General features: G+C 45.5%; 5 protein-coding genes across 7 annotated transcripts in view; 2 read left to right on the top strand and 3 right to left on the bottom strand.

The window, feature by feature from the left end:
- The first annotated feature begins 27,503 nt into the window (after nucleotides 1-27,503).
- Nucleotides 27,504-31,539, top strand: LOC147983038 (UMP-CMP kinase 2-like). Of its 2 annotated transcripts, XM_087542808.1 has the most exons (9): nucleotides 27,505-27,835; nucleotides 28,006-28,050; nucleotides 28,146-28,185; nucleotides 28,422-28,539; nucleotides 28,641-28,797; nucleotides 29,352-29,432; nucleotides 29,847-29,954; nucleotides 30,556-30,620; nucleotides 31,263-31,539. In XM_087542808.1, exons 1-9 carry the CDS (start codon nucleotides 27,719-27,721, stop codon nucleotides 31,267-31,269), a joined length of 738 nt encoding a protein of 245 aa, XP_087398934.1. In that variant the 5' UTR covers nucleotides 27,505-27,718; the 3' UTR covers nucleotides 31,270-31,539. The 2 variants fall into 2 exon arrangements, with proteins under 2 accessions (XP_087398935.1, XP_087398934.1); XM_087542809.1 differs by lacking the exon at nucleotides 29,847-29,954 and having other exon boundaries at nucleotides 27,504-27,835.
- Nucleotides 31,540-35,631: 4,092 nt separating this feature from the next.
- Nucleotides 35,632-39,062, top strand: LOC125527964 (UNC93-like protein 1). The gene is made up of 2 exons (XM_048692478.2): nucleotides 35,632-36,953; nucleotides 38,489-39,062. Exons 1-2 carry the CDS (start codon nucleotides 35,779-35,781, stop codon nucleotides 38,730-38,732), a joined length of 1,419 nt encoding a protein of 472 aa, XP_048548435.1. The 5' UTR covers nucleotides 35,632-35,778; the 3' UTR covers nucleotides 38,733-39,062.
- Nucleotides 39,063-41,272: 2,210 nt separating this feature from the next.
- LOC125527965 (acetyl-CoA acetyltransferase 2) lies at nucleotides 41,273-46,745 on the bottom strand. Of its 2 annotated transcripts, XM_087542807.1 has the most exons (14): nucleotides 46,570-46,740; nucleotides 46,299-46,346; nucleotides 45,835-45,933; nucleotides 45,562-45,735; nucleotides 45,355-45,460; nucleotides 44,878-45,016; nucleotides 44,071-44,148; nucleotides 43,927-43,992; nucleotides 43,475-43,560; nucleotides 42,838-42,937; nucleotides 42,561-42,671; nucleotides 42,439-42,480; nucleotides 42,085-42,171; nucleotides 41,273-41,627 (listed from the first exon to the last, which is right to left on the bottom strand). In XM_087542807.1, the coding sequence occupies exons 2-14, from the start codon at nucleotides 46,324-46,326 to the stop codon at nucleotides 41,538-41,540; spliced, it is 1,206 nt and encodes a 401-aa protein (XP_087398933.1). In that variant the 5' UTR covers nucleotides 46,327-46,346; nucleotides 46,570-46,740; the 3' UTR covers nucleotides 41,273-41,537. The 2 variants fall into 2 exon arrangements, with proteins under 2 accessions (XP_087398933.1, XP_087398932.1); XM_087542806.1 differs by having other exon boundaries at nucleotides 43,927-44,148; nucleotides 46,570-46,745.
- A 2,676-nt stretch (nucleotides 46,746-49,421) lies between these two features.
- On the bottom strand, nucleotides 49,422-51,268 carry LOC147983037 (putative acetyltransferase At3g50280). The gene has a single exon (XM_087542804.1). The coding sequence runs from the start codon at nucleotides 51,209-51,211 to the stop codon at nucleotides 49,655-49,657; it is 1,557 nt and encodes a 518-aa protein (XP_087398930.1). The 5' UTR covers nucleotides 51,212-51,268; the 3' UTR covers nucleotides 49,422-49,654.
- A 19,734-nt stretch (nucleotides 51,269-71,002) lies between these two features.
- LOC147983036 (uncharacterized) overlaps nucleotides 71,003-71,138 on the bottom strand; it is a 783-nt gene continuing 647 nt past the window's right edge. Inside the window, exon 2 of the mRNA XM_087540624.1 lies at nucleotides 71,003-71,048. Within this exon, the coding sequence (XP_087396750.1) occupies nucleotides 71,003-71,048 (46 nt within the window). The remainder of the gene's footprint in view (nucleotides 71,049-71,138) is intronic.

The following is a 71,138-nucleotide window of genomic DNA, read 5'->3' as shown; positions in this document are numbered from 1 at the left end:
CGTGGAAGGAAACCTTGGCGATACGGATATGTAGATCTCCTCCCATTGTAACCGACTCTGTGTAACCCTAGCCCTCTCCGGTGTCTATATAAACCGGAGGGTTTTAGTACGTAGAAGGAGAACAACAATCATACCATAGGCTAGCTTCTAGGATTTAGCCTCTCTGATCTCGTGGTAGATCCACTCTTGTACTACCCATATCATCAATATTAATCAAGCAGGAGTAGGGTATTACCTCCATCGAGAGGGCCCGAACCTGGGTAAAAACATCGTGTCCCTTGTCTCCTGTTACCATCCGCCTAGACGCACAGTTCGGGACCCCCTACCCGAGATCCGCCGGTTTTGACACCGACATTGGTGCTTTCATTGGGAGTTCCTCTGTGTCATCATCTTTAGGCCCGATGGCTCCTCCGATCGCCAACGGCGATGCGGTCCAGGGTGAGACTTTTCTCCTTGGACAGATCTTCGTATTCGGCGGCTTTGCACTGCGGGCCAATTCGCTTGGCCATCTGGAGCAGATTGAAAGCTACGCCCCTGGCCATCAGGTCAGATTTGGAAGTTTGAACTACACGGCCGATATCCGCGGAGACTTGATCTTCGACGGATTCGAGCCACAGCCGAGCGCGCCGCACTGTCACGATATGCATGATTTAGCTCTGCCACCGGACAGTGCCCTGGAGGCCGCACCCGCATTCGCTCCGACCCTTAGCTCGGAGCCAACCGCGCCGATCGAGGACGGGTGGCTAGACCCCGCCCCGGGGGCTGCAGTCTCAACAGCGATCGAGCCGAACACCAGTCTAACCCTCTGCGAAGCTCGTGACTCCAAAGTTCCGGACTCTTCTCCGGACTCCGAACCCTCAGCGCCCTGCCAATCAAATCCGATTGGGCGCCGATCATGGAATTCACCGCCGCGGATATCTTTCAGCACTCGCCCTTTTGCGACATTCTGAATTCACTAAGGTCTCTCTCCTTGTCAGGAGAGTCCTGGCCGAATTATGACCGGCAGGATTCGGATGCGGATGACGAAGAAATTCGATGCCCACCCACCACCCACTTTGTAGCCACTATCGACGATTTAACCGACATGCTAGACTTCGACTCTGAAGACATCGACGGTATGGACGACGATGTAGGAGACGAACAGGAACCAGCACCTATAGGGCACTGGACAGCCACCCCATCCTACGATGTGTACATGGTGGACACACCCAAAGGAAACAACGACGAGGACGCAACGAGGGATCGTTCCCTCGAAAAGTGGTCAAAGCGGCGACGTAAGTGCCGCTCCAAGCCCCGCCTCGACAAAGACAGCGGCCATACAGACCCAGCCACAGAGCAGGGCGAGCCGGCGGACGATGAACATGGCATTGAGCAACCGTCCGAACAGGGCAACTTGGATAAACAAGCTGAACAACCCGTCCCCGGCAAGGATAACAGTCCGGACGACCTCACGCCGGACAAGTTGCTGGAGCAGACGAACCTCCACAAAAGGCTCGCCGCCACTGCGCGTAGCCTGAAGAAGCAGAAGCGGAGCTCAAAACTGCGGAAGATGCACTCAGAATCAGATGGAGCAAAGTACACAACACCGCAGACAAATACGGCGGCAGTCGTCACACAAAGAGCTCCCGGGAAGATATGTCAAATCCACAGTACTCCCGGGAAGCCTGCAAACCATACCCATAGAGATTGTTGGGTCTTTAAGCAATCCAGCACACTCAATGCCGAACACAAGGGGCTCGACACACCAAGTGAGGACGATGATGAACCCCACAAGAAGAGCACCGGGAAACAAAAGAATTTCCCACAGGAAGTCAAAACAGTAAACCTACTTCACGTTACAAAACGGAAAAAAAGAGCGGCGCCTATAGAGATACGCGCCATACGGCATATCCCAAAGGAGCCTCGCCACTGGTTGTTAAAACCGATCACCTTCGACCATCAGGATTACTCTAGAAGTATCCGGAACGCAGGTTGGACTGCCTTGGTATTAGATCCGATAATCGACGGACTCCACTTTACACAAGTCCTGATGGACGGCGGCAGTGGTCTAAACCTGCTATATCAGGACACAATCCGCAAAATGGGGATGGACCCAACAAAAATTAACCATAGCAATACTTCCTTTAAAGGAGTAATGCCAGGCCCAGAAATCCATTGCACGGGCTCCCTCCTACTTGAAGTTATGTTCAGTTCCCCCGATAACTTCCGCAGTGAAAAGCTAACATTCCAAATTGCCCCGTTTCAAAGTGGCTATCAAGCACTACTGGGGCGCGAAGCTTTCGCCCGCTTTAATGCAATACTGCATTATGCGTCTCTCACGCCACGAGGCATCATCTCACTAAAGGGAAATATCGAGTGTTCCTCGAGCGCGGAAGAATACGCGGCTGCCTTGACAGTCTTACATTAAAGCAGCTTCACCAACAAAAGAATCTAACAGGTCATTAAGACCACGGACATGGCTAGGCGAGTCCGGAGCACACATATAATTGATAAAGGTTTAGTAGCCATACACCCCTACACAAGGGGCTCCGCGTATGTAAAATAAGCGACAATAAGGCTCAATTTTACCCATCTTAAATTATACTTTGTTTACCTAGCACAGCGTACATTCCGCATGGCTATTCTTTTTTCAGCTAAGTTCCTCTCTTTTACAGATAAACACCATGCTACACCCGTCCAGGATACGGCACAACGGAGACACAGGCGCAGACATGCAGCAGGGACTCGTTCCAAGGATTCTTTTTAGATTAAGACCCTGCATAAACCTTTTTTACTGTCTCTTGTTGATACACATCCCCTGGATTCTCAGTATAACCGAGGAGGAGGCTGGCGTCTTGGCATGTGGCCACGTCAGAATCTTGCGCGTACCTGGACACCAGGGGCTTATTATCAAGGGCACTGTTCAGCCCGTTTTCATAAAGACCGAATACCTTAGGCAGTGTTCGGTGTCGCGAGTTTGGCCCTCTATGCATCAGCTCCGAATCATGTCTTTGGTCAAATGTGTTGGGTTTCATAGTAATTTAAAAAATTTCCTACGCACACTCAAGATCATGGTGATGCATAGCAACGAGAGGGGAGAGTGTTGTCTACGTACCCATGCAGACCGACTGCGGAAGCGTTGACGCAACATGGAGGAAGTAGTCATACGTCTTCCCGATCCGACCAATCCAAGTACCGTTACTCCGGCACCTCCGAGTTCTTAGCACACGTACAGCTCGATGACGATCCCCGGGCTCCGATCTAGCAAAGCTTCGGGGATGAGTTCCGTCAGCACGACGGCGTGGTGACGATCTTGATGTTCTACTGTCGCAGGGCTTCGCCTAAGCACCGCTACAATATGACCGAGGTGGAATATGGTGGCAGGGGGCACCGCACACGGCTAAGGAACGATCACGTGGATCAACTTGTGTGTCTAGGGGTGCCCCCTGCCCCCGTATATAAAGGATCCAAGGGGGGTGCGGCCGGCCAAGGTGTGGCGCGCCAGGAGGAGTCCTACTCCCTCTGGGACTAGGATTCCCCGCCCAATCCTAGTTGGCATAGGATTCGCGGAGGGGGGAAAAGAGAGAGGGGGGCCGGCCACCTCTCCTTGTCCTAATAGGACTAGGGGAGGGGGGAGGCGTGCGGCCCATCTTGGTCTGCCCCTTCTCTTTTCCACTAAAGCCCACTAAGGCCCATATAGCTCCCGGGGGGTTCCGGTAACCTCCCGGTACTCCGGTAAAATCCCGATTTCACCCGGAACACTTCCGATATCCAAACATAGGCTTCCAATATATCAATCTTTATGTCTTGACCATTTCGAGACTCCTCGTCATGTTCGTGATCACATCCGGGACTCCGAACTAACTTCGATACATCAAAATGCATAAACTCATAATAACTGTCATTGTAACGTTAAGCGTGCGGACCCTACGGTTCGAGAACAATGTAGACATGACCGAGACACGTCTCCGGTCAATAACCAATAGCAGGACCTGGATGCCCATATTGGCTCCTACATATTCTACGAAGATCTTTATCGGTCAGACCGCATAACAACATACGTTGTTCCCTTTGTCATCGGTATGTTACTTGCCCGAGATTCGATCATCGGTATCCAATACCTAGTTCAATCTCATTACCGGCAAGTCTCTTTACTCGTTCCGTAATACATCATCTCGCAACTAAATCATTAGTTGTAATGCTTGGAAGGCTTATGTGATGTGCATTACCGAGAGGGCCTAGAGATACCTCTCCGACAATCGGAGTGACAAATCCTAATCTCGAAATACGCCAATCCAACATCTACCTTTGGAGACACCTGTAGAGCTCCTTTATAATCACCCATTTACGTTGTGAGGTTTGGTAGCACACAAAGTGTTCCTCCGGCAAACAGGAGTTGCATAATCTCATAGTCATAGGAACATGTATAAGTCATGAAGAAAGCAATAGCAACATACTAAACGATCGGGTGCTAAGCTAATGGAATGGGTCATGTCAATTAGATCATTCACCTAATGATGTGATCCCGTTAATCAAATAACAACTCTTTGTCCATGGTTAGGAAACATAACCATCTTTGATTAATGAGCTAGTCAAGTAGAGGCATACTAGTGACACTAAGTTTGTCTATGTATTCACACATGTATTATGTTTCCGGTTAATACAATTCTAGCATGAATAATAAACATTTATCATGATATAAGGAAATAAATAATAACTTTATTATTGCCTCTAGGGCATATTTCCTTCAGTCTCCCACTTGCACTAGAGTCAATAATCTAGATTACACAGTAATGATTCTAACACCCATGGAGCCTTGGTGCTGATCATGTTTTGCTCGTGGAAGAGGCTTAGTCAATGGGTCTGCAACATTCAGATCCGTATGTATCTTGCAAATCTCTATGTCTCCCACCTGGACTAGGTCCCGGATGGAATTGAAGCGTCTCTTGATGTGCTTGGTTCTCTTGTGAAATCTGGATTCCTTTGCCAAGGCAATTGCACCAGTATTGTCACAAAAGATTTTCATTGGACCTGATGCACTAGGTATGACACCTAGATCGGATATGAACTCCTTCATCCAGACTCCTTCATTTGCTGCTTCCGAAGCAGCTATGTACTCCGCATCACATGTAGATCCCGCTACGACGCTTTGTTTAGAACTGCACCAACTGACAGCTCCACCGTTTAATGTAAATACGTATCCGGTTTGCGATTTAGAATCGTCCGGATCAGTGTCAAAGCTCGCATCAACGTAACCGTTTACAATGAGCTCTTTGTCACCTCCATATACGAGAAACATATCCTTAGTCCTTTTCAGGTATTTCTGGATGTTCTTGACCGCTGTCCAGTGATCCACTCCTGGATTAGTTTGGTACCTCCCTGCTAAACTTATAGCAAGGCACACATCAGGTCTGGTACACAGCATCGCATACATGATAGAGCCTATGGCTGAAGCATAGGGAACATCTTTCATTTTCTCTCTATGTTCTGCAGTGGTCGGGCATTGAGTCTGACTCAACTTCACACCTTGTAACACAGGCAAGAACCCTTTCTTTGCTTGATCCATTTTGAACTTTTTCAAAATCTTGTCAAGGTATGTGCTTTGTGAAAGTCCAATTAAGCGTCTTGATCTCTCTCTATAGATCTTTATGCCTAATATGTAAGCAGCTTCACCGAGGTCTTTCATTGAAAAACTCTTATTCAAGTATCCCTTTATGCTATCCAGAAATTCTATATCATTTCCAATCAGCAATATGTCATCCACATATAATATCAGAAATGCTACAGAGCTCCCACTGACTTTCTTGTAAATGCAGGCTTCTCCAAAAGTCTGTATAAAACCAAATGCTTTGATCACACTATCAAAGCGTTTATTCCAACTCCGAGAGGCTTGCACCAGTCCATAAATGGATCGCTGGAGCTTGCACACTTTGTTAGCTCCCTTTGGATCGACAAAACCTTCCGGTTGCATCATATACAACTCTTCTTTCAGAAATCCATTCAGGAATGCAGTCTTGACATCCATCTGCCAAATTTCATAATCATAAAATGCGGCAATTGCTAACATGATTCGGACAGACTTAAGCATCGCTACGGGTGAGAAGGTCTCATCATAGTCAACCCCTTGAACTTGTCGAAAACCTTTTGCGACAAGTCGAGCTTTGTAGACAGTAATATTACCGTCAGCGTCAGTCTTCTTCTTGAAGATCCATTTATTTTCAATTGCTTGCCGATGATCGGGCAAGTCAACCAAAGTCCATACTTTGTTCTCATACATGGATCCCATCTCAGATTTCATGGCTTCAAGCCATTTTGCGGAATCTGGGCTCACCATCGCTTCTTCATAGTTCATAGGTTCATCATGATCTAGTAGCATGACTTCCAGAATAGGATTACCGTACCACTCTGGCGCGGATCTTACTCTGGTTGATCTACGAGGTTTAGTAGTATCTTGATCTGAAGTTTCATGATCATCATCATTAGCTTCCTCACTAACTGGTGTAGGTGTCACTGAAACAGTTTTCTGTCATGCACTACTTTCCAATAAGGGAGCAGGTACAGTTACCTCGTCAAGTTCTACTTTCCTCCCACTCACTTCTTTCGAGAGAAACTCCTTCTCTAGAAAGTTTCCGAATTTAGCAACAAAGGTCTTGCCTTCGGATCTGTGATAGAAGGTGTATCAAATAGTTTCCTTTGGATATCCTATGAAGACACATTTCTCCGATTTGGGTTCGAGCTTATCAGGTTGAAGTTTTTTCACATAAGCATCGCAGCCCCAAACTTTCAGAAACGAAAACTTTGGTTTCTTGCCAAACCATAGTTCATAAGGCGTCGTCTCAACGGATTTTGATGGTGCCCTATTTAACGTGAATGCGGCCGTCTCTAGAGCGTATCCCCAAAACCATAGCAGCAAATCAGTAAGAGACATCATAGATCGCACCATATCTAGTAAAGTACGATTACGACGTTCAGACACACCATTACACTGTGGTGTTCCAGGTGGCGTGAGTTGCGAAACTATTCCACAATTTTTCAAATGTACACCAAACTCGTAACTCAAATATTCTCCTCCACGATCAGATCGTAGAAACTTTATTTTCTTGTTACGATGATTTTCAACTTCACTCTGAAATTCTTTGAACTTTTCCAATGTTTCAGACTTATGTTTCATTAAGTAGATATACCCATATCTGCTTAAATCATCTGTGAAGGTGAGAAAATAATGATATCCGCCACGAGCCTCAATATTCATCGGACCACAGACATCTGTATGTATGATCTCCAACAAATCTGTTGCTCTCTCCATAGTACCGGAGAACGGTGTTTTAGTCATCTTGCCCATGAGGCACGGTTCGCAAGTACCAAGTGATTCATAATCAAGTGGTTCCAAAAGTCCATCAGTATGGTGTTTCTTCATGCGCTTTACACCGATATGACCTAAACGGCTGTGCCACAAATAAGTTGCACTATCATTATCAACTCTGCATCTTTTGGCTTCTACATTATGAATATGTGTATCACTACTATCGAGATTCAACAAGAATAGACCACTCTTCAAGGGTGCATGACCATAAAAGATATTACTCATATAAATAGAACAACCATTATTCTCTGATTTAAATGAATAACCGTCTCGCATTAAACAAGATCCAGATATAATGTTCATGCTCAACGCTGGCACCAAATAACAATTATTTAGGTCTAATACTAATCCCGAAGGTAGATGTAGAGGTAGCGTGCCGACCGCGATCACATCGACTTTGGAACCGTTTCCCACGAGCATCGTCACATCGTCCTTCGCCAGTGTTCGCTTAATCCGTAGTCCCTGTTTCGAGTTGCAAATATTAGCAACAGAACCAGTATCAAATACCCAGGTGCTACTGCGAGCTCTAGTAAGGTACACATCAATAACATGTATATCACATATACCTTTGTTCACCTTGCCATCCTTCTTATCCGCCAAATACTTGGGGCAGTTCCGTTTCTAGTGACCAGTCTTCTTGCAGTAGAAGCACTCAGTTTCAGGCTTAGGTCTAGACTTGGGTTTCTTCTCCTGAGCAGCAACTTGCTTGCTGTTCTTCTTGAAGTTCCCCTTCTTCTTCCCTTTGCCCTTTTTCTTGAAACTAGTGGTCTTGTTAACCATCAACACTTGATGCTCCTTCTTGATTTCTACCTCCGCAGCTTTCAGCATTGCGAAGAGCTCGGGAATAGTCTTGTTCATCCCTTGCATATTATAGTTCATCACGAAGCTCTTGTAGCTTGGTGGCAGTGATTTAAGAATTCTGTCAATAACGCTATCATCTGGAAGATTAACTCCCAATTGAATCAAGTGATTATTATACCCAGACATTTTGAGTATATGCTCACTGACAGAGCTGTTCTCTTCCATCTTGCAGCTATAGAACTTATTGGAGACTTCATATCTCTCAACCCGGGCATTTGCTTGAAATATTAACTTCAACTCCTGGAACATCTCATATGCTCCATGACGTTCAAAACGTCGTTGAAGTCCCGATTCTAAGCCGTAAAGCATGGCACACTGAACTATCGAGTAGTCATCAGCTTTGCTCTGCCAGACGTTCATAACATCTGGTGTTGCTCCAGCAGCAGGCCTGGCACCCAGCGGTGCTTCCAGGACGTAATTTTTCTGTGCAGCAATGAGGATAATCCTCAAGTTACGGACCCAGTCCGTGTAATTGCTACCATCATCTTTCAACTTTGCTTTCTCAAGGAACGCATTAAAATTCAACGGAACAACAGCACGAGCCATCTATCTACAATCATACATAAACAAGCAAGATACTATCAGGTACTAAGTTCATGATAAATTTAAGTTTAATTAATCAAATTACTTAAGAACTCCCACTTAGATAGACATCCCTCTAATCCTCTAAGTGATCACGTGATCCAAATCAACTAAACCATGTCCGATCATCACGTGAGATGGAGTAGTTTCATTGGTGAACATCACTATGTTGATCATATCTACTATATGATTCATGCTCGACCTTTCGGTCTCCGTGTTCCGAGGCCATATATGTATATGCTAGGCTCGTCAAGTATAACCTGAGTATTCCGCGTGTGCAACTGTTTTGCACCCGTTGTATTTGAACATAGAGCCTATCACACCCGATCATCACGTGGTGTCTCAGCACGAAGAACTTTCGCAACGGTGCATACTCAGGGAGAACACTTCTTGATAATTTAGTGAGAGATCATCTTATAATGCTACCGTCAATCAAAGCAAGATAAGATGCATAAAGGATAAACATCACATGCAATCAATATAAGTGATATGATATGGCCATCATCATCTTGTGCCTGTGATCTCCATCTCCGAAGCACTGTCATGATCACCATCGTCACCGGCGCGACACCTTGATCTCCATCGTAGCATCGTTGTCGTCTCGCCAATCTTATGCTTCCACGACTATCGCTACCGCTTAGTGGTAAAGTAAAGCATTACATCGCGATTGCATTGCATACAATAAAGAGACAACCATATGGCTCCTGCCAGTTGCCGATAACTCAGTTACAAAACATGATCATCTCATACAATAAAATTTCACATCATGTCTTGGCCATATCACATCACAACATGCCCTGCAAAAACAAGTTAGACGTCCTCTACTTTGTTGTTGCAAGTTTTTACGTGGCTGCTACGGGCTTAAGCAAGAACCAATCTCACCTACGCATCAAAACCACAACGATAGTTTGTCAATTTGACTCCGTTTTAACCTTCGCAAGGACCGGGCGTAGCCACACTCGGTTCAACTAAAGTTGGAGAGACTGTCGCCCGCAAGCCACCTATGTGCAAAGCACGTCGGGAGAACCGGTCTCACGTAAGCGTACGCGTAATGTCGGTCCAGGTTGCCTCATCCAACAATACCGCCGAACCAAAGTATGGCATGCTGGTAGGCAGTATGACTTATATCGCCCACAACTCACTTGTGTTCTACTCGTGCATATAACATCAAACCATAAAACCAGGCTCGGATGCCACTGTTGGGTTTCGTAGTAATTTAAAAAATTTCCTACGCACACTCAAGATCATGGTGATGCATAGCAACGAGAGGGGAGAGTGTTGTCTACGTACCCACGCAGACCAACTGCGGAAGCGTTGACGCAACATAGAGGAAGTAGTCGTACGTCTTCCCGATCCGACCAATCCAAGTACCGTTACTCCGGCACCTTCGAGTTCTTAGCACACGTACAGCTCGATGATGATCCCCGGGCTCCGATCCAGCAAAGCTTCGGGGATGAGTTCCGTCAGCACGATGGCGTGGTGACGATCTTGATGTTCTACTGTCGCAGGGCTTCGCCTAAGCACCGCTACAATATGACCGAGGTGGAATATGGTGGCAGGGGGCACCGCACACGGCTAAGGAACGATCACGTGGATCAACTTGTGTGTCTAGGGGTGCCCCCTGCCCCCGTATATAAAGGATCCAAGGGGGGGTGCGGCCGGCCAAGGTGTGGCGCGCCAGGAGGAGTCCTACTCCCTCTGGGAGTAGGATTCCCCCCCCCCCAAATCCTAGTTGGAATAGGATTCGCGGAGGGGGGAAAAGAGAGAGGGGGGCGGCCACCTCTCCTTGTCCTAATAGGACTAGGGGAGGGGGAGGCGCGCGGCCCATCTTGGGCTGCCCCTTCTCTTTTCCACTAAAGCCCACTAAGGCCCATATAGCTCCCGGGGGGTTCCGGTAACCTCCCGGTACTCCGGTAAAATCCCGATTTCACCCGGAACACTTCTGATATCCAAACATAGGCTTCCAATATATCAATCTTTATGTCTCAACCATTTCGAGACTCCTCGTCATGTCCGTCATCACATCCGGGACTCCGAACTAACTTCGGTACATCAAAATGCATAAACTCATAATAACTGTCATCGTAACGTTAAGCGTGCGGACCCTACGGTTCGAGAACAATGTAGACATGACCGAGACACGTCTCCGATCAATAACCAATAGCGGGACCTGGATGCCCATATTGGCTCCTACATATTCTACGAAGATCTTTATCGGTCAGACCGCATAACAACATACGTTGTTCCCTTTGTCATCGGTATGTTACTTGCCCGAGATTCGATCGTCGGTATCCAATACCTAGTTCAATCTCGTTACCGGCAAGTATCTTTACTCGTTCCGTAATACATCATCTCGCAACTAACTCATTAGTTGTAATGCTTGCAAGGCTTATGTGATGTGCATTACCGAGAGGGCCCAGAGATACCTCTCCGACAATCGGAGTGACAAATCCTAATCTCGAAATATGCCAACCCAACATCTACCTTTGGAGACACCTGTACAGCTCCTTTATAATCACCCATTTACGTTGTGACGTTTGGTAGCACACAAAGTGTTCCTCCGGCAAACGGGAGTTGCATAATCTCATAGTCATAGGAACATGTATAAGTCATGAAGATAGCAACATACTAAACGATCGGGTGCTAAGCTAATGGAATGGGTCATGTCAATCAGATCATTCACCTAATGATGTGATCCCGTTAATCAAATAACAACTCTTTGTCCATGGTTAGGAAACATAACCATCTTTGATTAACGAGCTAGTCAAGTAGAGGCATACTAGTGACACTCTGTTTGTCTATGTATTCACACATGTATTATGTTTCCGGTTAATACAATTCTAGCATGAATAATAAACATTTATCATGATATAAGGAAATAAATAATAACTTTATTATTGCCTCTAGGGCATATTTCCTTCAAAATGTTGGGTTTGCCCGGCTCCTGTGTTTTGCTGCCTTACGTTCCGCTCTATCGGCTAAGGCGGCACCAGGAGAACCACTGCGATTGTGCCCCGGTTCAGCGAGGCGAGCACCTCAGTGGAGAAAGACGAAAACTGACTGTCATGATATAGCGTGAGACTGGTCAACCACTCGATGACCTACCGGAATCTTTAGGATTCCTCCGCATTAACGAAGGGCCGTTTCCCGGCCAGGCACACACGCGCCCCGAGTTCGGGCGAGCGCGGCGCCACCAGGGGATATATAGTAGCCTCACTGTCAAACGCCTATGGCTAAGTGAAAGTGATAAAGCATTATAGTCCGATTGCCTAGTTCGCTGCGCTATCACCTCCTTCACGGACCAAGACGTTGGATCAAGTGTGAAAATGCGCCTTCTGCGAACACCCTTGCATTATATGCGTGGGGGCTGAAGCCGACGACTGCCATCTTTCAGATTATATACACATATACCTTAACGGCCGCACAGGAGGTATTTTCATTCTTGAAGGCACAAGTATAAAAAGCCTTTACATTCCATCAAAATATTGTTTTACAATAATGCATGTTATTCGAACATAATATCCTTCGAGCACTGCGTCTCTATTATACGAACGCCTTGCAGAACTTCCTGAAAATAGTGCTCGGCAAGTACTCGGCTTCCGTCCGAGTCTTGGGATGCAACAGTGGTGGCCTCCATCTCCGCCCAGTATGTCTTGACACGGGCAAGGGACATCCGCGCACCCTCTATGCATGCTGACCTCTTCATCGCGTTGATATACGACACCGCACCAAGGAACTGCTGCACCAAGCTAAAATAGCTGTTCGGCTTTGGCCTTTCCGGCCATAGATGACTCACGACATACTTCATCGCGAGTCCGGATAACCTGTTCAGCTCGGCCCATTCGGCCAAACGATCAGATAATGAAAGCGGATGCTCTGGATTGTGGAACTGCGACCAGAAGAGCTTTTCCACTTCGCGATCCTTCGGATCTCGGAAGTGTTCGGCCGCATCAGCGGCACTCGCCGCCAAATCCAGATATGCGTCCGCCAAACTCCACATCTGATCCAACGGAACATGTTTAGGATCCCCGAACTTCCTCTGCAGCATAAAAGGCTTTCCAGCCGCGATATCTCCGGCCTGACATGGCTCCTCCTTCATCGCTCTCATCGCAGAACGAGCATCCTTGGCCGCTGTAGTGGCCTTCTCCAGGTCTGTCCGTTTTGCCCGATCTTCTTCTTCAAGAAGCTTGCAGCGGTCCGCAGCGCTCTTCAACTTTACAGCCATCTCGGCTATTTCCTTCTTGCTTCGGCAGTGAGCAGCCTGTTCGGCTTTCAGCTCTTCAACCACCTTTAAGGCAGCCGCATCGCTTCTCCTGGCCTGCTCCTTGGCTCGGGCAAGTTCCGCCCGAAGGTCCTCCACGGCGGCAGCCCCATCTGCATCAACTACACACATTGTAAGGTACTGGCATCAAGCTCCTCTTACCAGGCGCCTCCGGAGAAATTACATACCTTGTGCCTCGTCAAGCCGCTTGTTGACAAGCGCGATGTCGGCATCTGCCACGTCAAGTTGCCGCTCTAGTTCGGCAAATTCGTCAGTCCAGCTGGCCACCGGACACTTCGCCACCTACGTAGTAAGGCGGCACATTATACCTGGGATTATGATCCTCTGCGCGCCGTCACTTTTGACAACGCACAGAGCCTCAGGGGCTACTATCGAAACAGGGCGCATCTTATTTTTATGCGAAACTATCAAAAGGTACACTACTTCGCGTACCTCAAAACCTGTCAGTAAACTCCTGACGGCCTCGTGCAACCCGCTCTCTGTTGGGTTTCGTAGTAATTTCAAAAAATTCCTACGCTCACGCAAGATCATGTGATGCATAGCAACGAGATGGGAGAGTGTTGTCTACGTACCCACGCAGACCGACTGCGGAAGCGTTGACGCAACGTAGAGGAAGTAGTCGTACGTCTTCCCGATCCGACCGATCAAGCACCGAAACTACGGCACCTCCGAGTTCGAGCACACGTTCAGCTCGATGACGATCCCCGGACTCCGATCCAGCAAAGTGTCGGGGAAGAGTTCCGTCAGCATGACGGCGTGGTGATGATCTTGATGCACTACAGCAGCAGGGCTTCGCCTAAACTTCGCTACAGTATTATCAAGGACTATGGTGGCTGGGGGCACCGCACACGTCTAAGGAATAGATCACGTGGATCAACTTGTGTGTCTCTGGGGTGCCTCTGCCTCAGTATATAAAGGATTAGAGGGGGAGGCTGGCCGGCCATAGGAGGCGCGCCAGGAGAGTCCTACTCCCTCTGGGAGTAGGATTCCCCCCCCCCCCCAATCCTAGTTGGAGTAGGATTCGCGGAGGGGGAAAAGAGAGAGGGGGGGCCGGCCACCTCTCCTAGTCCTAATAGGACTAGGGGAAGGGGGAGGCGCGCAGCCCATGTGGGGCTGCCTCTTCTCTTTTCCACTAAGGCCCATCATGGCCCATTTAGCTCCCGGGGGGTTCCGGTAACCTTCCCGGTACTCCTGTAAAATCCCGATTTCACCCGGAACACTTCCGATATCCAAACATAGGCTTCCAATATATCAATCTTCACGTATCAACCATTTCGAGACTCCTCGTCATGTCTGTGATCACATCCAGGACTCCGAAAAACCTTCGGTACATCAAAATGCATAAACTCATAATATAACTGTCATCGTGACCTTAAGCGTGCGGACCCTACGGGTTCGAGAACAATGTAGACATGACCGAGACACGTCTCCGGTCAATAACCAATAGCGGGACCTGGATGCCCATATTGGCTCCTACATATTCTACGAAGATCTTTATCGGTCAGACCGCATAACAACATACGTTGTTCCCTTTGTCATCGGTATGTTACTTGCCCGAGATTCGATCGTCGGTATCCAATACCTAGTTCAATCTCGTTACCGGCAAGTCTCTTTACTCGTTCCGTAATACATCATCTCACAACTAACATATTAGTTGTAATGCTTGCAAGGCTTATGTGATGTGCATTACTGAGAGGGCCCAGAGATACCTCTCCGACAATCGGAGTGACAAATCCCAATCCCGAAATACGCCAACCCAACATGTACCTTTGGAGACACCTGTAGTACTCCTTTATAATCACCCAGTTACGTTGTGACGTTTGGTAGTACCCAAAGTGTTCCTCCGGTAAACGGGAGTTGCATAATCTCATAGTTATAGGAACATGTATAAGTCATGAAGAAAGCAATAGCAACATACTAAACGATCGGGTGCTAAGCTAATGGAATGGGTCATGTCAATCAGATCATTCAACTAATGATGTGACATCGTTAATCAAATAACAACACTTTGTTCATGGTCAGGAAACATAACCATCTTTGATTAACGAGCTAGTCAAGTAGAGGCATACTAGTGACACTAAGTTTGTCTATGTATTCACACATGTATTATGTTTCCGGTAATACAATTCTAGCATGAATAGTAAACATTTATCATGATATAAGGAAATAAATAATAACTTTATTATTGCCTCTAGGGCATATTTCCTTCAGTCTCCCACTTGCACTAGAGTCAATAATCTAGATTACACTCTAATGATTCTAACACCCATGGAGCCTTGGTGCTGATCATGTTTTGCTCGTGGAAGAGGCTTAGTCAACGGGACTAGATCCGTATGTATCTTGCAAATCTCTATGTCTCCCACCTGGACTAGATCCCGGATGGAGTTGAAGCGTCTCTTGATGTGCTTGGTCCTTTTGTGAAATCTGGATTCCTTTGCCAAGGCAATTGCACCATATTGTCACAAAAGATTTTCATTGGACCCGATGCACTAGGTATGACACCTAGATCGGATATGAACTCCTTCATCCAGACTCCTTCGTTCGCTGCTTCCGAAGCAGCTATGTACTCCGCTTCACATGTAGATCCCGCTACGACGCTTTGTTTAGAACTGCACCAACTGACAGCTCCACCGTTTAATGTAAACACGTATCCGGTTTGCGATTTAGAATCGTCCGGATCAGTGTCAAAGCTTGCATCAACGTAACCTTTTACGGTGAGCTCTTTGTCACCTCCATATACGAGAAACATATCCTTAGTCCTTTTCAGGTATTTCAGGATGTTCTTGACCGCTGTCCAGTGATCCACTCCTGGATTAGTTTGGTACCTCCCTGCTAAACTTATAGCAAGGCACACATCAGGTCTGGTACACAGCATCGCATACATGATAGAGCCTATGGCTGAAGCATAGGGAACATCTTTCATTTTCTCTCTATGTTCTGCAGTGGTCGGGCATTGAGTCTGACTCAACTTCACACCTTGTAACACAGGCAAGAACCCTTTCTTTGCTTGATCCATTTTGAACTTTTTCAAAATCTTGTCAAGGTATGTGCTTTGTGAAAGTCCAATTAAGCGTCTTGATCTCTCTCTATAGATCTTTATGCCTAATATGTAAGCAGCTTCACCGAGGTCTTTCATTGAAAAACTCTTATTCAAGTATCCCTTTATGCTATCCAGAAATTCTATATCATTTCCAATCAGCAATATGTCATCCACATATAATATCAGAAATGCTACAGAGCTCCCACTCACTTTCTTGTAAATACAGGCTTCTCCGAAAGTCTGTATAAAACCAAATGCTTTGATCACACTATCAAAGCATTTATTCCAACTCCGAGAGGCTTGCACCAGTCCATAAATGGATCGCTGGAGCTTGCACACTTTGTTAGCTCCCTTTGGATCGACAAAACCTTCCGGTTGCATCATATACAACTCTTCTTTCAGAAATCCATTCAGGAATGCAGTCTTGACATCCATCTGCCAAATTTCATAATCATAAAATGCGGCAATTGCTAACATGATTCGGACAGACTTAAGCATCGCTACGGGTGAGAAGGTCTCATCATAGTCAACCCCTTGAACTTGTCGAAAACCTTTTGCGACAAGTCGAGCTTTGTAGACAGTAATATTACCGTCAGCGTCAGTCTTCTTCTTGAAGATCCATTTATTTTCAATTGCTTGCCGATGATCGGGCAAGTCAACCAAAGTCCATACTTTGTTCTCATACATGGATCCCATCTCAGATTTCATGGCTTCAAGCCATTTTGCGGAATCTGGGCTCACCATCGCTTCTTCATAGTTCATAGGTTCATCATGATCTAGTAGCATGACTTCCAGAATAGGATTACCGTACCACTCTGGCGCGGATCTTACTCTGGTTGATCTACGAGGTTTAGTAGTATCTTGATCTGAAGTTTCATGATCATCATCATTAGCTTCCTCACTAACTGGTGTAGGTGTCACTGAAACAGTTTTCTGTCATGCACTACTTTCCAATAAGGGAGCAGGTACAGTTACCTCGTCAAGTTCTACTTTCCTCCCACTCACTTCTTTAGAGAGAAACTCCTTCTCTAGAAAGGATCCATTCTTAGCAACGAATGTCTTGCCTTCGGATCTGTGATAGAAGGTGTACCCAACAGTCTCCTTTGGGTATCCTATGAAGACACATTTCTCCGATTTGGGTTCGAGCTTATCAGGTTGAAGCTTTTTCACATAAGCATCGCAGCCCCAAACTTTAAGAAACGACAACTTTGGTTTCTTGCCAAACCATAGTTCATAAGGTGTCGTCTCAACGGATTTTGATGGTGCCCTATTTAACGTGAATGCGGCCGTCTCTAAAGCATAACCCCAAAACGATAGCGGTAAATCTGTAAGAGACATCATAGATCGCACCATATCTAGTAAAGTACGATTACGATGTTCGGACACACCATTTCGCTGTGGTGTTCTGGGTGGCGTGAGTTGCGAAACTATTCCACAATTTTTCAAATGTACACCAAACTCGAAACTCAAATATTCTCCTCCACGATCAGATCGTAGAAACTTTATTTTCTTGTTACGATGATTTTCAACTTCACTCTGAAAATCTTTGAACTTTTCAAATGTTTCAGACTTATGTTTCATTAAGTAGATATACCCATATCTGCTTAAATCATCTGTGAAGGTGAGAAAATAACAATATCCGCCACGAGCCTCAATATTCATCGGACCACATACATCGGTATGTATGATTTCCAACAAATCTGTTGCTCTCTCCATAGTACCGGAGAACGGTGTTTTAGTCATCTTGCCCATGAGGCACGGTTCGCAAGTACCAAGTGATTCATAATCAAGTGGTTCCAAAAGTCCATCAGTATGGAGTTTCTTCATGCGCTTTACACCGATATGACCTAAACGACAGTGCCACAAATAAGTTGCACTTTCATTATCAACTCTGCATCTTTTGGCTTCAACATTATGAATATGTGTATTACTACTATCGAGATTCAATAAGAATAGACCACTCTTCAAGGGTGCATGACCATAAAAGATATTACTCATATAAATAGAACAACCATTATTCTCTGATTTAAATGAATAACCGTCTCGCATTAAACAAGATCCAGATATAATGTTCATGCTCAACGCTGGCACCAAATAACAATTATTTAGGTCTAATACTAATCCCGAAGGTAGATGTAGAGGTAGCGTGCCGACCGCGATCACATCGACTTTGGAACCGTTTCCCACGAGCATCGTCACATCGTCCTTCGCCAGTGTTCGCTTAATCCGTAGTCCCTGTTTCGAGTTGCAAATATTAGCAACAGAACCAGTATCAAATACCCAGGTGCTACTGCGAGCTCTAGTAAGGTACACATCAATAACATGTATATCACATATACCTTTGTTCACCTTGCCATCCTTCTTATCCGCCAAATACTTGGGGCAGTTCCGTTTCTAGTGACCAGTCTTCTTGCAGTAGAAGCACTCAGTTTCAGGCTTAGGTCCAGACTTGGGTTTCTTCTCCTGAGCAGCAACTTGCTTGCTGTTCTTCTTGAAGTTCCCCTTCTTCTTCCCTTTGCCCTTTTTCTTGAAACTAGTGGTCTTGTTAACCATCAACACTTGATGCTCCTTCTTGATTTCTACCTCCGCAGCTTTCAGCATTGCGAAGAGCTCGGGAATAGTATTGTTCATCCCTTGCATATTATAGTTCATCACGAAGCTCTTGTAGCTTGGTGGCAGTGATTGGAGAATTCTGTCAATGACGCAATCATCCGGAAGATTAACTCCCAATTGAATCAAGTGATTATTATACCCAGACATTTTGAGTATATGCTCACTGACAGAACTGTTCTCCTCCATCTTGCAGCTATAGAACTTATTAGAGACTTCATATCTCTCAATCCGGGCATTTGCTTGAAATATTAACTTCAACTCCTGGAACATCTCATATGCTCCATGACGTTCAAAACGTCGTTGAAGTCCCGATTCTAAGCTGTAAAGCATGGCACACTGAACTATCGAGTAGTCATCAGCTTTGCTCTGCCAGACGTTCATAACATCTGGTGTTGCTCCAGCAGCAGGCCTGGCACCTAGCGGTGCTTCCAGGATGTAATTCTTCTGAGCATTAAAATTGCTACCATCATCTTTCAACTTTGCTTTCTCAAGGAACGCATTAAAATTCAACGGAACAACAGCACGAGCCATCTATCTACAATCAACATAAACAAGCAAGATACTATCAGGTACTAAGTTCATGATAAGTTTAAGTTCAATTAATCAAATTACTTAAGAACTCCCACTTAGATAGACATCCCTCTAATCTTCTAAGTGATTACGTGATCCAAATCAACTAAACCATAACCGATCATCACGTGAGATGGAGTAGTTTTCAATGGTGAACATCGTTATGTTGATCATATCTACTATATGATTCATGCTCGACCTTTCGGTCTCCGTGTTCCGAGGCCATATCTGCATATGCTAGGCTCATCAAGTTTAACCTAAGTATTCTGCGTGTGCAAAACTGGCTTGCACCCGTTGTAGATGGACGTAGAGCTTATCACACCCGATCATCACGTGGTGTCTGGGCACGACGAACTTTGGCAACGGTGCATACTCAGGGAGAACACTTCTTGATAATTTAGTGAGAGATCATCTTATAATGCTACCGTCAATCAAAGCAAGATAAGATGCATAAAAAGGTAAACATCACATGCAATCAATACAAGTGATATGATATGGCCATCATCATCTTGTGCTTGTGATCTCCATCTCCGAAGCACCGTCGTGATCACCATCGTCACCGGCGCGACACCTTGATCTCCATCATAGCATCGTTGTCGTCTCGCCAATCTTATGCTTCCACAACTATCACTACCGTTTAGTAATAAAGTAAAGCATTACATCGTGATTGCATTGCATACAATAAAGCGACAACCATATGGCTCCTGCCAGTTGCCGATAACTCGGTTACAAAACATGATCATCTCATACAATAAAATTCAGCATCATGCCTTGACCATATCACATCACAACATGCCCTGCAAAAACAAGTTAGACGTCCTCTACTTTGTTGTTGCAATTTTTACGTGGCTGCTACGGGCTTAAGCAAGAACCAATCTCACCTACGCATCAAAACCACAACGATAGTTTGTCAAATAGACTCCGTTTTAACCTTCGCAAGGACCGGGCATAGCCACACTTGGTTCAAATAAAATTGGAGAGACAGTCGCCCGCAAGCCACCTATGTGCAAAGCACGTCAGGGGAACCGGTCTCGCGTAAGCGTACGCGTAATGTTGGTCCGGGTCATCTCGTCCAACAATGCCGCCGAACCAAAGTATGACATGCTGGTAGGCAGTATGACTTATATCGCCCACAACTCACTTGTGTTGTACTCGTGCATATAACATCAACATAAATAACCTAGGCTCGGATGCCACTGTTGGGTTTCGTAGTAATTTCAAAAAATTCCTACACTCACGCAAGATCATGTGATGCATAGCAACGAGATGGGAGAGTGTTGTCTACGTACCCACGCAGACCGACTACGGAAGCATTGACGCAACGTAGAGGAAGTAGTCGTACGTCTTCCTGATCCGACCGATCAAGCACCGAAACTACGGCACCTCCGAGTTCGAGCACACATTCAACTCGATGACGATCCCCGGACTCCGATCCAGCAAAGTGTCAGGGAAGAGTTCCGTCAGCACGACGGCGTGGTGACGATCTTGATGCACTACAGCAGCAGGGCTTCGCCTAAACTCCGCTATAGTATTATCGAGGACTATGGTGGCTGGGGGCACCGCACACGGCTAAGGAATAGATCACGTGGATCAACTTGTGTGTCTCTGGGGTGCCTCTGCCTCAGTATATAAAGGATTAGAGGGGGGAGGCTGGCCGGCCACAGGAGGCGCGCCAGGAGAGTCCTACTCCCTCTGGGAGTAGGATTCCCCCCCCCCAATCCTAGTTGGAGTAGGATTCGCGGAGGGGGAAAAGAGAGAGAGGGGGCCGGCCACCTCTCCTAGTCCTAATAGGACTAGGGGAAGGGGGAGGCGCGCAGCCCATGTGGGGCTGCCTCTTCTCTTTTCCACTAAGGCCCATCATGGCCCATTTAGCTCCCGGGGGGTTCCGGTAACCTTCCCGGTACTCCGGTAAAATCCCGATTTCACCCGGAACACTTCCGATATCCAAACATAGGCTTCCAATATATCAAACTTTACGTATCGACCATTTCGAGACTCCTCGTCATGTCCGTGATCACATCTGGGACTCCGAACAACCTTCGGTACATCAAAATGCATAAACTCATAATATAACTGTCATCGTGACCTTAAGCGTGCGGACCCTACGGGTTCGAGAACAATGTAGACATGACCGAGACACGTCTCCGGTCAATAACCAATAGCGGGACCTGGATGCCCATATTGGCTCCTACATATTCTACGAAGATCTTTATCGGTCAGACCGCATAACAACATACGTTGTTCCCTTTGTCATCGGTATGTTACTTGCCCGAGATTCGATCGTCGGTATCCAATACCTAGTTCAATCTCGTTACCGGCAAGTCTCTTTACTCGTTCCGTAATACATCATCTCACAACTAACATATTAGTTGTAATGCTTGCAAGGCTTATGTGATGTGCATTACCGAGAGGGCCCAGAGATACCTCTCCGACAATCGGAGTGACAAATCCTAATCTCGAAATACGCCAACCCAACATGTACCTTTGGAGACACCTGTAGTACTCCTTTATAATCACCCAGTTACGTTGTGACGTTTGGTAGTACCCAAAGTGTTCCTCCGGTAAACGGGAGTTGCATAATCTCATAGTTATAGGAACATGTATAAGTCATGAAGAAAGCAATAGCAACATACTAAACGATCGGGTGCTAAGCTAATGGAATGGGTCATGTCAATCAGATCATTCAACTAATGATGTGACCTCGTTAATCAAATAACAACACTTTGTTCATGGTCAAGAAACATAACCATCTTTGATTAACGAGCTAGTCAAGTAGAGGCATACTAGTGACACTAAGTTTGTCTAGGTATTCACACATGTATTATGTTTCCGGTTAATACAATTCTAGCATGAATAGTAAACATTTATCATGATATAAGGAAATAAATAATAACTTTATTATTGCCTCTAGGGCATATTTCCTTCACTCTCTGCGGATGAAATCCTTTCAATTACCGTACCCATCAAAGTACGGTGCTCCTCTGAGATGGACGCTCGCCCTAGCAGATCCTTCAGTTCCTCCGACCGTGCACCGGACGGTGCCGGACTTGTCTGATGGCCTTTTTCGAAGGCCAGACGTGGAGTACTTTGGGGGCCATATGACTGCCTTCTGGCCCTGCCGGATCCGGAGAAACCCTCCGTGACGATACCTCAGGGTCGCCCGCCTCGCAAGGCGGTGCGGCGGGGGGAGGCGTTCCGCTCTCCATCATCTCCGGAAGAAGATCCCCCGAAGACGAGCTCTGCTGAGAAGGGCTGAGATCCGAACTACAAGGTAAAATTTCGGTTATTTTCCTCAGAAATAAAACAGGGATTTCTCTCATTTTAAACCTCCCTCTCTACTTACGGCTCGGTGGAGGGCTGATCCCCTTGAGGGCATAATTCGGCCGAAGTATCCTCCGGCATAGGACCCTCTGGCAAAGATTTCTTCCCCCGCTTTGAGACCATGGTCTCCGAGTCTTCAGAGGCGGTCCTCTTCTTCCCCTGAGGAGAGGAATTTTCGATTCCTCCTTTCCGGACAGCCTCCTTCAAGGAGGCAGGAGCTTCCTTGTCCCCCCCCCCTCATTTTCTTCCAAAGGCGCAACCTCCAGCATCCTGGTTAACACGGGATCCGGCATGGTCTCAGGGAGGGGGCGGACACCTGATCAGCTTTGCCTTCGCTATCCACTCCTGTTTTAAAGACAACTCTTTTAAGGGCAATGTTATGATGAATATACGGATAAGCGTGTCCGGGCACAGGGCTACTTACTTGAGTATCCGGACGATTGCAGCTCAGACTTGCGTCCTCGGTCAAGTTCGGACACATTGCTTGTGGTCCGAAGAACAATTTGTACATCTCCACGAGCGTCGCGCCCATAAAATGTTGGAGAGCTCGTGGTCCCTCCAGATTGAACTCCCATAGGCGGAGGGGGCGACGTTTGCAGGGCAGGGTTCGGCGAATCAACATGACCTACGTCACCACGACCAGATTGATGTCTCTTTCCAGGAGATCACGAATGCGGCCCTGCAACAGGGGCACGTCCTTTGCCGGCCCCCAGTCCAGCCCCTTATTGACCCATGATGCTAGTCGGGGCGGGGGACCCGAGCGGAAAGCAGGCGGTGCCACCCACTTGGTACCCCTGGGAGCTGTGATATAAAACCACTCTCGTTGCCATAAGTTGGGCTCCTCTTGAAAAGAGCCCTCGGGCCATGGAGCGTCGGCATTCTTGCTTATAACAGCGCCTCCGCACTCCGCGTGCTGTCCCTCAATCTTCTTCGGCTCGACTTTGAAGGTCTTGAGCCATAGTTCGAAGTGAGGAGTAATACGGAGGAAGGCTTCACACACAACGATGAATGATGAAATGTGGAGGATGGACTCTGGAGCTAAGTCATGAAATTCCAGCCCATAATAGAACATGAGCCCCCTCACGAAGGGATCCGTCGCAAAGCCTAACCCTCGGAGGAAGTGAGATGTGAACACCACGCTCTCATCGGGCCTGGGAGTGGGAATAACCTGCCCTTGAGCAGGCAGCCTATGCGGGATTTCGCCAGTCAGGTACCTGGCATCCCTTAGCCGTAGCACATCTTCCTCCATAACGGAGGAAGGCATCCATCGGCCTTGAAGGTCGGAGCCGGACATCATCGAAGGTCCGAAGCGCCTAAATCTGGAGCCTTGGGTGTTGGAACTCGAGGCGAGAGGCGGATTCGATTGAGATCAAAAGAAAGGAGTAGAGCCTTGGTCTCTTTATAAGAGGTTGAATACCAAGAGTCCTCCCTGTGACCGTTTGGGACTCACCGTTGATCGAGAGGATATACCAACGGTCATGACTGGGTTACCCACGCCCGTATTGATGAGGATCCCGTAAATTAAGGGGACACGATCTCTGCTTCAACAAGACGTGCCAAGGAAACTGCCTCGCAAAACGCGCTAAGGTGGGACAGTAAAAACAATTTACATAAAGGCTTGGTTGTGGTGTGATGTCACGCTGCGGAATACGTCAGCAGATTAGATTTGCGCAAATATTATTCTCTCTACGGCAGTATGTGGAACTTATTTTGCAGAGTCGAACACTATCCTTGTGTTCAAAATCTTCTATGAAGTATTCGGAGGAGGAACCCGCCTTGCAATGCCGAAGACAATCTGCGCGCCGGACTCGTCGTCATTGAAGCCTGGTTCAGGGGCTACTGAGGGAGTCCTGGATTAGGGGGTGTCCGGATAGCCGTACTATAACCTTTGGCCGGACTCTCGGACTATGAAGATACAAGATTGAAGACTTCGTCCCGTGTCCGGATGGGACTTTCCTTGGCGTGGAAGGCAACCTTGGCGATGCGGATATGTAGATCTCCTCCCATTGTAACCGACTCTGTGTAACCCTAGCCCTCTCCGGTGTCTATATAAACCGGAGGGTTTTAGTCCGTAGAAGGAGAACAACAATCATACCATAGGCTAGCTTCTAGGGTTTAGCCTCTCTGATCTCGTGGTAGATCCACTCTTGTACTACCCATATCATCAATATTAATCAAGCAGGAGTAGGGTATTACCTCCATCAGGAGGGCCCGAACCTGGGTAAAAACATCGTGTCCCTTGTCTCCTGTTACCATCCGCCTAGACACACAGTTCGGGACCCCCTACCCGAGATCCGCCGGTTTTGACACCGACAGGAACCCTTTCCCCTCCCACCCAGGTTTGAGGGTGAAGAACCACTGGTGAATAGGGCAGCGAATATCTCAATGAAGATAGTATACTCAGCGCTGCATACTAACTGTAGCTCAAAACCTGCAACAACCGCATGATACGTCTCCGACGTATCTATAATTTTTTATTGTTCCATGCTATTATATTATCTATTTTGGATGTTAATGGGCTTATTTATACACTTTTATATTATTTTTGGGACTAACCTACTAACCCAAGGCCCAGTGCAAATTGCTGTTTTTTGCCTATTTTAGTGCTTCGCAGAAAAGGAATATCAAACGGAATCCAAATGGAATGAAACCTTCGGGAGAGTTATTTTTGGAACAAACGTGATCCAGGGGACTTGGAGTAGACGTCAAGAAATCAACGAGGAGGCCACGAGGCAGGGAGGCGCGCCGTGCCCCCCCTGGGCGCGCCCCCCACCCTCGTGGGCCCCTCGTAACTCCACCGACGTACTTCTTCCTCCTATATATATCCATATACCCCGAAAACATCCAGGAGCACCACGAAACCCTATTTCCACCGCAGCAACCTTCTGTACCCGTGAGATCCCATCTGGGGACCTTTTCCGGAGCTCCGCCGGAGGGGGAATCGGTCACGGAGGGCCTCTACATCAACTCCATGGCCTCTCCGATGATGTGTGAGTAGTTTACCACACACCTTCGGGTCCATAGTTATTATCTAGATGACTTATTCTCTCTCTTTGAATCTCAATACAAAGTTCTCCTCGATCTTCTTGGAGATCTATTCGATGTAACTCTTTTTGCGGTGTGTTTGTTGAGATCCGATGAATTGTGGGTTTATGATCAAGTCTATCTATGAACAATATTTGATTCTCCTCTGAATTCTTTTATGTATGATTGGTTATCTTTGCAAGTCTCTTTGAATTATCAGTTTGGTTTGGCCTACTAGATTGATCTTGCTTGCAATGGGAGAAATGCTTAGCTTTGGGTTCAATCTTGCGGTGTCCTTTCCCAGTGACAGCAGGGGCAGCAAGGCACGTATTGTATTGTTGCCATCGAGGATAAAAAGATGGGGTTTATATCATATTGCTTGAGTTTATCCTTCTACATCATGTCATCTTGCCTAATGTGTTACTCTGTTCTTATGAACTTAATACTCTAGATGCATACTGGATAGCGGTCATTGTGTGAAGTAATAGTAGTAGATGCAGAATTGTTTCGGTCTATTTGTCGTGGACGTGATGCCGATATACATGATCATGCCTAGATATTCTCATAATTATTCGCTTTTCTATCAATTGCTCGACAGTAATTTGTTCACCCACCGTAGAATATGCTATCTTGAGAGAAGCCTATAGTGAAACCTATGGCCCCCGGGTCTATCTTTTATCATACAAGTTTCCAATCTATTTTACTTTGCAATCTTTACTTTCAATCTATATCATAAAAATACCAAAAATATTTATCTTATTATCTCTACCAGATCTCACTTTTGCAAGTGGCCGTGAAGGGATTGACAACCCCTTTTATCGCGTTGGTTGTGAAGTTCTTATTTGTTTGTGCAGGTACTAGGTGACTTGCGTGTACCTCCTACTGAATTGATACCTTGGTTCTCAAAACTGAGGGAAATACTTACGCTACTTTGCTGCATCACCCTTTCCTCTTCAAGGAAAAACCAACGCATGCTCAAGAGGTAGCACCGCGTAATTAACCTCATGGCACCGCTCACGAGCCTCTCCTAGCCAAACGACGCCCCCAGGGAGGTAACGACACAGAGTGTTGCCGCATCCGCAGGGATAACAGGAATTAACATTGGGTCGGAGAAGACGTGGTAGGGAGAAGGGATCACGTCGGTGCCTCCAAGGAGGAGAACAACGCCCGCAGACAGTGTCACCGACATGGTTGGCCAAGCCACCAAAGGATTTCTCCCGAACCCCACTTACGCCACCATCAGCCCGACTAGACAAGATCACCGACGCGAGATCCGGTGGGAAGTGGACCAGATGGGAAAAAGGAGTAACCTTCAGATCTGACGCAAGAAGAACCGCGAGACCAGACCGCCGGCCATGAACCGCGCCCGTGTCACTACACCGCCCACACGGCTGAGGACGGGGGCCCTCTCGTGTGAGCACCACCAGCCGCGAAGATGGCGTCGCCTCTCCAAGCAGGGCCGCCGCCTTGGAGCCCAAAGCCCTCCGCCGAGACCGGAGCTTTTCCAAGAGCCCATATACCTTTTCCATAAACTGAACTTATTTCCTATATACTAACCTTATCAACCCAAGTTAATCAAACCCATGGAAATCGAACTGAAGGAGCAAATTGATAAAGTACCATTTTCTGCTTTGACAATCCATCATGTTCTCTTTTGATGGAACATCTTATAATCATCGAACATCTACATTTAACCCCTAACTGAACACATGTCTACATTTAAGTTAGCTATTTCTTCTGTCTTACCCCTTGCTGAAAACACAACATATTCCACGCTGCCAAACACACCAATCGGAAAAAGGCAATTTTCACTTTTCATCGATTAGAAGCAGCTCCGAAAAGGAAATTAAAGAAGCAACGATCTCTCTCTCTCCCCACCCCACCCCGCCCCGGCCCTGCTCCCCGCCCCGCCACATCACGCAGCGTCCACGGCCGCTCGCCGCTCGCCGCTCGCCGCCGCCCCTCCCTCCCCCGGCCCCCCGACCTCGGCCGTTCGGCCCCTCCTGCGGGCGGAGGTGAGTGGTGAGCCTCCCTCGCCGCCTTGCCCTCCAGAGGGAACAAGACGAGAGCGATCGGCGTCGGGATGCTGAGGCGGCGGCTGAGCTCCCTTCTCCTCCGATCCCCGTGCTCCTCCTCCGCCGCCGCTTCCTCCTGCCACCACCAGCAACAGCACCACCTCCTCCTCCCCACCCACGCCGAGGTAACCCCACGGTCCCCCTTTCTTTCTCTCCCGCGCATTCCGTCGAACGCCTCGCGCGCGCGCCCAACGTGGCCGGACCGGATCTGGCGTGCTCGCCTTTCTCGCCCCATTGGGGTCAACACGCTCCTTCCGTTCCCAGATGCTCATCCGCCTGACTGTTTTCCTCGCAGAAACCGCCGGCCCTGAATCTGCTCAGGCTCTTCACATCCCTAGCTGTACGTTTGTTCCCAAACCCGCATTCTTATTATTTGTGACAGCTATGCAGACTCCATCTGAATAATTGGTGGTGTGCCCTCTGTTCATTCTGTAGGGAACCGATGGTGAGAGGCCGTTCATCGCTTTCGTCTTAGGTAAAATTTTCCTACTTTTACACCCAATATGTTGCAGGATTATTATTTTTCTTCCTTCGAAATGGAGGCAAAAGCTTTGTAGGGTTGATTTCACATTTATATACTCTATGTGTATCCTGTATAGAGTAAATTGAGGAACCCTTCTCTCAATGATAATCAGTGCTGTTTCAAGTTGGATTGTGTTGTGGCGCTCAAATTTCAATTGTTCGCACGACTAATCAAGGTCCTGCGTATAGGGGGGCCTGGGAGTGGGAAAGGAACGCAATGTAGTAGGATCGCCTCAGATTTTGGATTTTCTCATGTGAGTGCTGGTGACCTTCTGCGGAATGAAATAGCTGCTGGCACTGATCAAGGGTAATACTTCTTTCCGTCCAATCCTCTGATAGCCTTATAATGACGCGCACGCACATGCATGGTTCGGTGAATTGATTTGTCAGTTTCATGGCATTTGCCAGGGAGTGGATCCTGGAGATAATAAGGGAAGGGAGGATTGTTCCATCGGAGATAACTGTTGAACTGGTCAGAAAAGCAATTGAATCAAGCACTGCTAAAAGGGTTCTTATCGATGGTTTTCCAAGGTGTGAGGAAAACAGAATTGCCTTTGAAAAAATAGTAAGTTCTCTATTTGGCTTGCATTACTGGTCCAGAAGTTTCTATTAATTAAAATTGTATGTGATGAGATGGATAAGTCCATGATGTTCATCAGTTTCGGTTCAATTTTTGGGAAGGCTGATAACAGGTGAATCTTCAAGTTTTGTAGCGCTCTTGGCTGTAACCATCTGTGTATACACACTTGTCTTTACATTTTTTACGCCAATATGCTGGCCCAAAACTGCCAGTGTACAGTATGCAATCAGCAGTTTCTTATGTATGTATTTTTTTTTAGTAGCAAATCAATAACTATGTCCTGCTCTAGAGAGATGCACTTTTAGGATTTATGCAGTAGTCCACAGTTATGTTAGCCCCACTATGGTGGATGTATAGTTGCATCTCAACAACTACTACAAGCATTTATATCAAAGAAAATGTGTGTGCTGTGGTCGGGCAATTAGAAGACACTGGCATACCAACTAAGATATGTTTCATTGTTGTCCACTCAATAATTGCTAGTCAGATAAATGTAGATTGCATGGTCCTGTTCTGATATGTTGACTAATAAATTTCAGACTGGAACTGAACCAGACCTTGTGCTTTTCTTTGACTGTCCTGAGGATGAGATGGTTAAACGTCTCCTAAGCCGTAACCAGGTTGGTCTTCGTACTATCTATGGAGTAAATTGTGCTAGATATATATACACAACATGAGTACTGTACATTTCTCAATTCTTATTTGAAACTTACTCCACGTGTGTTTTTCTAAGATTTTATTTCTCAGACGTTACTTTCGGCTTTGACAATTATCCTCTTATCACTCCCTCTCTCTTAACTAACATGAAATATAGCATTCCTAAAGGATAGTCCTTGTGGATTACCACAAATGATTTTCTTCTTCATATGTCATTTAAATTGAAGAGAAAAACACTAATCTCATTAGTGTAGTTTGTGGATATCAAAATGGGAGGTTGATTAGTGCTCTAGTGGAGTTTCTTTTAAAAAATATCACATTAGATTGATCTCTCTATTTGTTTCTACTTTTTCGATTATCTCATGTATGCGTCTTAGGGACGAGTTGATGATAACATTGAGACAATCAAGAAGCGTCTAAAAGTGTTCGAGAGTTTGAATCTTCCTGTTGTAGAGTACTACTCTTCAAGGGGAAAGGCACACAAGGTAATTAATATATTTATTTAACGCAGAGTGTCCTGGACAGGAGCACTTCTTGTACCTTTCTTTTATGAACCGTACCTTTACTTTTTGACGTGCATTTTCCTATTTCCTTCACACGGAAACAGAGCTCTACCTTTTGTTCTAGAAGTTGATTTAAAAGGCTTCTTAATGTGCAGCATTAAACTATACCTGGCTTATTCTCTTGAACATTTACAAATGCCAATATATATTTCAGAAACGTCAAACATATGGGTTACCAGTGTATAAATAGCAGGATAGTATTTCCGGGGAGTCATAGGACAGAGAGGTAGAGCCAGGATGCGATTCCCTCGTCTTCTGAATTTCATATAACCGTAAGACCATTTTTCCATGTTGTGGAGGGGAGTGAGATCAGAGATCTGCCTATTTATTTGATATTAGATGAGTGTCTGTAATTCACTCATTTTGGAAGAGATTGCTAATCTCTTCAGAAGGGGTACATATCAGGGATATAACATAGTAACATATTCTGTATATCACTCATATTGAGGATCTGTAGGATGTCTTATTTATTGTTTAGACTTGACCTTTGGATGTGTAAGACTACTTGTTGATCTCCATGCAGATAAAGGCAACGGGAACTGAAGATGAAATCTTTGAAGCAGTTCGCAAGTTGTTTTCTTCCTTAAGGTAAATCCTGATGTTTAAGACACGAAATTCCTGTCATATACTGTGACTATGTCCGCTCTCCTGAAGGAGGTGCACATTCTTGCATCATCTGATTTCTGATTGCTTGCATATCATTTTTCTAGTGCCAAATTTGTTCTGAAAGCTTTTCAGTCCTCACATATTTAGCATATGCTATCCCTTAGAATTAAATGCCCAAGTTGCAGCACCCACTCTTTCCATACATTAACAAGTGATGGTGAGTTGTTTTATACTAAGCCTGCCGTTGCAGTTAGGCTAGGCCATCGCCATAAGCAAAAGGGTATTGCTTGTAGGTAGAAAGAGCTTGAGTTTCTGAATCCTTGCCATTTGTGTTCACTGTGCACAATAAAGAAAGACAAACTGACAAGCAAAATGAAGAGAGTGGCATTTGTCTTGTTGATTGATGGATAAGGAGGAAGAGGTCCAGGAGGATGCTACGTCGCAAACTTTGTCATCTTGCTGACTCGCCGAACCCTCGCCTGTAGCTAGTTTCTTGACACGTTTGACTAAGCAATGCTAGCAACTTGCAGTTGTCCCAGCTTATGATAAAGATGTACTCCTACTTTGGTACTAGGTATACAAAAAGGTTATTGCAATCGTTTGACCACTTCACCATGTCTGCAGGCTATGAGGAGGCGGCCGTCCTCTCTCACACGGGAGCCGGGGGAATTAGAATTGCGCCTGGCGAAAATTGTGTTTCTTTTGTCCCTTTCATATAATCTTTTAGCGTAATAATTGTACATATTCTGATACACGGACGGTCCATACCTGTGAGAAAACAGAGGGCCGGTGAAACGCCCAACCTGCGATGATAAACCCTAACCTTGCGCTCTCGTCGCGCTCCACTGTACTGTATAACGCATGATATTTTCTGCCTCACACCCTACAAGGCTACAATGTATGTCTGCCCCCCTTTTTTTTACCGGAATAACTGTGTGTGCGCCGTGCTTGGGTGGTGACGATTTGCTGTCTATATGTCTGTTCTCAGAGATGAGATGAGAACTGCCGGCGTCCGATAAACTAATGATCTGACCGGAGGAACAAGTAGTCTACGTTTGGATTTATATACTTATATTAGTTAATGTGAACTGCCGGCGTGTTTTTGTCAGTTCTTTGGACCGGCCGTTTATGTTGTTAATTAATGTGATCGCCGGCGCTTCCACGCAAAGTCTACTCTGAAAAAACTCCAATGTTGTCTATGCATGATGTGAGGAGAAACTTGTACTGTCGACGATTCATTCATTTTCCTGCCTGCATCCTCTGCCTTGCATACCATGGAGCGGGGACACGTGGCGCTTGCTAGAGGACTCACCAGCGCATCGGCCATTGACGTGCCAACACGTGGACTCCTCCAAGGGCAACATAGATGATTGCCAAACACAGAAAAGTTGCAATATTGCTAGGTACTCTATTTATTTATTTATTTATTTTTGAGTTGGTACTCTAGTTGTTCGTACTTCCTAGTTGCACTCGACGTGTGGAAACTGTCTCGATCGTACGCACATAATCCGGGAATTGAAGAGGTTGAGGTGAACATGAAATTCGTATTGGAATTATTAGGCGTAGAGGAAAAGATGATTGGTCACGAGCAACGTCGGCATCGACTGGACCTATCTACCGTGGGTCCGTGATGTGAGGTCATGCGTAGACTTTTGGGGAGCAAAGCTCCAACCGGGCCTGCATCCAAGCATGTCACCATGTGTTGTTGGAGAACACAAGCAAGCCAAATATTTTCTAATGCATAGATAAGCCAAAAAGGAGCGAAAATGAAACGGAAATTGTTGTGCTTACTCCACTGGGGAGTGAGGATATGCCGATATGGACATAATTAATTTGTTTCTATATCTCACAGATTTAATGTGTTTGTGTTACCTTTTTTTAAAGGTGGGGTGAAAAGCCCATCTGAACATTTCATGAGCCAATCAAGCGGCAAAAAGAGCAGTACAAGAGTTCTCCGGACGGAGCCAAGGGTGGCGGTGGGCGTGACAGGCAGCAACCTACGACAAGACATGGAAATTTTGAATTTGCAGATGGATCCAGAACACCTTCAACACCAAAGCGCGACGTCTACAGCGATGTCGCGAGGGGCGTGCGTTGCTCACGGAACACCTTGATATAAGTGCGACGCTAAACGTGGGCCAGCGGATAATGCAAAAATATCCACCGCCTCACTGACCATTGGATGGGCACGTTAACGATCGTTCGATTTACCCATGTAAGCAGCCACCCTTTTGCAACAAGAGTGGTGCTGCAAAAGGCCTTCTGTAATAGGATGTTTGTTGCAATCACCTTGAAGTGTTTTATTTTTCTTTGATAAAATCTTTGCAACAAAGGTAATGTTCAGGGCCGTCTCCAGAAATTTGGGGGCCCGGGGCGAATATCAAAATAGGGGCCTAACTTTTTTGTAATAAATCATATAATTGAAGAACTAACATAAGCAAAGCATAGTCTCACTTAATTATATAACTTCAAATATGACTTATTTGGTACAATATCTAGGAAATATATCAAATACTAATGGCATAAAATAGTAAGGAATGGTACTGCCTTTGAAGCACCGGAATCATACTTCCTTCCGGGATGCACGAGTCTTTCTGTTTAATAAATTAAAACTTAATCTGAATCAATTCAAACTATATGAACTATAGCCCCTTTATATAGCTAAGAAAATGTAAAAAGACTTCACCTAGATGTAAGATTTTGAAATTTTCATTTAACAAAAAAGTAGCCTACACTAGCAAAATAAATTAGGGCTTTCTCTACAAGGACTTACGTTTGGCAGGATGATGCGCCGTGGGGCGTGGCCGCCTGGCCGATCGGCTGCTGCGTACGCACGTCCTAGTTTGACCTTGTGTCTTCCTTCTGCCATCGTCGCCTTGCTCGATACTATCGGTCAGCCAGGCACCCAGCCGTCGCCGCCCTGTTGCCTTTCCATGTGCGTGCGATCGGGATTCTGATATATTTTTTTAAAAAGTATTGGGATCGTAATTGGGAGACGAGAGTTAGGGAAATGAACTGGCGTGCTGCAGGGGCTCCGTGCGTGGCTGCTAGAATGGGCTGGCTAGAGTGTGTTTTTTACTGGGCCTTCTACTTTTCACATATATGTACACATATAACTTGCTGGATTGGGGGGCCCCAAAATTTTGGGGCCCTGTGCGGTCGGCCAATTTGGCCTCCCTGTGCGGTCGGAATATTGATAGTGGTAGCTTTTCAATGTTAGCTTTTCCAAATCAAGGGTTTTATAGTGGTAGCATTCTGCAATTAACTTGCTATACTAAGAAGGATGAGGGAAGCCTAGGAGAGCCGCCAACTCCAATTGAAGGAAGACGCGACGTTTTATTAATCCCCAACGAGAAAATGCACATTGTTTTCTTTTTTTTTCCTATCAAATCGGTCATAACCATTGCCTACATTTCACAAAATAGTACAAACGAATAGGCCTGTGATTCCGTACAAAGACACGACGACCCTCTTCGGAAAAAAAATCATGAGATGGAAGTATAAATATAATATTCTTAGCTACATCTTGTGAAGATTGTAAATGGAGGAAAGGTCCATTTGGGACTCTTGTAGGGGGCACATAGCCTCGTGTTAGCCTGCATGATTAACCAGCTAGCTGCCGCTAACGGTGAAAGCTAGCCAGGATTACGACCCCCTCTCCCTATGAATCTATGATCAGCTGGGTGTATTTGTCCTACGCCCCAAACAGCAGGCGAAGGTGGTTCACTAGGAAGGACAGGGACGCAGCTAGCTGGAAGCAAAATTCCAAATTTGCAGGACCGAGAATCTCAGCCTTGCGTCCTTGTGGCAATCAACCAAGCAATGCTGGGTGGAGGGACATCGATCCTCCAAATAAAGAACACGGGGATGTTGGAACATTATTGTTCTTGCTGGTCCCACTGCCAAGTCAGATTTATCAATGTAGGATGGATCTTTGACAGGGATAAGGTTGTGTGCCTTTGTGTCTTGTTTTTTTTTTTGTTGTTGTTGTTGAGAACTTTGTGTCTTGTATTGTACTATATGCTATATACCCACTTCTACGTTGAAAAAATTGAGTGGACGGACGGCCGAGTCCCACACAAAGAAATTCTTAGTACCTAGCAACCATTGTTAAAATGCCGGCGGAAATGATCTACCTACATTATTTTTTAAATATCGCTTGTGAATTTTATTTTATTTTTACTATTTGTAGTTTCGTGATTCTTCAAATCGGCATATCCGACTCTCTTGTCTTTCACCCCTTCTCATCTCTGCTGCTCATCTTGTGGGCACACAAATCTCCTTCCAACTCGCATATGTGCTATGGAGATCATGATGATGATTTATAATAAGAACTCATGAAAATAGAATGTCATATCAATTCAGTGTGCATTCCAATTTGGCGATGATGCTCCGAACCAAATGTCACAAATCCTACCTTCAAAATTCATTCTTGCCCCCCTTTACCGCACCAAACAAATGGACGGGAACAGAATAAATCCAAAATTTGAGCGGGTCCTTTTTTTCTGAGAAATACTAACTGACGAACGTCCCTGGGAGGGGATGGCAAACGGATGTTTCTAAGACATTTTTTGGTGGCAGGAGATGGCAAATTCTGCCCGTTTTTACCGCAAAATTCTCTTCTTTTCAAAAACTGTCATGCATATCTGAATAAATTGTCATGTGTCTCTGAAGAAACTGTCGGTAAAAATGTTCACAAATGTCACCCCTCCCTCCCAGCGAACGTTCGCCAGCTATTGCAGTCCTTTTTTTTTGCCACATCAAACATCTTTTCGAAAAAAATTAAAAAAGAAGAAAAAGCTCTGTAACAATCTTTGCTTATTACTTTGCCAAATAAATATCCACATTAAAGACGATGCACATATCTGAACTGATAAATTGGCAGTAAATAAGTTTCCAAATATACTGAATAAATGCAATCATCACTGACTAATGATGCTCCAAATGTCGCCCTATGCTCCTCCTCAATGTCGCCGTCTCTTTCTCCCCCTTCTCGCAACAGAATCAAACAGAGGAGCCACCAAGATCCCATCTATAAATACCGCCACCTCCGCCGATCGTCTTCCACCGCCGATTTGTCTCCACCCATCAGCTGCCGCCCTCACTCCTCTCCGCCGGCCCGCCCGTTCAGAGGGACGAAATGGCCGTGTCGACGGAGCTGCCGGAGGCCGGGTCCCCGCAGGGGACGGAGGCGACGGCGCCGCCTCCTCCCGGCCTGCGGTACAACTCGCCGCTGGTCCAGGTGTCGCTGATCGGGCTGGTGTGCTTCTGCTGCCCGGGCATGTTCAACGCGCTGTCCGGGCTGGGCGGAGGCGGGCAGTTCGACCACACCACGGCCGACAACGCCAACACGGCGCTCTACGCTTGCTTCGCCGTCTTCGGCGTCCTCGGCGGCGCCGCCCACAACCTGCTCGGCCCGCGCCTCACGCTGCTCCTGGGCTCCCTCACCTACCCGCTCTACGCCGCCTCCTTCCTCTACTACAACCACCACAAGTCCCAGACGTTCCCCATCACGGCGGGCGCCCTGCTCGGCGCCGGCGCGGGCCTGCTCTGGGCGGCGCAGGGCGCCATCATGACCTCGTACCCGCCGCCCAACCGCCGGGGCAGCTACATCTCGCTCTTCTGGTGCCTCTTCAACCTGGGCGGCGTCCTGGGGGGGCTCCTCCCCTTCTCCTTCAACTACAGCCGCACCGACGCCGGCAGCGTGAACGACGCCACCTACGGGGCCTTCATCGGCTTCATGCTCCTGGGCGCGGCGCTCACCTTCCTCGTCCTCCCGCCCGCCAAGATCGTCCGCGACGACGGCACGCGCGCCACCAGGGTCACCTACTCCTCCGTGTCCACCGAGGGGTGGGAGATCCTCAAGCTCTTCACCAACTGGAAGATGCTGCTCATCCTGCCGGCCGCATGGGCCAGCAACTTCTTCTACACCTACCAGTTCAACAACGTCAATGGCCTCCTCTTCACGCTCCGGACCAAGGGCCTCAACAACGTTTTCTACTGGGGCGCGCAGATGATCGGCTCCGCCGGCATCGGATACTTCCTCGACTTCGGCTTCGCCAGCCGCAGGAAGCGGGGCCTCATGGGCGTCGCCGCCGTCGCCCTGCTCGGCACCGCCATCTGGGCCGGCGGCCTCGCAAACCAGCTCAGGTACCTCGACGGCGAGTTCCCCGACAAGATCGACTTCAAGGAGGGCCGCCGCTACGCCGGCCCGTTCCTGCTCTACTTCAGCTACGGCCTCATGGACGCCATCTTCCAGAGCCTCATCTACTGGATCATCGGCGCACTCGCCAACGACTCCCAGATCCTCAGCAGGTACCTACACACTCTTCATTTCTTATCATGTGTGTGATGAATTCAGTTCCTCACTGATTTTGATTTTGGATTGGCAACTAGTAGTACTCCAACATGATAGGTATGGAGTAGTAATGACTAATCTTAACCTTGTTTCAGATATAATACTACACTTAAATTGATTAACTGTTAAGTTAGTATTAGCACGGATAAATAGGATTCTTTAAATTTGTAGTGCTGAATTTAGCTGTAGAATCCACTGTTTGATAGAAGAAGAAGATCTCACTCTCTTCTTCTTCTGATGGTTCTCACTCTGTTTTGTAGCAGCAGACTCTGCTTTAGGAAAGTTTCAAAGTACACTAGTACTCCCTCCGTCCGGAAATACTTGTCATCATAATGGATAAAAGGGGATGTATCTAGATGTATTTTAGTTCTAGATACATATCTTTTTATCCATTTTGATGACAAGTATTTTCGGACGGAGGGAGTACTAGATAAGACACTCCATAAACTTTGGAGGGGGAGTCCACTGACTTCACACGGCTAGATTTGATATTAAAATGCATGAAAACATGGCATCTGAATCATCATCCCTGTTGAAAGGGGGTCATCTTTTTCGTGTAAAATACCATGAGTACCATGAGTCCATGACCATGACGGCAGATACTAGTTAAGGCAAAAGGATGCCTTGACTTCTGAACTCTGCCCTCTTCCAAAATCTGATTACAGGGGAAGCAACATTTCAGTCTCACTTTTTCCCCTTTTGGAATTAGATGTCAGAGTCTTGTTTGCTGCTGTCTGAAACTGAAACCTAGTGTTATCCATCTTCAGAAATTCTTGCCCAGTTTAATGCATCACAAAATCTGCCGATGCTGATAGAAATGTGCTTACAACATTAAATTTGATTCTTTATCAGTTGTGATGGATATCTTATCCAGCTACCTTTTCTTTCTCTTTACAACAACATTTCTCTCCATAGGCTGGTCTTGCTTATAAAATGAACTAAAATGGACCGTACTAGTTAAAATGAACCACATGCCTTGACTTTGGATGCCTTGTGGATTTAGATGCCAGAGTCTCTCCTGTTTGCTGTCTGAAACCTAATGCTCTCCAGCTACAGAATTATTATCCAATCTGCCGGTTATCGCTAGAATTGTGGTTACAACATAAAGAATAAATTTTAAGGATACCTGATAGGTTGTGATGGATAGGATAAGGTTCTTATCCAGACACCTCTTCCTTCTCTTTAGAATAATTTCTGTAGGCTGGTCCTTGAAAACAAACTGAAATGCTCCTGTGTGTGTGTGAAGAGGCCTTGGTGTGTAGGTAATACTTTCTCAAGTCTGAACAGTCTCATGCGTCATTCTTATCATGCTGTTTCCTCCTGCATTTGCTATTCCTTTCAAGTACTACAAGGTGGGCATACTCATGCATAATGCATTTGGTGTTGGCGTTGGTCAATAAAATTGCTCTTCTGAACAAAAGTGTATGCAATTGGTGTTGGTCAATACGTATATCAAGTAGCTGTCTGAATAAAATTTCAACTTCTGTTGCAGATACGTTGGGTTCTACAAGGGGGTTCAGAGCGCAGGAGCAGCCGTGGCATGGCAGGTCGACACCCACAAGACGTCTCTGCTGTCGCAGCTGATCGTCAACTGGGGGCTGTGCACCGTCAGCTACCCGCTGCTCGCCGTCCTGGTGCTCCTGGCCGTGAAGGACGAGGACTACTCGGTGTCCAACGTCGACGACGGCGGCAAGGAGAAAGAGACCAAGATGGCCGCGCCGTCAAGCTTCCACTGAGAGGATACATTTCAGTTATTCATCCGCGTGTTCGCCTGCCGCGATATCTCTCGAGTACAATGGTTTAGACCGCGGTGTAGGCGTGAGTGCTCGCTGCTCGACGATGGCTGAGCAATCTTCGTGTTGTGTCAGATTGTGTTACTCCAGTGTGTGTGTGGTTCATGGCGGTGGTGGTGTTCCTTGGTAACATCATGTGATAATTTTTTTTCTCTGTTTTCATTGTCTTCAGTTCAGTTGAGCTGCAGTATACAGTACAGTATACGGTTTCATTGCTTGTTCAAACCGCTCTGTCAATCAAGAAATGGTAATCAGTTCTGTGTTGCGCGCTTCTCTTCTTCCGTGCGATTTCCGGCTCGTATTTGAGCGAACGGAAACGAAATTGTGAACTGCAGATAGATAGTTCTGCATTTTCTGAATTTTCTGTCAGTCTGGAGTAGGCATATCTTGAGTATATGGATAGAAAGCATATCTTGTGCTATATCCGGTTCATATTTGAGCTACTGGAAACCGAATCCTCAACTGCAGACAGCTATTTCTGCGTTTTCTGAATTTGCAGGCACATGTTGAGCATATGGATAGGAAGTCAGATTAAGCATGCTCTTGGAATTCCATGGCGTGCTGGTTCGTATTTGAGCTCATGGAAACGGAATTCTGAACTGCAGATAGCTAGTTCTGCGTTTTCTGAATTTTCATGCAGTCTGAAGTAGGCATATCTGGCTGCAATTTTCAGGCAGTTGGGAGTAGGCACATCTTGAGCATATGGGTAGGAAGCAGCAAATGTTATAATGCTACAGTACAGACAATCTTCCCTCGAAAAGAAAAATAAATACAAACGATGTGTTATATTTGCCATTTCTTATAACCACTCTTTGGCTAGCTAATATACTCTGAATACAAGCAATCTTGTTTACCTGAAATGTGTTTGAAAAACTGAGTACAGGCAATCTTCTGTACTTATAATATGTTTGAAAAATTGAGTGCAAGCAATCTTCTGTACTTGAAATATGTTTGAGAATTTTGGCCCGCTGCTTATATAGCTAATAAAAAAAGGGATTGCCGAGCATATTTGTCATATGCTTGCTTAGCTAGTCGGTGGCATTTTTAATCATTAATCCTGGAGTTTGTATGCTATATGTGCATGCCGCACATGTTACCACCACGACACGAGGCAGCTCATGCCTCTCGTGCGCTGGGTGTGCTTCCATTTGGGCACGCACACTCAGCTGACTGCCCACTTAAGAGGTGGAATGCAGACGCTCCGGTTGGTATTTCAGCTGGTGGAAGTGGAATTCTGAGCTGCAGATAGTAGATAATCCCGCGTCTTCTGAATTTTCAGGCGGTCTGGAGTAGGCATGTCTTGAGCATATGGATAGGAAAACGCGCATTCAGTTTCAGCATATGCTCTTTGAATTCCACGGCGCACCGTCAAACGATATTTTATCATGCTACAGACAATCTTCCCTTGAAAAGAAAAACAAATACCAAACGATATGCTTTTTCTTTCTGAGGATACTAAACGATATGTGATGCTTTTCCATTGTGATAACTACTGTATTTGGCAATCTAAAAAAAAACTACTGTGTTTGGCTAGCTAATATACTCTGAATACAAGCAACCTTGCAGTGAACAGAGAGCATGTAATGTAGGCAGCACCAAATGCTGTCGGGCCTTGCAGTCAACTTACAGTCATGCACGTGCGCATATCATCGTCAAAGGTGCCATGTACAGTTAAATTGGAAAAGTATCAAAAATCTGCAACACATAAATAAACAGAGTAGAAAATAAAAAGATTGCCAGGGTAAAAAAAAAAGAAAAAGATTGCCCAGCATATTTGACATATGCGCGCTTGGCTAGACGGTGGCCTCACTCATTAATCCTTGAGTTTGTATGCTGAGTGTGCATGCCGCACACGGAACCACCACAGCACGAGTCACCTCACGGCGCTCGTGTGCTTGGTGTGCCTCCATTCTGGCACGCCTACTGAGCTCACTGCTCACTTAAGAGGTGGTTCTCAAACCACTGAGTGGCCGAGGTGGGACTAAAGAACAAGCAAACTCTGGCCATTCCCATTCGTGAGGAGGGGCTGAGGTCTGATGGCTGTGGGCTGCGAGCAGCTGCTGCTGGGCTGGGCCGCATGGAGGAATGGTAAGGTAAGCTGGGTCCGCGAGAAATTCGGTCTTCACAGGTTTTTTTATTCGGATTCATACCGGAGTAAGCACTGCAGTAATTTTGATTGCCTCACTGCTCTGGATGTGCACATCAAGAGAGCGGTAATAGTGATGAGAAATGTAATTTACTCTCTCCAGAACACTGCTGCTGCACTTCACTGTTCAACACTGGTGGATTACGACAATCTAGCTTATCCAACGAGTCCCTTCTTCTTCTTTTTTTTTTTACTATTTTGGTGTTTTTTTAGTTGGCTATTTTGGTTTTTGTTTAACTAACTTATTTCTAGCTTTTAAAGTTTTGGAAGAAAAAAAACCTGAGCCTTGACTGGAGGAAGAAATTTACACAAGTGCGTAAAATGAAATTCCACAGCATGGGCAAGACATTGCTTTATTGCGAAAATTATTATAAGCTTATTATAGCATCCAGATAGCTACAGTGGAAAATGGGAGTCATCCCGAAAACTGGCCCAAAATTGCAAACACAAATTCATGCCTACTGTCACGAAACAATTTTACATGTTGACACAATAGCACCTGAAATAAGGCCACCGCCAACCTTTCTCCTGTACTATATGCTCAATGAACACAACCAGGCACTATATTATCTTTTGGTTGTTACAGGATTTGGTTTGCGCTTCTACGCGAGCTCGAGAACAAGTGCGGATGCGCCGCCTCCGCCGTTGCAGACGCCGGCCACCCCGATTTTGCCACCCTTCTCCCTGAGGACCTGTGGAGCAGCAGCATGGTTAATTGGTTCGTTTACATTACCAACTATGAGAAACGTGCATTGGCGATGTGATGTTGCAAAATGGTGACGATTGAGAAAAGTCTGATGGCAGTGAGAGCAAAGGAAACCAGAGACAGCAAGGAGATGGTAAATGAAATCACAGGATATGGTTCTCTCATATTGGAGTGGGCAAATCTCAAGTATTGATACGATACTTTTTTTTTTCACACGGGTTACAGCTATGATCATATTTGTGAACATTTTGCAGAAAGTTTTTTTAACCAAAAATAAGCAGCCATATGGATGGCTGTAGATAAAGATGTCTATTGCTACTTTTGAGTGCCACTGGATTTTGGTACTCGAGAAACAGCTTCTACTAGAAAGCAAGACCCATCCTAAAACAACAGGCCCTGGCACATGATCACAACACAGGACAACATCTCAAGAGAAAACTTACACCAATAAGGGTGACCAAAATGCGAGCACCGCTGCATCCAAGAGGGTGTCCTAAAGACACTGCTCCTCCATGTACATTAATCTTTTCCTGCAAGCACAGCTGTTGTCAGCACCGAAGTGATAGCTATCATCTAGTTTACACTAATAAATCTCGCCCGTGGATAGCAAATACTCCCTCCATTTCAAAATAAGTGTCGTGGTTTTAGTTCAAAAACACTTATTTTGGAACGGAGGGAGTAGTAAATAATTGAGACACATTTTCTGACAGGAATGTTAACTTATATTTAGGACCCGAAACAAATTTAGCTTTTCTTAAGCGTGGGAATATATTTGGTTGAATCAAGGCAGCACTTACTGAAGGGATTCCGAGAATCTTCTGATTTGCAAGTGCAACAGCCTGTAATAAGACATGGAAATGAATATTGGTTATAATGCAATTAGTACAAGGTACTAATAAAGAAAGGATCAAGATCGCACCGCAAAGGCTTCGTTAATTTCATAAAAATCAACAGATGAAGATTCTAAGCTAGCATTTGAGAGAGCCTTCGGTATGGCAAGTGCCGGGGTAGTGGTAAATAGTTCGGGAGCCTGCATAAAGAGAACTGGAGGTTAGAAATATCATTCCGATTTATAAATTTTGATAGCGAATAGGTAATAAATTCGCCTATTCCGTCCAGAACCTAGATCCTTATGTACACTTGCCTAGAAGTTTAATCTACTCCAAACTAAGATAAGAACTGGTACTTTAGCTTACTTGAGCTGCATCGGCAAATCCTTTGATCCTTGCAAGAACCTGCAGTCCAAGTTCTTGAGCCTTCTGCCCACTCACCAATACTAATGCAGCAGCACCATCACTGCTCCATGTAAAACAAACAGATAAGCACCACATATTCAGTTCATAGACAAACACACCAGGAAATTTTGGGCAAGTACATTGGATACTGGCAGTCGATGAACAAAGAGAACAAGTAAAAAGTATGATCAAAAGAGGGTCTGAGGTTCAGCTTGTCTTCACCAACAATGAATTGTATACATAAGAACCTCAACATTCTTAATTTGAATGGATATTTACAAAACTCCTGCTAGAAAGACCAAGCAACATACTAACATTTACCATTAACTGGATTGTAAAAACATACCAAGCAGACAAAACATAAATGTTAAACAGGACAAGCAATTTGCGACAATAAACAGCAGTTAAATGCAGTACAGAGGACAGCAAGAAAACTAGTCAAGTTCAATGCACTGTATAGACCATAATCTTAGGAGTCGAGAAAAGAAAGAAAGAAGAACACATATTTTAGAATATGTTCTGCTGACATCGGTGGTCCGGAAACCATATGGTGCAGAAGTACTCCACAAGGCTAAGATCTAATAGAAAAGACAAGCACCTTATACTAGAAGCATTCCCGGCAGTAACAGTACCAGCGTTCTCCTTGAAACTTGGGCGGAGCTTCCTCAGTTTCGCTGGGTCAAACTAAGAGGCATAAAATGCTCATATTACACAGTAGTAGTAGTATCACATAAAAAGGTTATAAGATAACAAATGACATATTTTCCTTGTTTTAATTAACCACAAGACAAATTATCAGCAACTTCGCCAATAACATAGCATGTACTGCCTAATATTTCTTGAGCCTGTGTACATATTATATTTCACGACAGAACGCATATAAACACTAGATACAGAATGAAGACAGACACAACATGCATCAAACTTGGTTTTTCTGGCAACGAATAATTTGGTTGTTCTTAAAGGAAATTTACAGCTAATTTTAACAAAAAATGCACAGGATAGCCTTATAGTGCATTGTTTTCAGTTTTTCTGTTTGAACAAATTTACCCTGTCTAAGCTCTCGTCTTTTTCAACAAGCACCGGTGGCTTTCCTCTGCCAACAGGAACTTCAACCTGGTAGATAGGACAGAGGGCATTAGGAAAACAAATAAAGGAATGGTTAGTAGTATTGGCAATGAGACAGAAAATGACCGGAACGATCTCCCATGCAAAAGCGCCACTATCACGAGCAGCAATTCCCCGCTCATTACTTTGGATAGCAAAAGCATCCTACATAAGAATGTATAAATTCAGATACGTCACAAGTAATAAATACATGGGTCGTAATGTAGAAGGACATTACGTCAATACCGTAAAAAGATGTCAAAGCTGGTATTTGAAAATTTTCACTCTGCTATATCACATTCTTCCACAAGAAAATGGAAAATAGAATAAAATACTGGGAAGTGATTATTGTTCAAAAGCATGTCGTACTAAAGAGCTACATTGCAGTCATACAATTACTATTGATATCCTCGCCCTAAAGTAAGGTATCAATAATATTGGCAAAATGAACTCTTGCACATTAATACGAAAAAATCAGTTCCACGTTTGAAGCAAGCAACCGAAGGTTCATTTACTCATGTAGAGCATTATTTAAACCTACCCTAGAAATTTCACGAGAGCATCCCTGCTAGAAAAACTAGAAGGTTAATAGGCCCAAGCTGGTATTAATAGGGAATCACTGACATAAGACAATGGCAGTTATGCATATACTGGTCCAAACCAAACAACCTAAGATGAAGAAAGAACATAGATAATCAACTTGTATGGGACGGTAATGACAAAGTTAAGTGCACTCAAAAGACCAACTTTCCGTATGTTTTCAATATATTTAATAATAACCTGTACTGAATCTCTAGGAGTAACAACTGACAAAACACAGGCCCTTCTGTGCTAAAAAAATATAAGAATAATAACTACATTAGAAAGTGGTTACTACAATCTGTCGTAACTTACTTGGTCTTCCCTTGTCAGAGCATGATTGTCAGCACAAAGCTCAGCACACACTCCCATGGCACAATCGCCGTATACATCCCAAAGGCCATCCTTAAGCATACCGTCAACAAGGCTGTCATGTCCGAAACGAGAACCTTTTCTGCATTTGATTACACAAATCACAAAGTTTCCAACAACACATACAAGACCCATACACTAACATTGTACTGTATTATGTATCGGTTCTAACAGATCACATAATACAATTTAAACTTTTAGCTGAATACTTTGTTCATGTACCTTAAAAAGATGAATGAATGGAGCAATACAGAGTACAAAACAGAGCAATCTAAACACAAGGAGTCACACAAACTGTTTTAAATGGATATTTTGGCATTCTCCTTCTCCCTGCATGCTTAGTTTATTTACCGGACAAGACAAGATTTATCTTCAGCTATGCACTACATCCAAATACAACCAAAAGAACACTTTACTGACCTAGCTTCAGCGATGTATTTCGGAGCATTCGACATGCTTTCCATGCCACCTGCCACTACAATATCATTGCTGCCCAATTGAATCGACTGTGCAGCAAACATCGTTGCTGCAGAAAGAGAAAAAAGAAACACGATCACGGTCAAAAAATGTCTCAGTTACAGAAACTGTAAACACAGATTATACAGGCATGGTCACACGAGCTCAAACCTTTCATGCCAGACGCGCAGACTTTGTTGACGGTAGTGCAAACAACCGTGTTTGGTATCCCTGCACCCAAGGCAGCCTGTCTTGCAGGAGCTTGCCCCAAGTTAGCACTCAAGACATTGCCGAAGAAGACCTCCTGCACAAGGGATGGATCCACATTTGCCCTTTTCAGAGCAGCTGATCGCCCCCAGTCAGCATGTTATTATTACTGTCAGGTTAAACAGAGTTAACAAATTGTACCTTCACGGGGGCATATAGAGAAGATACTGATCTCACCTTCGATAGCTACGGAGCCGAGTTTGGTAGCAGACAAGGAAGACAGGGCGCCGAGGAAACCACCCATAGGGGTGCGGGCGACCCCGACAACGCAGACATCTGTCGGAAAGGAAGAAGTTACTAACTGCAGCATATTTTGTAGCACACTATATACAGTAGCACATTTCTCTTTTGTATGATCTTTCCCTTAAATTTCAGTTTCTGGTGATTTTTACAAATATGTGCACACAAGAAAATCAAAGGAAATAAAACCAATTGTGCCTCACATCATGCCACGCCAGTAGCGAGTGATTTGTTTACACCTTTGTGCAGATCGTCGTCAAATTTTTCATTTTTTTATTATGAAGTCTGAACTAGTAAGAAGGAGCTCATTATGAACATTATCGTAGACAAGGGCCGCGGTTGGTTCAGAAGAAGAAAAACTGGGATACGATACGGAGCGAAACGAGGGACAAGGGTACTACCTCTGGGGCCGATGTTGTCTGAACCCATGGCAGCTCTCCGACCTCGACCTGCAAAATCAGGCGAACGAAAGCAAACTCCGGTTCAGTGTCGCCGCGGGATCAGGCAAGCAGCCGTCGCGTCACGCGCGGTCCAGAGGGGGGACGACGGACGTCGCTGCCGCGCCGGCGGCGCCAAGGAGCGGTCCACGATTATCGTGACGGCGAAGTAAGCCGCCGCATCAGACCAAGAAAATGCAGAGAAGGACGAGAGAGAGAGGGCGAGGAAGCGTGCCTGGGACCGGATCTGGCGGCGGCGGCGGCGGCGGCGGCGGCGGAGGCGGAGTGCACGAGGCGCGGGAGCGGGGGTCAAGCAGCCGAGATCGGGCGGGGCGCGGAGGCGGGGCTGCTGGCTGCTCGTGCCTGGTCTGGACTTCTCGCGCTGTTTATAATGAAGGGAGGGGTCAGTCGCTGAGGGTCAGAGTCAGTGGGGCTGCGGTCCGAGGCCTACAAGGACTCGATGCCCGCTTCGCAGCCATTGGAGATGAAACATGGACTTTTACGAATAATCTTTAAAAAAACACGTCAGCTAAATGTCAGCTGACTGACTTCGGTTTCAACTGACTTGGGGTTGGGGTCAGTCGATTTCGAGAGTTCGCCCGAGGGAAGGAAGGAGCTCGTGCGAAGGGCTACCCCACCATCTATCTTAAGGTGACGGATGGGGGTGGCAACACGGCGATAGTGGGGGCGGCAGAACTGCCAAAACTCCTACCATTTATGTGTTTGGAAAAGAGTAATTCCAACATCCAAAGACAACAATGATGTCATAGATTATTCACGATTGGTCAAGATGATGTGCTCCCTCTCTGTCGCCAACGCCCTCCTGCAGCTGTTTCCTCAAAGATTACGATGGGGGCGACTGTTGCAACTTAGGCGACATGACGGGCATCTCAGGCCTCTCTAGCCTCCCTACCACTGAGGCAGCGTGAAACCAACGGGGGCAGGGCAGATGTGCAGCGGGCGGCCTCCGACCTGGAAGGGGCGGGGCTTCGACGTGGCTGCTAGCGGCCCACAACAACCTCCGACATGTCCCAATGATCTCGCTCCTCCTCCGCGATGAGGGATTTCCTCCTGCGCGACCTCCTCGTCCAAGTGTGGTTCCTCCTACTCGGTGAGCGACACCCAGTCCGCCCTTGGGCAAAGTGACATGATGAGGACGAGGGAGGGAAGTGGAGTTGCGGGGCCATGGGAGAGATGAGCTGGGATTGGAAGGCGTCGACCTTTTTTATAGCCGCATGCGGTGGAAAATGGTACACACGGCGGGAAATATGCGGGAAACGAGCGTGGGCAGTTGGCCATGCGACGACGACCACTAATTGTCTTGTTTCAAGTGACATGAGCAAAATGATTGGTATTGTCGATCGACGAGGAGAAATAATAGGTCACCCAGAGGAGGAGGAGAGAACGGTGAAACTTCCCTCCCACACATATGGTTTTGGTTGACGCGCGTTCTAAAATAGTGCCGTTCAGTCTACCCAATTTGAAGGTTGTGGCCCACTATTGCATCGCGCTCCAAAAATTATGGAGGCCAAGACTGGTATGACAACTCTAGTAAACCTGCCTTTTGGATCTCAAACTCAATATGGGCAATTACCATACCAACCAATATGATGCATCCACTAGAGTTTTTGGACCTCAAACTCCATATGGACAATTATCATACCGATTGGACCAATACGATGCATCCGCAAGAGTTGCTTGAAGAGCATAATTTGCATACCTGGAAAACAAACATAATTTTGCATTACTGTGCATTGGAAGTATAAAAGTTGCCCCACGGCATGGGAAGTATGTATACTAGATATGGCATCGTTCAAGGAGGTTAAGAGTGACTCCAAAATTACAACTAAATTTGGTAGCCTAAAATGATTATATGTCTTGCATTTGCATCTTTTTTCCTATTATGCACATTTTAAACAAATACAAGATTCGTTAAGATAATTCAAGAAAATATGAAAATGTTACACACATAGTCCATATAGAAGTCAATACATAACCACTACTAATTTAGGAAATCATTGAAATCAATATAAAAGTCACTTATTGTATACAAATTTGTGGGTCAAGACTATTACTCCCAGGAGCATAATGGTGGTCATCAAACTGGTAATGACGACCAAAAGGAAAACCCTGGTTAGCTCTGCTGAACAACAACGGGTCCCATGAGTCTAGTGGCTTGGTAGACGGTGGATCCGCACGAGAGGCACTTGCGCACGCAGCCGGATAGTTCGCGTGCGCAAACCTAACTTCAAGAATGTTGGTGTAGCTCTTCTCCATGGACGACTGTTTTTTTTAAGTTTTCAGTTTCTTCATCTGGTTTTTGTCTGTTTTTATTTTTCATGTGTTTTTATTTCTCCATTTTCGTTTTTGGCATAAAAACGTTTTTTGTAATGCATGTTTTTTTCCAAAAATCATAAACATTTTTTAAGATAGGCAAACTTTTTCAAGACATTAACATGTTCTAAACATGATATAAATTTTTTCTTTCTAATACATGATTTTAAAGATACGTTAACATTTTTCAAAATAATTGATTTTTACCGCATGAATGTTTTTGAAACATGATATGGCAATATATTTTTCGCAATATATGTAGTTTATAATTTACATTTACTGATTCCAATATATATTTTATCCTTTTGAATTTTATTTCAATACATGTTTTTAATGTTATTTTTTCAATATAAAGAATGAATAGACTGCCACTACTGGGCCTAGGTCTTGACATCCCATATGCGGGGGCCCTGACGCGATTTCCTCCTATCCTTCGGCCAGAGGCGTAGAGTAGGACGAGCACGCCACATGCATTAGCCGCGTGCATAGGTGGATAGGTCGACCAGGTCCACCTGCATTGGTCTCTTCTTGACTGCTCGGTGTTGCGAGCCTTTTTTTCTTTTTTGAAATGGAACACAACGATTCCATACTTCACATAGGTCCCGACCGGTGTTGCGAGCCTTGACTCCACGTCCACATGCATGCGCATGCATGTGCATGCCTCGTCTCGTCTCTCATTGATGCACATGCGTGGATGCATCGCTTGGGGCTGTATGTATAAGCATGTTCAATTGTACATATACCCCTGCTCTGTACACGTCGTGGTAATGCTCCACCGTTAGTTTATTGAATTCAAAATCTCCTCTGGAGAAAATACCACACGATGGATTTCATATGGAAGAAACACATAAAAATACTCCAAGTACAACACCAATAGTACATCAACATGGCATGCAGGCACAGATCTCAGACTAAAGAACTGCATTCCTGGCTTCAAGGAAGATCGCATCGCATCCATCCATGCATGTGCACAGCACAGTAGTGTCCTAGACTTCCATCTTGCGAAACATTATTTGGCTCTGGCAGTGGCGCTCGGGCATGAGATCACCAGCTCGATCACCGACACCACTGTACGACTGACGCATGCCGACACCGGCAAACTCCTCCGACGCACCGCCGGTGCACCTGCCGCCGCGGGCCAGTCGAGCTCCTACGGAGGACGCGCCCATCAGCTCCTCGTCGGCGACGAGCCTGGCGAGCGCATCGGGGGCGAGGCACACCTCCAGCTCCATGCCGCCTCTCCCTCCACCGTCCTCGTACACCGTGACCATCCCGTCCAGCTTGCTCCCGGCGCCGCTCCGGACGGCCACCGGCCTGCCCCACCCGAAGTCGTTGCCGTACACGTCGAACCGCGGCGAGCCGCTCATCACCACCACCGCAGGCTCCGTGCCGTAGTCGGCCGCGTACCGGAAGCTTGGGTTTCGGGACCAAGACGCGAGCTCGGCCGTCAAGCCCGCCTCGTCGAACGAGGCCACGGCACGGTTCAGCAGCCACGCCGCCCGGCCCAGCCGGCCGTCGCCCAGGATCTCGCCGACGGGCGTCCTGGCGACTGCGCCTGCCACCGCGTTGCCGATGTAACCTTGCGGAATGCCCTTAATGCGTGTCCGGCATCCGATGGGGAGCGTGAGCTTCGTCTCCTGCTCCGGGGCCAGACCCCGGGCTCGGCACACCGCTCGCCATAGGTGCGCGAACAGGGCCTGCAGAGACGAGATGGTGGCCGTGGCCGTGCCGGCCATCTCGGCATTGGCCTTCGCCTTCAGCTTCTTTATGCTCTCCGGGGAGAAACGGATCGAGCATTCTTGCACCGGCGGGTACTCGAACCGCCTGACCATGTCTTGTACCTTGGCGAATGGTAGAGGGGTCGGCACGGGGCAGCCCTCGTGGAACCACCTCTGGAGCGTCGGCGTCGCCACCATGGATGTGCCATTGTTGTTGCCGTCGCCGCCTCGGCTGATCTCCGACCATGTGTTGAACAGGTCCCAGAACGTCGTCCCGTCGGCGGCGCAGTGGTTGAGCGACATGGCGACGAAGGCGCCGTCGGCGAGCTCGGTGACCTGCGCGGCCAGGAGCGGCAGGCTGGGGTCCACGACGGCGTCCGTGCCGACCACCCCGTTGAGAGGGAAGAAGGACCAGACCACACGTGGGGTGCAGAGCGCCCCGGTGATGTCGGCGACGGTGACCCCGGGCGCCACGGCGTGGACGAACTCGGCGCCTTCGTCGCTGCAGCAGAGCGAGATCGTCAGGCCCGGCTGACGCGACGGCGCCCCGTTGCCGTCGTTCGCCACCGGTGCGACGGCGAAGCGGCCGGCGAGGGGGTAGAAGCCGGCCACGGCGCGCGCGAAGGACGACGCGAGGTGCTCGACGGCGCGCACACCGGCCGGAGGCTTGGGCAGGAGGACGCCCTTCTGGATGTAGTCCACGGTGATCCGCCGCAGGTCCCATGGCGTCAGGTGTACCGTCTCAGGCTCCCGAGGCCGCGAGCTCGCCTCATACTCCGGCTTGACCATGCGCCGGGACAAGATTTTGACACCGCCACCTTTCATCTTTGATCGCCGGAGCAGCAGCCAGAGCGTGAGTTTGTCTCGATCGTGTGTGTGGACTTCGTGCTGTATGCCTTTTTTTTCGATAAGGGTGTGCTGTGGGGTGTGGGATATATATGGAGAGCAGGAGCGAGTTAAGATGTCGAAGCTTTCCTTCTTTTTTTTTTTACTTTTTTGCGAAAATGGCCAAAGCGTGGTTCGCGTGGTTCATTAAACCATAACCACACCCTACATACGACACATTTTTTCTGGAAACCTGCGGAAGGTAACGAGAACCAAACTACAAACACCTCTTGTCCAATTTCGGTACGGAGTTGCAATCCAACGACGTGGTGCATTTTGGTTCGATCTTCAACATCGTACAAAAGTCCAATGAAAATCGCCATACGTATAGCATGAATGGTTTGGGTAGGCCCCAAGATGCACGAGTGCACGACGGCTTCGTGACTTTCTATCATAATAGGGTTTGCTCTGCTTCGATAAGGAAGTGGTGATGATGGCGGCGTGTTCGTCTCAGCTCAGTGCTTGTGGTCGTCACTAGGTGGTCTGATACTGGATGTATTAATATATTTCTTTTACTTTTAATGTTCTTTGTACTATCTTGATAGTTGATGAATACGCAAAAAAAAGGTATGCGCCAAGAATTTGTATAGTATAAATGTATTGATGGTGGATGTGCTTTGTATGTACCGTATAGATAGGAATCTAAATTTTTATTAATAAGGAATTGAACCCAGACAAGTGAGTCTGGCTTACTTGTTTTTTTGTTGTTGTTGTTGAGAGATCTGGCTTACTTGTTATGCTTTATTTACCGTACAAATAAAAGTGCGTCATGCATCCAATTTCCTAAACAAGTAAGCCAAGCTCACTTCACAATTTTCCCCTTTCATTTTATTTAATTATTGATATACTTTATTTATTTTATTTTAACTATCTTCTTGCTTTTATTTATTATTTAGCTATTTATAATTATTCTGTAGCTTTAATATACAATTGGCACAGTAGCTTATAAAAATGTTCATGTAGTATATATTTCTGTCCACGGATCTATATAATGCGTAGCGGTAGCAATTTATTTTGAGAAGAAGGTAAAATAAAGCAATGGAGTTACTTGTTGTGCCAAATATTTTTAACAAGTTATGTGAACAATTTTGTTAAATACAGGAACATATTTCACGGTCATTAGAAAACCTCCATAAAACTTTTTAACATAAATTGATTTTTGTTCATTATCTATGGTTTAAAAACAAACCGTGTTAACTTGCATCACAACAAGTAACATCCCATCGAATTCCTATAGGTTAGAACATACAATGTATGAATGAAATATCAATTAACTTAAGCATGCCCTCAACTTTCTTTAATGATCGGATATTATCCCCTTATAGCTTTATGTGATTTTGCTAGAGTTTCATTTATGCTTAATTCACATAGAGTAGACCCTGTTATTGTGGGAATTCTTACTTCAAGGGAGGGACTTATGTCACCACAAGCAAAAACTAAACTAGGTCCTGGATTTCACTCCAGTGTTAAAGATTATAAATTGACTTACTACACCCCCCCCCCTTGTATAATTCTAGAAAACACTTTTTGTGATAAAATAATTATTACGAGTTAGACGGAGGTTTAATTGAGACACATGAACATTTTTTCTGTTCTTGTAGTATATATTTCTGTGCATGGATCTATATAATGTGTAGTGGTAGCAATTTATTTGGAGAAGAAGGTAAAATAAAGCAATTGAGTTACTTGTTCGGGCAAAAAAGAAACACGTTATGCAACAATTTTGTTAAATACATGAACATATTTCGTGGGCATTAAAATTTCTCCATACAACACTTGGACATAAATTGATATTTATTTTCATATCCATATTTTAATAGCAAACCGTGCTAACTTGCCATCACAACAAATAAAATCCCGCCGAATCTCTACTTCTAACTAGAAGAACACCCATGCGTTGCAACGGGGCCACATTAACTTTAAAAGTTCAATATTAATATTCTCATATATATATCAAGTGACATTGGCGACCTTTTTTACCATCAATTCCTCACACACACTCTCTGCCTCCCTCTTCCTCACTCTCTCCCCCTCTCCCTCTCTCTCTCTCTCTCTCTAACACACACACATATCCATCTTATTGGGTACGGGACCATAATCCATCTATTTCACACACACACGCTAGTACATAACAATATGGATTATGTGTATTATATTTGCCACCACAACTGAGGGAATTAATTTCATGTAAATCGGCCAGCCACAGCTCCAAGAATACGCGGAGGAGGTGGCCCGGGTCGGCGTCGGCGCCGTCCGGCACGGGCCACGGGCCCGCTTCCAAGCGCGTTTGCGCGTCGGCCACCCATGCCGTGTCCTTCAAGTGCCACTTCCACCGCACCAACTCCCAGGGTCACGGCCGTGGCCAGGGCCAGGGAAGCCGCCCTTCTTTGCCCCCTTCACCGGCCGCGGCCAACGCGGTGCCGCGGCACTCGGCCTCGCCGTCCTCGTCCTCCAGCACCGTCAGGACCCAGTGACGCAGCCCAAGCATCGGCCTCGAGAATCAAGAACGCTCGACAACGTAGAGGGAAGGAAAGGTCATATACATGTCATAAGAAAGGGAGTTTATTTACTGCTCCCTCGATGTATTGTTTCCTTTGTTTGGAGATTGATTACCATCCGTGAGTTAAGGTAAGGTTTACGTGATTGAGCGATTTTTTGAAAATCAATTATTTGTTTTCTAATTAATGTAATTGAGTGATTTAAGGTAAGGTTAATTAATTTAGATTTGATCTTTAGAGATTGTTCGTGATTGATTCTACATTACTAAATAACTTGCGCCAGTATGGAAAGTTCTGATCTGTTTAGATTTCTTTCGTTGTGTGAGAGGGTGACGCAAAAATAAACCGATGAAGTGAGGGGAGGGGACGAAAAAAATCTACGAAAAAAACCAGCGAAGGTGGGAGGAGGTACCAAAAAAAACCATGGAAGGTGGGAGGAGACTACCAACTGCTTCATTAGGAGTAGAAATTATTAGAGATTAGAGATTATTTGTTTCCTGAAAATCTATTATTTGTTTCCTAAAGCAAATTGCATTAATGAGAGAGATTTCGTAGATTTGGCTAAGGTAGGAAAGAATCTATTATTTGTTTGCTAAAGCAAATTGCATTAATAGAAGAGATCCGTTGATTTGGCTAAGGTAGGAAAGAATCTATTATTTGTTTCCTAAAGAAAATTGCATTAATGAGAGAGATTTGTTGATTTGGCTAAGGTAGGCGGTTTTTGCGGTTCGTGGCGGCTTAGTGTGAGGTGGGACCAGGTACCAAAAAAAAACCATGGGAGGTGGGACGAAAAAAAACCTGGGAGGTGGGAGTTGTCCCTGGTTAACCTATGAAATTTCGTAGATTTTTTTAGGACGAAAAAAAACCGTGGGAGGTGGGACTAAAAAAAACCTGGAAGCGAGACTACCAACTGCTCCCTTAGGAATAGAGATGGAGAAGTTGGTGAATAGTCTCCACGGTTTATTTTTGCTGGTTTATTTTCGTCTCTCCTCCCACCACCCCCACCCACCCTGGTCCATCGGTTTATTTTTCTCTTCGCTCTTTATTACAACCAGAACTTTCCTAACGTATAACAAATCACGGATCTAACTTTCTTAAATTATGCAAATCAATCGATTCTTTTTATTGGTTCAATTTGTCTTAGGAAACAAATAACAGATTTTCAGGAAACAAATAATATATTTTAATCTAACTTTTCTAACTTATCTAAATCAATCGATTTCTCTCGTTAGTGAAATTTGTTTTAGGAAACAAATAACAGACACGTCACAAACTTTCCTCCCAATAAATAGTTTCTTAATATTTGCAAACTTTCCTAATCAGACACGTCAAAAACGGGCAGGTACTGATATCACGTTACCAAACAATAAAACCCCATTTGCATAGAAATCAGTTCAAAATCCTAACTTTCCTAAATTTTTACCTTTCCTTGATAACAACCAATATTTCCTATGTTTTCCACCTATAGAAGGAAATCACCCTTCCATCGATATTAGCATTTTTTGGAATGAGATCTCGAGGTTATGATTTTTTTTGCGATTCTTTCCAATGTGACCTCTCCTTCCGCTCCGGCTCCTTCTCGCATAAACACCTCCACCACAGCCAGCTGACGCCACCCTAGACCTCCTACCTCTCCACACCTTCTCCGCCACCTCCTCCTCGTACTCCATTGACAATCCCTCCGTCATGTTTGTCCACGGCGGTGTCGAGGACATGGCGCAACAGCGTACCAGCGGTAGAGCAGCGCATAGCAGCAGGAAGCAGCACGCAGCAGGCGAGGCAAGCGGCCGGCGTGGCTGAGGGGGCGGCCGACAGAAGATGGCCGTGACAGGAGGGGGCGCGAGGCAGGGGCGCGACTGCGGGGCGAGCGAAGGGATAGGCGGCAGCAGACGGGGCGAGCGCAGCTAGCGAGAGTGTGGCGCGTGGCCAGGGTGTGCGTCGCGCGGGTCACAGTGTTCCGGTGGCTGCCGCGAGCGCGACGGCAGTGGCGGGCGCGATCGACGCGGTGTGGCACAGGTGTGGGCATGGAGAGGGAGTGGCCCCGCGGGCGTGGAAGAAGAGCAGCAGGCTCGGGCATGTGCCACGGGGTCAACCCGAGGAGCTCGGTGGCTACCCCTGCAATGGCCATGGCGGACGGCGGTTCTCGGCCACGGCGAAATACCTAACGAGAGCAAACGAGAGGGGAAACAGGGGAAAGGCAAGAGGAGATCACGACGATGTCAATGGCGCCCTAGGGGAAGACAGGGGAGCTCGGGGCGGCGCGGATCGAACGACAATGTTACGGTGGCCAAAGGTTGAGGAAGACGGCAGCGACGTCGATGCGGGGGTGCTGGACTTGATCTCGTTGGCGCAGACGAAGTAGCAGAGGAGTTCGGAGCTCCTCGACAAGCTCCTAGCCTGCAGGGAGAGCAGTGGCTGTGTGGACGGGGTCGGTCATGGCGGTCGTGGCGTCTGACTTCGTTCAGATCGACGGGATCGAGCGAGCGAGGAGAAGTGGATTTGGGAGAGGGCGTCGAGGAGTGAGGCCATGGGGGGCAGGGGAGGCAGGGCGTCACCCTTATCCATTCCCCTTCGATGCCGACGAGGTGGTCGGGCGGGAGCTCGGCTCTGTAGTGATGCGGCTCGGGAAATATAAGTTGTGGTGGCAAATATAATACACATAATCCATATTGTTATGCACTAGCGCGTGTGCGTGTGAAATAGATGGATTATGATCCCGTACCCAATAAGACGGATATGTGTGGGTGTTAGAGAGAGAGTGTGTGTGTGTGTGAGAATTTGATGATAAAAAATGTCGCCAATGTCATTTGATATGTATGAGAATATTAAATGTAATATTAACATAACAGATATTAAACTCTTAAAGTTAATGTGGCCCCATTGCAATGCACGGGTGTTCTTCTAGTTCCTATAGGTTAGGACATACAACATATGAATTAAAAATATCAATTAACTTAAGCATGATTCTACAAAATAATTTTTGGCTTACTGCACCCCGTTGTATGATTCTACAAAATAATTTTTGGGATCAAACATTTTTATGAGTTAGGCGAAGGTTTTATTTGATACACATGAACATTTTCTTTGTCAAACATAAACATCTTGTTTTGCATGTTCTTTTTCTGAAACCTCTCTTGTATAAACACATGAACATATTTTCTGAAAAAAATTATTGCATGTGGCGAGATATATTGTCGATAATAGATCATCTCTTAATTAAGAGATGGCAAGACTTTTTATGGACTCTTTATTCCACGTCAACATTTATCTTGCGTGCCACTGCTAATATAGGCATAATCGGCAACTCTCCATCGCCGCAAACTCGTCATGGCGGAGTTGAGTTTGGTAGAGGAGGAGGCCACAGGTTCGGGTCGTCGCGGCAGCCCTGGGACGGCTAGACTCGGGGCAACTTGGGGATGAATTGCTCGTTGTGGCTGGATAGAACGGGTAAGGGGCAATGATGGCTTTGGTAGATATGGGAAGGGCCACACAGCAACGACCTGGTCGTGGCGGTGCTAGGATGGTGGGGTTGGGGCATGGCGGAGCTGGGACTTTGCGGGAAGGGGAAGCTAGGGTGTCAACCTAGACTCCTTTGTTTTTGCGCTAAGAGAGTCGCCAACTTCTCAACTCTGGCTCTGCGGAGTTAGGGTGTCGAGCTAGGGTGTTGCCCAACATGTCCAGTGCTCCCTCGCCTCTCGCTCTGGCTATATAGAATTTTTTTTGAGAAATCTCGCACAGCTTTATTAATGTAGAATGTTTATAGGTATTCCCTCCGTTCTGAATTACTTGTCACAGAAATAGATATATCTAGATGTATTTTAGTTCTAGATACATCCATTTTTACAACGAGTAATTTGGAACGAAGGAAGTACAAAGGGTATCATCATACGGATTAACCAACCAAATATGGCTATGTACAAATGGCAAATCATATTTGCAACAAGTAAGGACGCACCACGTGCCCTGGTTGCTAGGCTGGCCTGTGGCCCAAGAGAGCCCGTAGCCTTGTCATTCATGTTTTCCATCATATAATTTCATTTATTTTTTTGTTTTGTTCTACGGGTTCCAACAATCACCGATGATGTCTTCTCAAAAGAAAAAACAAACAATCATTGATGACATTTTGATTTAGAGACATTTTTTTGTCTGTGGGTTGCGTGAACATTTTGATTTATGCTCCTAGACATGAACGCATACATCGCGGTACTCACACTTGGGCGGCTGCAAATTGCGCCCCAAATTTTGCAGTGCAGCAGGCCACACTTGGCCGGTTGTCACCATTGCCATGAATTTTGGCCCTGTGAAGCTCCAGACGGCACCCGAACCCGATGATGAAGACAGCTAGTGATCAGCCAACGCACGTTTCGTGTGTACGTGCGTGGGAGAGGGACCATTATCCTGGATCAATCAATCCATCCATGCATGCACCGAAAATGCTCGACAATTCCGTCACTCCGCTCGGATCTCGGTCACCAACAAGGGTGCGTGCACGCACCTTGCACAACGTATATGCTACTGGTTGAGACATTCTTACAATGAATGAGCGAAAAATCGCACGGCATCCTCCAACCAAGTGTTGATCTGCGCCGTCATCCGAAAATTTGTTCATCTGAAAAATCGACGCAAATTCGAAACTCTCTCAATACAAGACAATATACATGTATTTATATTGTACAAATATGTCGTCCAGCCATCCTTCTAGGACCGTCGTTCCGTGCCTATGGTCATGTTCACCTTCTTCATCATCGGTCCGCTTGTTTCACTATGAGCTTTCAGTACTCGTATCCCTCGCGCCATCTACGTTATTCCTTTCAATCATTCCATCGTTCTCTTTCTTTGCTCGTTTTATTTTTGTACAAATAATTTGCTTTAGCTGATGTCAACTAATCTCTTTTGCATTCGCAAGCTCATGCCACCGTTTTTTCCATCAGAAATTTCACACCCTTTTTTGTAATTTTTTATTTTCCTACAATATATGACGCTGTCTTTCAAATATGCATGCTTCAATACGAATACCACTTTCATGTGGAACTGACAACTTGGCCACATCGGAAAGAAACATATGGAAATGCTTTATAAAGATGGAGTTTCACCGTCTTTTGAATTTGAATCATTTGACACGTGCAAAGCTTGTCTGATGGGGAACATGACCAAGATGTCCTTCATGGGTCATTCTAAAAGGGCGGGTTAATTATTTAATACATAGTGATGTATGTGTCCGATTGCCACACCGACACGCGGTGGATATTTACATGCTAACGATGTATGATGGGCACAATTTTACTTAAATATTTATGTTCTTTTAAATGTTTTTCACGTTCTCAACAAATGTTCAAAATTTTCAATAAATATTTCCATTTATTAGAAAAACACTCACAAATCTTCATAAAAATCATGTTTTTTTAAAAAATCTCAAATTTCAGAAAAATATATTAAAAAGTTTCAAAATAAATAAATATTCATATTTTATGAAAAAAAAATCAAAAGTCGCCTGAAAACAATTAAAAAGAAAAAATGGAATCCTGCTCGCTACGCGAAGTAATCCTGTTATTACATGCCAGCTTTGATTGTTTTCATGAATTTGAAGAAAACTACTTAGATTTTTAAAAAATGTTCATCAAATCTAAAAGAAATATTCAAATCTAAAAAAGTTCATCACAATTGAAAAAAAAATATCGAATCTGAATTTTTTTCATCAAATTTGAAAAAGTTCATCCAATCTGAAAAAATTCATTGATTTTTTTTTAAATCTCAGTGGATTTGAAAAAAAGTTCATCATAGTTGAAAAAAGTTCGTCAAATCTAAAAAGAATTCATTGATTTTGAAAAAAGCTCAGTGGATTTGAAAAAAAGTTCATCATTTTCTAGAAAAGTTCATCAAACTTGTATAAAGCTTATCAAAATTAAAAAAAGTTTGTTGAATTTGAAAATAGTTCATATATTTTCAAAAAAAGTTCAACAGAATTGAAAAATAGTTCATCAAATTTAAAAAGAAAAGGAAAAATATAGAACATAAAAGGAAAAAAGGAAAAATAAAAGGAAAAGGAAAAAAGAAAAAGAAAAGGAAAAAGAAGAAATAGAACAAAAGACATAAGACGTTGCTAAGGGAAAAGTATACAAGATCCGGTTGCGTGGCGGGTTGGTTACCTCAGCGCAACACCAAGAGGAAGGTCTCTGATTGCAGGCGAGTTGGTTACCTCGTGGCGGGTCGCGAGGGTCCCCCCCTCTTCTCATTTCCCCCCCTACATTTCTTCCCTTTTTTCTTTTATGGCTTTTCTATTTTCTTCTTCTGTTGAGTTCATGAACATTTTTTTCTACTTCCATTGCTGTGTAAACTATTTCCGCAGAAAATTGTATAAATTGGCTTAATACCGGTGGGCTTTGTACCATGCGGCTTATGCATTTTCCCTAAAAACCCGGATCAAAACAAGGGGCAAGGGGCCAATTTTGCCACGAACCCGACCAAGTCAACAAAGATCAAGGGGTCGTCAAAATGGCAAATCAGTCATTGTGTACTGATTAGATAGCAAACAGTGATATCATATTTAACTCTGCAGATGGCGCAGAGCGCATTAAATGCGCCGCTTACTGTCACATCGTGGCGTGCCCGGCAAGCTGTTCATGCACCTTCTTGTCTGTCTACTAGACACGTCTCTGGACGAGTGTCATTTGGAGGTGACTTCCTTTGGAAGTGGCTGCCATGTGTCAAGAAACAGCCACACTTGGGGGCTTGACACCGCACCGATCAATGACTTGCGTCGCTGTGAGGTGGAGCGGTGGAGCCTTGGCGTCGTGGTCCGCCCTTGGCGCCTCGGCAGGCTTGCCGGGGCAGTCTTGAGACTTGTTCTCTGGGGCAACCTCGACCTCGCTAGGCTCGCTTGTCCGGCAAGGAAGGCTTTCCCTTAGTGGTATCTTGCTTTCTTTGGCTTGTATTGTTCTTCTCGGTCCGCCCTTTGGTTCCTCAAAGAGATGATCTCTTCTGCTTGGTTTGATCTTGGATGTCGCAACCTTGCTCTTAGGCCTGAAACCACTCAAGGCTGGAATATGGGCCGGCCCACTGAACTAGTGCGTGGTCCGCCTTTTCCCTTGCTATTATGCGCTACAGGAGGACTCACCGACGGTTTCAAGGGTGTGCCAAATTTTGAAAAGCACTTTACCTTTTATGCCACAAAAATTTGAAGACAAAATATTTTCCCTGAGAATATGTTCATGTACTTTTATTCCAAAAATGCATGTGTTTCCCCGATAAAATGGAATAAGAGGTGGGGAAAAAAAGAAAGCAAACAAGAACAGAAAAGATAGATGAAAAGAAACAGACTGTTAAACAAAAAAGGAAAGTTAAGAATATGATTTGCTTTCTGAATTCCATGGAAAATTTCATCCATCCGACCTTCCATCTCGTCGTCCATCCATCCCAGCGCGCTTCTTGACTGAGAAATTTTGCAGCGCCTTGGCAGCCAGTTATCCAGCTTCGCCACAGGGCCAGGAGAATCGCCTGGCTGGTGTTTTCTAGTCGGATTCGGCGATCTGAAGCAAGCAAGCAAGCAACAAGATCTGTCATCATCCGTCTCATTCGGCATCACACATGCACGCATATGGGATGGGCAAGTTTTTGTTCTTCCGTGATCCCATTCGGAGGCCTTTTTTAGTACTCTGTGAGAGGGAGAATCGACCATGGAGGGTTTCTACATTATCCTTGTTGCCTTCCAATGATGTGTGAGTAGTTCACCATAGACCTACGGGTCCATAGCTAGTATCTAGATGGATTCTTTTCTCTCTCTGATCTTCAATACATTGTTCTCCTCGATCTCTTTGGAGTTCTATCCGATGTAATCTTCTTTTACGGTGTGTTTGTTGGGATCCGATGAATTGTGGGTTTATGATCAGATTATTCATTGAAAGTAACAAAGTCTTTTCTGAACTTTATTACTCCCTCTGTCTAGGTGTATAAGTCATCTTAGGTTATGCATCGCAACCAAGACGGAGGGGAAAATGAGAGAACTTAATGTTTTTTTTGCTAATTAATAGCATTGCATGCAATGAACTAACCATTGCATGTCATGATTGTTAGCCTCAAGTCATTAAAAGTATGCACGGTCCACATCTTTTATTGGTTGTTATGTCATGAAACAAGAAACAAGGAGGAAGTTAATGTATCGTGCCTAAGTGTTTTGGGATTATTTGATTTTTGTAAGGTGACTTACACACCTAGACGGAGGGAGTATGCATGATTGTTATAGCTTTGTATTTCTCTCCGATATATCCATTTGGTCCGGCCAACTAGATTGATTTATCTTCAACCGGGGAGGTGCTTTGTAATGGAATCAATCTTGCGGTGTCCTCACCCAGTGATAGAAGGGGTAGCGAGGCATGTATAGTGTTGTTGCCATTAAGGGAAAAATTGACGGGGTTTATTCATATTGATTGGGTTTACTTTGTCTACATCATGCCATCTTGCTTAAGGCGTTACTCTGTTTGTCATGAACTTAATACCATAGATGCATGCTGGATAGCGGTTGATTGGTGGAGTAATAGTAGTAGATGCAGGCAGGAGTTGGTCTACTTTTCATGGTCGTGATGCCTATATACATGATCATTGCCATGAATACGTCATAATTATGCGCTTTTCTATCAATTGCCCAACGTAATTTATTTATCCACCGTATGATATGTGTTCGAGAGAGAAGGCTTTAGTCAAAACTATGGCCTCGGGTCTACTTTTATCATATTGCCAAAAGACTAAAAATACTTTGCTGCAATTTTACTTTTCTTATTTTCCTTTTCTTTTTATCTACCTATCACTGTTAGAATTAATCATTGCAAGTAACGAGTTCAAGGGGATTGACAACCCTCTTGTCCGCATTGTGGGCAAGTATTAGCTTTTCTATGTGTACATACAGAAGACGGGAATTTGTGTTATTCTCCTATTGGTTCGATAACCTTGGTTCTCACTGACAGAGATACTTATCTCTACTGTACTGCTTCACCCCTCCTCTTCGAGGAAATCCCAATGCAGTTTACAAGTATCAAGGACCCAGTCCACCTAATACTAGCCACCACGCTCCAGGGCGTGGAGGAGCCCAACCCACTGGTGGAAGATCCGGGTCATGAGTAGGGCAAGAGGACCCCAATATGAGAGCCTCGGGATGCACAAGGCCTCGTCGAGCGCTGCGCCAGGGTATTCCAGCTGCCGCCCATTGGATCCATGAAAGGGATGGTCGGGGCGGTGCTGGAGAGGTCATGCGGCAAGGCTGGGCGATGGAGGCAACCGGATAAAGCGTGAAAGAAGAGGAACTGTAGAAGAGACCCCCCCCCCCCCCCCCGCGTGCGCTTAGCACCGTCAGGGCTTTGCGCGGCGACAGCAGGGGGCGTGGGGGTCCTCACATCAACAGGACCTAGCAAATGCAACTCTTGAGTCTGGTTCTACATGGTACTTGTTAGCTATCTCACAGGGATCCACTCAATTCAAAGTACAAGGCTAGATACAAGCACAGATGCGTTAAAATCTTTTTTTTAGGGCATGCTAAAATCAAACAGCAAGTAGGAGAGAGGATTGAGAGCCTCTCGAACGGCGGCGGCTTCCTCCTCCCACCTCTATGTAGGCCGCCGTGCTGCTGGGAGGCTATCGTGGGCTGGGCCCTGGTCCCGACATTATATTGATGGGCCTTGTGGTAGGGAGGACGCCTCTCGGAAAGGGAAAAATAAAACACGTTTTTTTTTTTGCGAGAGTCACGGTTTTGCTTCCGCGAGAGGCAGGGTTGCGCTTTCGCGAGAGTCACGCCCGTGCCTCTCAGAAAGGGAAAAAATACGCATTTTCTGTTTTTTTTTCTTTCGCGAGAGTCACGGTTTTGCTTCTGCGAGAGGCACGGTTGTGCTTTTGCGAGAGTCACGACCGTGCCTCTCGAAAATGAAAAAAAATTGTTTTCTGTTTTTTCCTTCCACGAGTCACGATTTTGCTTCCACAAGAGGCATAGGTGTGATTTCGTGAGAGGCACGGGCGTGTCTCTTTCGGAAAGGGAAAAAACCATGCTCCCGATTAGGTTTTTTCGCCCGGTTTTTTTCCTGAAAAAAAAGTTCGTCAAAACCTATCAACATGGGATCTAGTTTTGAAGATCTCGACGCGAGGAATCCAATGATGAAAATGGTTCGAGATTTGGACGCACGGTTTAAAAGATAAAACATTTTGAATAAACGGATCTATGAAAAAAGGGAAAACTCCCTGGTTGCGACAAGTGGCGCGCTGCATGTGCGCCACTTGTCGCGACCTGAGAAAGTGAAGTGTTCTTTGCAACGAGTACTCCTTAATTAGTGATTTCGCATACATACTCCGGTTTCTCAAAAAAAAAAATACATACTCCGATTTTAGACTTCCAAGGAGAAAGGTTTTGAATACAGCCTCAAGGAAAGCAACTCTGCCCTGCATTCAACAAGCTAAGCAAGCTGTCCATTTGTGGTATCTTTGTTTGATTTTGTGAATTGTTATGGGCAATAAATTTCCTTGAAGCTGCTCCATTTGTTGTCTTGTTGAGATATTTTGTGTACAGGTATGGGATCATGCTTGCCAAGATGATGAGCAGTTCCGAACAACAACAGCTTACAAGGAACAAAGAAAGAAAAACATCGTTCTTACATGCTCTAAAACGTGGCAACTGAGAGAGCTTCAATTTGTTGGCTTTAGACTTTTAGAGCAACAATGTTTGTTTATGAGATTTTTGATGGACCGATCTCCGAACTTGAAAATGGTTCTTCTCAAAGAAGATAAAGTAATGTCAGGACTGGGATGCAGTGAGCACGCCCCCTCCTCCGAGAGGAGGTTTCTTTGATTCTTTGTGAAGGACAAACAAGAGCAAGAAATAATCGTCATCAAGCAGCTTACAGATGGGATCTTTTCCTCCGCGCAAATTTCTTTCTCTAGAATTTGTAATTTGAATGTGAGTCGTGGTTTTCTGAATCTGTCTGTATCTAGTGTAACTTTTTTTTCTTTCTCATTATAGCTTCTCTATTATCATGCAAAACAGATGAAGCCCAAGCCGCCACCTTTTGTACAACACATGTGCAGGCACGCTAGCGCCTTGTCATGTTCCAACCCACCAGGCCACCAGGTGGGTCTGATCTCCTAGCTAGGATCTACAAAAGGGGTGGAAGTGGAACCAAGCACTATATAAGCGGTTACGGGGGAGCAAAGCTTAAGGCAGATCCACCAAATGTATGTTTTTTATTTGTAAAGCAATATGGACATGTAGAGGCATCAGATGGTTAAATGAATGCATGTTGTTTTTTAAATTTACTGTTATGGAGCTCTCTGCTCTGATTTCAATCAAGAAACTGATAGAACACGCCGCTATAGGTTAGATACAACCCACACACCACCAGCTTACCAAGATGGTCATGATTCGATGAATCAGGGCGTCAGCAAGCGCCACATCTTACTTGTTTGTCGGTCGCTGTTTTGATCGCTTTGTTTTTTTCTACTTGCTTATGCATAACTTTGGCGTTGTGTGCCTTTGCTATTTGGTGCCGTGTTTATTTGCGTGCGTTGTGTGCCTTTGTTAGTATTTGTTGTGTTATCCTAACCATGCAAAGATCGGATGTATGTTTATTGTGTTTGTACCGTCTTGATGCTTAAGTCAATAAAATTTACCCTTTGTTAAAAAATAAGCGCCACATCTACCAAACTAGAAAAGCAAAGTGCATGACAAAAGTACATAAGTTTCCACGCCAGTGGATCATGCCATGTTTTCTTCTTTTTATTCAGACTAGCTTTTTTTTAAAACGAATACAAAAACTTGGCCTCATCTTATTAATTAAGAAGCGAGACAAAAAGGTTTGAAGGTTACAGGACCACGCAGGTCTGATCAAAAGGGATCACTCTCCCGATAATAAATCCTACATACTTAAAAAGTTCATCTCCACTAACCAATTTATCTAAACATGCAGCATGTCCACATCAGCATCAAGCCATGTCAGCAACTCTTGGCAAACTCTTCACATGCATGATGACATGTCAAGATGCGTTTCCTTCACAGGCGTAACAAATTAACACTGTATGTTCGATTGTTTTCACTATATAATCTCTCTGCCCGTTCGTTTTCTTGCCTCTTCGTAGATAGTTCTCCTCATCTCCGATCCATCATTAAATCTCCACCGATGTCTTCCAGATTCTTCTCTCCCCTCTTTATTCGAGCCATTCTCCATACCGCACGACAAGCAAGCCTCCATATACCAGCGCTTTGGCGTCGTCCGGGAGCCCCGTCGAGCACTTCATCCCAGCTGGGGCTATGCCGGCCCTGACGTCGACTCGGCCTCTCGGTGCATGTCAGTGTCCTCCATCAACACCACAAGCAAAGGTGAGGGCTCCCTTTCCTGTTGAGCTCCTCGGATCTCACCGGATTATTAGCTAGCTTGGTTGGAACCTCTGGTTCCAAGTCGGAGTAGCTGAAAAAGAGGAGAGCGCCGGCCACAAGGTGTAGTTTGGCGGCTTCATCGGAGGACATGCCGGCCGGTGCCGAGCAAGTCGGAGTAGCTCCTCAATCTGTCGCCAATGTGGGAGCAGGAGATGAGATCGCTCCTGTCTTTTATTTGTTTTTTTAGATCTCCACGTCAACGAGTTGTTTCCTTGAAGGCATGGACACCACGTGATCTGACGGAGAATTAGATGCATATTTGTTTCTTTTTTTTTTATTGGATGGAAGAGACGTATATGTGCTCTCCATGCATGATGTGTCCAAAGCATGTTCCTTTTTGCTACTTCTTTTTAGTCCTTGGTATGTGGCTCGTGGTCATGCATGTACAAATTCTAAGATGCAGGGATGTGTTGCTGCTGGATTTGTGGATATATTTTTTCTTTGGTTTCGAAGGGCTTTATATTCTTACGGAACTATTGCACGTATGACAGTTGCTATTCAAACTTTGTACGAGGTATGAATGTTGTTCTCCAGTTTTCCTCTAATTAAGTGTAGCCGGCTTGATCTGCTCCATCGTACAAAAATTGACATGTGTATAGCATTGTTCATGTCCTAATTACAGATAACTGTACCCGCAAAAAAAGTACATAGTATAACTGAACAAGCATTCATTAGTTTTGTGGGGATTCCGGCCTTTTGTGTTGGGCTTTGTTTTTAGTGGAATACCAAGCTTTGGACATGTTTTGAGTGTATATGGTTTCTCCCTGTTAGTAGTGCATTTAGATTTCCCCACAATAAAGGGATAGATCTTTGATAAAAAAATAAAGGGACATATTGTAATTATGCAAATACAGAGATACTCCAATATACTACTTTTTGACTTTTGATGTCATACCATCAGTGGTTCAAATAATATATATTTCGTTGTTACTATTTTTCACTCCATAGTTCATCTCCTATACGCTGCAACAAATTCCTGCCGCAATGCACGGGCTATTATCTAGTTGCTCAAAAATGTAGTCCCGGCATCCGGCAACTACTCAAGTCTCCATCTCATCCATAATCATCACAGCTACCTTGTGGGTAGAGAGGCCTTGTTACAGAAGACCCAAACGTTCCTCTCCTTTCAAATCTCCCTAGTTGGTCACCTTTGAGTAGCCCGTCTGGCCCTTGCCAGAGTTCCACCATTGCTTGACTATCTTTTTTTTAGAGAAACAACTTACTTTATTTAACCAAAGTCTGTGATCTCATTCGCTATTATAGAAAGGATACAATCGAGGGGCGCATGCCTCCAAACCTGAGAAATACCATCACCTACAGCTGCTACCTTAGCAAGGATATGAGCAGCTCGATTGGCCGATCTTCTTCTCCATGTGATGTTGCAACCCATCCAGCCTTGCATGAGATCTTTGATATCCTCAGCAATTGGACCCGCTAATGACAAGTTCCGAGGCGCAGAATTAACCATGCTAACTGCCTCCCTACAGTCCATCTCCACATGGATTCTTTGAATACCCAACTCTCTACCGAACGGCAAGGCTTTTCTACAAGCCATCAGCCATCAGCTCTACTATCTCCGGCTTCGAGCTGTTTGGGAATAGCTGGGCCAGTGCCCCACGAAAGGCCCCCGTATGATCTCTGGCGACCACCCGTCCTCCTCCATTGCCAGTGGCAGCTGAAGTCGCGTCGTCTACATTTACCTTAAACCAGTCGGTCTCCGGCGGCTGCCACTTTTCTGGCGGGGGTCTAGCATTAGCTCGAGCTTTCTTCGTTACCACTTCGGCCCATTCATCCATGATTCGCGACACCGAGCTAGCAACATCAGCAGGGTTTTTGATCCGCACCCCATCGCGTGCTTCGTTTCTTGCCAGCGGCCGTATAGACCCTGCATGGTCATCTCCTTCTCTTCATCCCAGGCACTGCCCATCCAGTTCCAGAACCACGTCCCGACGGCTAGGGGTCTATAGGGGTCTATGGAAGGCTAGGGCCGGTTTCGCTAAAGATAAAAATCTTTCTTTGGCAAATGTTTCGCAATAGACTTCCGACGGCTGATAACGTGGATAAACGTAATGGCCCTCTAATGGGACCTGTGTGGTGTGTGAATCGCTAGAGGATGCGAACCATGCTTTATTCCAGTGCACACTGGCTCGTTTTGCCTGGAGTGCGGTACGTGAGGTGTTCCAACAGAATTGGAACCCGCGATCGGGGACCAAGCTGTTAACGGTGTTACAATCGCAGAGGGGTGCCAAGGCCAGGGTCCTGTGGATTTGCGTGGGTGCATTGCTGTGGTCCTTATGGACAGTGCGAAACAAAATGACTATGGAGCATAAGTTTCCGACTAACCCGACTGATGTTATTTTCAAATGCCATCTTTTTCTACATAGTTGGACACCGTTGGAGAAACAATGCGATGCTGATCTTATGAGAAGCACAATAGAGCAGATTGCTAATAGTATCCCGAGGCTTCGTCAAGCGACCTGAGCTCCTGTGGGCTTTGCTTACTTTTGGGTTTCTATCATGTGTGTTAGATTTGGTTGGGGCCTGTCATTTGAACAATGTTTCTGTTATGTGCGTGGCCAGTGTGGCCTGTTGAGACTTTGGTTATGTAGTATGTGCGTTATGCAAACTTGGATGCTGCCTTCGTGGCTTTATTAATTTAAAGCCGTACGTCTCTAGCGTCTACGTTCCAAAAAAAATAAAGAACCACGTCCCGACTTAATGGTTAGATGCTACTCCCACAGGAGGAACCGGAGCAGGAACACTTCGCTTGTCCGACAGTACCGCCCAAAACTGCCTCGAGTGGTGGCAACTCCAGAACCGGTGAAGCAAGGTCTCCTCCCTGCCCAAAACTGCCCAAAACTGCTTGACAATCTGAAGGAGGCTCGAGGAAGGAACCACCAAATGCATGCATTCCCAGCCACTCGTAAATAATGTTCCAAACCCTGATGGTAAAGCGTTTCGGTGGTGATGGCCTTTTTTAGGTGGTATAATGAACGGTGGTAATGGAAAATGGAGACCACGCCAAGAAGGAAAGAATCTTGGACGGAATTAACAGGACCATTGGACGTGTATTGCAGAAGATTTGCACCCCAATTAAATAGCTAATCTGATGGAGTAGTACAGCCCCAAAACACTTTAATAATCTTATTAATAAGTGGGGGTTTACTTACTACCTTCTCTGGAGATAAGAAAAGGTACTCTAGGCGTACCTTTTTGCATGGGATGAAACTTTAGGTGCACTTGAGTTATTGAGTAGCCTGAGTTCGCGTAATGGGGCGTGGATTAATTTGCCACGAAGGAAAGCGGCGCCGGCCGGCTGGAATCCATGGTGATGCAAACCCCGGCCGGTCGTCCTCACGCGTCGAGCCACCCAAAGGAAGCAGGAGGGCGAAGCTTGGCATGTGGCTCGAGAAATCTACCGAGTTGGACCTGATCATCCTTGCGCCTTTCGTCAAAAGGCCGTGGCCGATCATCATCACTTTTCACTGCAAGCATCAACAACAACAACAACAACAACAACAACAACAACAACAAACACAAGGGAACACAGTAGGCGAAAGATGGCTTTATACCTATCGTACGTATAATAATATCTCAGTACCTATATCACAAATGCAGTTCCTTTTCAGAAAAAAATATATCACAAATGCAGTCCACGGTGTCCACCTGCACCAATGCGTTTTTTCATCCCTTGGGAAAATATATTACTGTTCATGTTGCTCTTTATTCCCGCGTAGACGTGTAGTAGTAGGGTTTTTTCTGACCATGGATTGTGCTATTGATCAGTGTTCCCTTGTGTTTTCGATGAATTTGCTCGGATCTGATCGTAGTTCGTCTACGTTCGTTTGTCTTGAAATTGGATCCTTCCGATCTCGCCACTTCAACATCGGTGGTTGCTGTTGTGGTGCGCTGGTCCTATATGGTCTTAGCACGACGACTTCCTAACTGTCTACTACAATAAGTTTTGTCCGACTCCGATGAGGGAGGGGCGATGATGGTGGTGTCCCTTCGACTTACTTCAGTGCTTGTAGTTGTCGCTAAATGGTCTATGGACCTGGATGTATTATTTATTATTTTTGGTGTCCGTTATACTGTCATGATTGAAGATGAATAGATTAGAAGTTTTCTAAAAAAAATATTGGTGTCAAGAAATTTATTTTTAGGAGAAATATAATTTTTAATTATAGAGCCAAACAAACACGATACCATTTTGACCGAAAATTTGCCGCTGCTGTGGTTGTCTTCTTTCGAGTGAGGGTGGGTATTCATCAGTGTTTTTTTCTTTATTTATAAATGGTTGTGCAGGTGAGAACACCAAACTAATATTGGAGGTAGGATGGTCCAAAAAATAGAGCAGACGGTTCTTGAAACCTTAGAGTGGTGCATGTGCAAACTGGAGTCGGCACCATCTATGCGCGAAGAGGCACAAAGACGAGGTGTAAAGTTAAAATAGGCACAACACCAAGCTAATCCGCTGTGAGGAAAGCGGATAGCATAGTACTAGCAATGATGCACCGAGATCAGACTCTTGTTTCTGAACCGCACGACTATTTTATTTCTTTCCTTGGAGACTACATGACCACACCATCCAATATATACATGTACGCACAGCCGAAAGTAAGCAGAAGAACCCACATTGACAAGGATAAGTAAAGGCTTTTACGAAGATCATCTATATATTTAGAGACACACCAATCGGCTCATGCTTTGAAGGTAAATTTAATATGTAGTAGTATTGTACTTCGAGGCGACCCAACAGTTTTTGAACTCCATTGTAACCCCATGCATCTGAATCGCAAAGGCATATTCCAATATTGTGCAGAACTTGGGCTACACCGGTGACAGCGGCATGGTTTCATCCGGCGTTGGGTTGATTCTGCAACCAAAAACGGAAATGCACTTTTATTTGTTGCATAGCATATATAATTGTGCACAATACATATTAATATGGCCATATGGGAAGTGA

Source organism: Triticum urartu, chromosome 2A (assembly GCF_056163025.1).
Source record: "Triticum urartu cultivar PI428250 chromosome 2A, HENAU_Tu73, whole genome shotgun sequence".
Lineage (NCBI taxonomy): Eukaryota > Viridiplantae > Streptophyta > Magnoliopsida > Poales > Poaceae > Triticum > Triticum urartu.
This window is presented reverse-complemented; position numbering and strand designations above follow the sequence as displayed.

What these genes read in the sequence shown, in the direction of transcription:
- LOC147983038 (XM_087542808.1), top strand. Translation starts at nt 27,719, where the DNA reads ATGCTGAGGCGGCGGCTGAGCTCCCTTCTCCTCCGATCCCCGTGCTCC. An exon ending in GGCTCTTCACATCCCTAGCT is followed by an intron (nt 28,051 to 28,145) that starts GTACGTTTGTTC and finishes TTCATTCTGTAG; the next exon opens with GGAACCGATGGTGAGAGGCC. An exon ending in GAATTGCCTTTGAAAAAATA is followed by an intron (nt 28,798 to 29,351) that starts GTAAGTTCTCTA and finishes AATAAATTTCAG; the next exon opens with ACTGGAACTGAACCAGACCT.
- LOC125527964 (XM_048692478.2), top strand. Translation starts at nt 35,779, where the DNA reads ATGGCCGTGTCGACGGAGCTGCCGGAGGCCGGGTCCCCGCAGGGGACG. An exon ending in GACTCCCAGATCCTCAGCAG is followed by an intron (nt 36,954 to 38,488) that starts GTACCTACACAC and finishes CTTCTGTTGCAG; the next exon opens with ATACGTTGGGTTCTACAAGG.
- LOC125527965 (XM_087542806.1), bottom strand. Translation starts at nt 46,326, where the DNA reads ATGGGTTCAGACAACATCGGCCCCAGAG. An exon ending in AAGACGAGAGCTTAGACAGG is followed by an intron (nt 43,561 to 43,926) that starts GTAAATTTGTTC and finishes TATGCCTCTTAG; the next exon opens with TTTGACCCAGCGAAACTGAG. An exon ending in TTTTGGTCACCCTTATTGGT is followed by an intron (nt 41,628 to 42,084) that starts GTAAGTTTTCTC and finishes GCTGCTCCACAG; the next exon opens with GTCCTCAGGGAGAAGGGTGG.
- LOC147983037 (XM_087542804.1), bottom strand. Translation starts at nt 51,211, where the DNA reads ATGAAAGGTGGCGGTGTCAAAATCTTGTCCCGGCGCATGGTCAAGCCG.